The following is a 72,089-nucleotide window of genomic DNA, read 5'->3' as shown; positions in this document are numbered from 1 at the left end:
TTCAGACCGATCTGGCAAAATTGCATCTTACCTGTGCTTCGATGTCTGGTATGCAGAGAAGAATGCGTGTTGGACGTCTGTCTTACACTACCATCAGCAGTACCAATGGATATCGACACTTTGCTTTGTCCGGTAACGACTCATGCAACGTGTTGTCCCCAGCGGCTACCGATTCTGATGACGGCATTCGTTGAGACTTCACTATTACGATTAGGTGGCGGTGAAGTATGACATGAAAGCGGCACCACACAGGTACAACCTTCTGTGAACATTGCTGATCTGAACACCGATGATGGCAATGCATCGCATATATGCACTATTTCTGATTTTTCAGCGTTGGCCCAACTTTCACCTACTGTTGTACACAGATTTTTTGCCGGTCTAGCTGAGGTAATGTTCTCTCCTAACAACGAGAATAACAATTGAAATAGCAAGCACACAGCATTCCCTGAACTCTGAATTCGGCCTTCAGTTCTTATAAACAGCACTGCTGAAAACATTTGGAACTATTTTTTCCCATGAAAGCGAAAGTATTTTTTCCCAATTTCCAAAATATTTACTTCTTTTTGGCACACGATACTCTGCTTAAAGTAGAACTATTCTTAGAGAACAGAACTTCTATTCTTAGAGACTCTAGAGACAATATTTTTGAAATCAGCCTCTAGCACATGTACGATCTTTTATGAATATGTGATGAAATGGTCTTGACTTTTTTTTCTGTATTGAGAGCCATTTCATAAATGTAAATTTCTTGATTCATTCAGTCAACATTCTAAATGTACAAAATTTTATCTGAATGATACCACTGCTTAAAGCATACAGTATAATACTCATTTTCGTGTATCTATACCATTTCAAATGCAGTTGATGTATTTTGGGGTGGGCTGGAAAACACATGCATACTTATATGTTTATATATTGCTTAGTATTTAGTAATGATGGACATTATACGTGGAGTGGGTCTTGTGAACGTATCTAGGACCCTAATTAAATATTCCCGATTTATGCCCTTATGTGGTTATAACAAATCATATCCTTATAAAGGCATAAGAATCATATTCATATTTAGTAATAGCCAATGCAGTCCAAATACGGCAAGTCTACTTCCTCACAATCCTATAAAGTACAAAGAGTTCTTTAACCCCTCCCATGCTCGTGACGGAACCGTTCCGTCATGAGCCTCGGGTGGGCTGTGCTGGTGACGGAACGGTTCCGTCACGGCCCCCGCGCCGCGCCTGCGCTAACTTTCTCTAGCGCGGGCGGGGCCGTGACGGAACCGTTCCGTCACAAGCACAGCTCACCCACGTGCCGTGATGGAGCGGTTCCGTCACGAGCACAGGACCGCCGCACGGCCCCCCCACCCCCTTAGCACTGTGGCGGAATAGCCGCCGCAGTGAAGGGGTTAAACAAACCAAATCTCCAGCAACCTGGGAATTCCCCATGCTTTTGTTTTGATTTGTCCTAGAACTCCTGCGAGTCCGAAAGAACGGACAGTTCTTAGTGACATCTTTTATTGACGTCTTATGTCCAACCTTACGTCAAACACGGCACCTTCCAGGTATAAATATACCAGCGTTTGCCTTAAGCAACACACGGTGGTTTGGAGCAGAGCGGCTATCTACTTATCCGAAGCCCAGCTGATGCGAGAGCCGAAGGAAGCCGTCCCTCCCATTTGAAGTACTGAGAAAGATGCTGTCTTTTTCTCCTGCCGAGAAAATCCAGCTCCAGTGTTTCCAGTCACCATTGCGGGTTACTGGGAGATCGAGTCCTGAGAATGAGATACAAGACCTCCTTCATTCTAAAACCAAGGTACGGAGCTGATTAGACCCTTAGAGAATTCTTGAGTCAGATTCTTGGCAAAACTAACTTAACTTAAACTGCAACTCCCTTACTCCTTCCCACGTACTAGGCTTAGGTTAGGTACACTGGGGTAGGCGTATTTAGAAGCACCAGTTGAGTACGTTTAGTCAACTTATATCATTGTATGTAATTGTATATATTTTATCCGTTTTAAGTATCATATGGCTCAGAAACCATATCAATGCTTTTACAGTATTATCTTATAATACTCCTTTTACTGTACGCACTTTACTTTATAACAAGTATTGCAATTGTGGCAATTCATTTCTCTTGCATGAGAAAGAAGACTGCTCAATAAATAACACCTTTTATTGAAAACGCCAGTCTCTCTATTTCTCTGCACTCTGGTGAAACTACGTATGCACAATTGACTGAGTGAAATAGCTATCTATTGTTTTCACACGACTCTGGAGATATACTCCTTATTCTGGGAGAGCAAAGTTGTCATGTTTATGCGGTTGTCAGAAATGAATCCCTTCTTGTCTAATCAGGGAAGTTAACTCCTCCCTGTTCATTCGAGAATGTTTCTAGTGACCTCTGAGCTAGCTGGCATACCTAATTAAGTCTAACATATTCAGTAGAGACCTAGTCAACCTCAGTCCTACGTCTAAACTGCTGTTTATGTTATTCCAATGAAGAGCCTATTGGGAATATAGGAACTACACTACAGGAGGAGAAAGAAAAATAACACACGAGTGGTGCGCACGTAGAAAGTGAAATAAAATGAGTTAAAAACACCTGGCAAATGCTTATATTTTTCAATATTCGCATTGAATGGGAAAGTAGGTTAGCGAGAGGAATGTTACGGGGAGAGTGAGGGAGAGCGCGAGAATGAGCGAGAACTACAGAGGAGGAATGGAGAGAAATAGAGCAAGGAGTAACAGAAAGAGCGTGGGTGCGAGAGCGAGAAAGGGATGTGGGGAGAGGAGCTTTTTGTGAGGGGCAAAAGGCCCACGGGTGAGCTTTAGCTAATGCATGGCGAGTGTAGGGCTAAAAGAACAAGATAGAGGGGAGTGCATTCCTTTCAAGTCTGATGGGGGCGGGGGAGCGGCAGCCTTTGAGGTCTGATGGGGGGGGTGGGGGAGGAAATGGTGAGGCACATGCACTGGTCATAATCCTCATTCCAAAGTCCTCTGGCATCAAAGGAAGGGTGGGAGGGAACAAGCATATGGGGTGTGACCGATAACGAAAGAGGGGAGCAGGAAGTGAGGCTGAGCACGCGCTGGCGAATGCAGTCCAGATGCCAGTTTCGCGCTTGAATGCCTCACATGCACTGGCCATAATCCACATTCCAAAGCCCTTTTGTTAGGCTTTCCTGGAGCCCCTACGTAATTTCGCGCAGAAGCAATGCGCAAGCGCATTGGCTACAGCGAGACCTAAAAAGGCAATCTTTGGGTTGTGTACGATAATGTAATGCCTTCCCTAGTAAGCACCTTAATACCGCTGCCTTCCCTTTTGCACTATGGAAGTGTCAGTCCAGCTCATAAAAATTCTGTTGTGCTCAATGGAGGCCCTCCCACCCCCTTTACTTCTTTTGTTATGAGCCCTACCCTAAATTAACACAAAATATCAAAATAACGAAACAGGTGATGACTCTGAATGTTGACAAAAAGGTCCAAAGAAACAACCACAAATAACTGATAAAAAGTAGAAATCCAAATCCAAATAAAAGAAGAGGAAAAAGACAAACTGTTTTTGAATTTTAATGGGAAAGGAAACTTTCCAGAATAAAAAAGCCCAACAATTTTCCTAACTAAAAGAAACCCACAGAGAAAAACACAATAAACAAACATCTCTCATGAAAAACCCACAACAAAATAATCTAATCAACGTAAAACGTATGCCAAGCTTTTTTCTAAAAAGCTATGCTTCAACAGAAGAGCAATATTGGAGGCACTCTTGCAGGCATGCTGAACCATGAAAAGAAGCAGACAGGGGTCAGGCTACCTAAATAGGCCTGATTACATGTATATATGGTGAGCTTATCTTAACCTCAAATACATTCTCAAGTCTACTACAAGTTATCCTGGAATGCTCAAAGTTGTGTGAGTCTGGCACAAGTTATTTCAGTATGTGTCCAAATCTGGCACAAGTTACCTTGGTATGTGTGTAAATCTGGCACAGGTTATCTCGGTATGTGTGTAAGTCTGGCACAAGTTATCTTGGTATGTGTGAAAATCTGGCACAAGTTATCTCAGTATGTGTGCAAATCTGGCACAAGCTATCTCGGTATGTGTGAAAATCTGGCACAAGTTATCTCGGTATGTGTGCAAATCTGGCAGAAGGTATCTCGGTATGTGTGCAAATCTGGCAACAGTTATCTCGGTATGTGTGCAAATCTGGCACAAGTTATCTCGTATCTGTACAAATCTGCACAAGTTATCTCAATATATGTGCAAATCTGGCACAAGTTATCTCCGAATATATGTGCAAATCTAGCACAAGTTATCTTGGTATGTGTGCAAATCTAGCACAAGTTATCTTGGTTTGTGTGTAAATCTAGCACACGTTATCTCTATATGTGTGTAAATCTGGATCAAGTTATCGCTGTATGTGTGTAGATCTAGCACATGTTTTCTCAATATGTGTGCAAATCAGAAACAAGTATCTTTGTATGTGTGCAAACCTGCACACGTTTTCTTGGTATGTGTGTAGGTCTGTGTGAAAAAGTGCCATCTTTCTTGCATGGTATGCCCCCACTTTTTGCTGAATTGCTGATGTACTTTGACTGAGTGCGCCCTGGGCTCTTGCCAATCAGGTGCCCAGGGCCTGTGTTCCTTCCCGAAAACTGTATTGAAACCTAAACCCAATTGGCATCCCTGGCCACATGTCAGCCCCTGGTAAATGGTACCCTAGGTACCCAGGGCACTGTGACCAGAGAAGGCACCTAAGGACTGCAGCACTTTGAAGGACTGGGTTTTTCTAAGACCCAGCGGTGCCAGGGACAACACCTGAAACCTTCGTGGGTTACCTGTTCCGGCGTACAAATGACAGAGACACGGGACACTTCCTTCGGCGTCAAAGATTCGAGGTTTATTAACTGCAGGGAACACAGAAGTCACGAGAAGTACATAGCATGTATGTTCACGGAGACTGCTTCGAATTGTATCTGTGAATCGCTCCGTTTATACAGTTTTTCGTCATAGGACAACATGGCAAACAAAAGGTTACAACTCGGTTCCCACAGTAAATTTCAAAGGGGGTCGCTTTCATGTATTCAGGGCCCGGAACATAATTACAGTAGCATTTGTCAGTTCCCAACTGTAAAAGTACATCTTCCCACCATTAGTGCATTCCGTTCGGCTATAAACGAATCAAGGAAGAGTCAGAAACAGGTGCAGAGGAAGACGAGGATAGCCAACAGATTGAAAAGAGTGTAAGGGGGTGCTATCAGAAACACGATTGCAGGGATCAAAGGGGTGGCATGCCTACTGAACGCACAACTGAAACAATAGACCGGCACGGCAAGATGAGCCTCGAGCGGGGCCATCTGCCTTACAGTGTCATCCCCCTCGTCATAAAGACGTCCTCAAAGGAACACGTGTCTTCCGCAAAAGTTTGGGAATCCCAGGGTCACGAAGCGGACAGTGTCCGTTCGCTGGCTACTTGAGGGCAAGAAACAAAATGGATGCCGTATCTAAAATGGAACCCGTGGGTTCAGATGAAGAAACCCACGAAACAGACGAACGGTTTAGGCTAGCACAGCGAAAACGTGTATACCCACTAAACTCGTCATTTGCGGTTCATAGATACCAGACTCGACCATATTCGGGCGAGTCGAAAACACCATTTACAATTGTCACGGAACCTCAGACGCTCCTTTTGCCCTCATGTAGGCAAGCACTAGTCGTAATCGGAATCAATCTCAATATTCATCAGACCATCCAGATGTTGCTGCAACATTATTCTATCCATCAATGCTTCCTTAGTAACAGGTGGCCATCTTATACACGTCGTTGCACAGAGGCCACTTACGTCAGGACCACACTGCACACAAAGACAACACGTGAACAGAAATGCTACAACAATCCCAATGATCATCAGAATTTTCCAACCCCACGTCGACATCAGGCCCCAAAACCATCCTAGTAGCGTCCAATCACCTACGTCCACGTGTATGGACTCGGAGATCTTGTGCAACTTCGAGATGGCTTGATAAACAGTTGGAACGCTATCTGGAATGAAAATGCAGCAACTCGAATGGATCACCTTACATACTCCACCTCTATCTGCAAGGACAACCTCTAAAACCATACGATTTTGTAACGTCATAAGCCTGTCAGCCTGAAGCTCTGCTGTAATATTACTAAGGGCGCTCGCAGTGATATTAGCGGTCGATTCCACCACTCGAGTCAACTGTCTCAGGTTCCTATTATTGATCATAGGTCCCCAAAACGGCAAGAAACCCTTAAAGAAGTCTCCTGCTTCTTGACCGGCAGTGTCCTCTTCGCTAATTACGCCTCTCACAAGACTGGTCTTGTGATAATCCGACCCAACAGAAAAGGTCGGCGGCAACAAATTCGCAATATAACATGTGCCAGAGAAGTCACGGGGCAACCATGTATATGCGCGGTCATAGCAAACAAAGTAAGTACCCTTGGCAGTCAACAGGACAGGGTAAGAGGCCGTCTGTAAAACATATGTTTCGGTACAGGCACTCCTCCCAAGCTGAGCTCGCGGGCTTCGGCCAAGCGCTTTCAGACAGAAATTACCGAGATGGGGTACGATCCATATCGGAGATGAGCTTTTAAGTTGCCGATCACCCACTGACATGCTGTACTCAGCCTCACTCAGATCTCTGTATGCTCGCACCTCTTCCTCCGGGATAAGCGATGCATCAAAGATATCCCTATCTAAATCGGCAATCGCTCTTGTCAAAGGCTAGTGGTACGGGCCAGGACCATGATCTGCAGTGCGTGGCTCTCGATGGGGGTAGGAATCTAGTGCGCTACGAAACATTGTTTGGAATGCTCGAGCTGAACCCTGGGAACTGTAAGGAAGGACCAAATACGGAATTCCCCTATCGGTGGTATGTGGCATTAACCCACACACCCAACAGTTGGTAGTGTTCATTACCAACTGATGTTGGTGAAGGAGCTGAACGAAAGAATTGTTCATGAATTCCGCACGTCTAACCTGCTCGTGTTGGGGTAAGATGTGAAAAGAATGGGGAGAAACAGTGGAAATAGGTTTTGGTTCAGAAGAAGAGGTAGGTGAAGCAGAAGACAATAATGATTGTATCGCATAGTATACTCCACCCACCAGTAACGAGGAAACAGTTAAGAACAGTAGGAACACCTGAAACATAAAGCATTTGGTACGTACAACTCTATGCAATTCGAATCTTTGTGCTTGAGTCTTCTCCACTTCCAACAACTTTGAGAATGCCATCCTCTAAAACCGTCCGCAACGTTCTTGACGCACTTCGTTCTGTGTAGCAATGGCCAATCCCCAGGAGTTCCTAGGAATCGACGGCCTCCGACCTAGCGTCAGGACCTACTAAACAGAAGGAAGTACCCGCACGGCCCTACGGTCAACCCAGATGTAACGTTCTTTTAATCAAACAATATATACAAAATCTCCTAGCTGTGGAAAGAAAAAACATATGTGGAAAAGAACTCAGAAATTCAAACAGAAACCACAATTGTTCAAAAATGTTCAAGATGATAATAGGGTAACGTGGATTTCAAAAAGAAAAAGCAAAAATAATTTTATTAGTCTCTAGTATTGGAACGAAGAAAATATCTGCTTCTTCCAGGGTGAGTCTGCTCTTCAAACAATTGGTCAGATGGTGAAAAGAGTCCTGTCGGTCAGACGATAGTTCAGATCTTGAATTCTCCGATGACAAAGGTTCAACAGTGGTGTCTGGCTGTACTAAAAGATCTTCCACAGGCTGAGCATCACTAAACGGCACAAAGTTCGGCAAAGCTTCTGTTTCTGATGTGGCGATGCCAGTCCTCACCCACGAGTCCGCTGGTAAAGGTATTGGTACCCTTTTGGTGTGGGTGGCGTGCACCCAATGCTTGCGGCCCTCTAAACGAACAGCGGTTCTCGTGGCGAGTAGCACTTGGAAGGGTCCAATAAACCTTGGCTCAAGGTTTCGCTTCCGACCAAAATTCCTAGTAACCACCCAGTCTCCGGGTTGGAGCTGGTGGCCTGGACCCTCCGTCTGCGCCGGCAGTGCTTCAAAGACCTGTTGATGAATCAACCTCAGTTTAGCAGTCAGATCATGAAGGTAATCAATTAGCATTGGATATTCAAGATTTGTGAATAAACTAGGTCTAGGAACCCCCCAAATATTTGCAGGATGGCCGAACACAATCTCATATGGGCTGAGCCCTACTCGAGAGTGTACAGTCGCCCTAGTTGACAGAAGGGGCAAAGCGTCGGGCCACGAGAGACTAGTCGTAGCCTGAATCTTTGCCAGTTTTAGCTTTAGAGTACCATTGTACCCCTCAACCAAACCTGCTGACTGGGGATGATTGGCGCTATGGAATTTTTGTGTAATTTCATCACACTCCCCACGAACTCACTTCCGTTATCAGACCACACAATCCGTGGCATTCCATACCGAGGAAAGTATTCCTTCAGTAGGACTTTCGCTGTGGACAGGGCAGTATTATCTTTGAGAGGGTAAGCTTCGATCCATCGAGAGAATGCGCAAACCACGACTAAAACGTATTTTAGGTTATTGCATCGCTCCATATGGATGAAGTCCAACTGAATTACTTCAAAGGGACATGTAGGAGGAGCAAAATGGCCAGGGGGTGTAGGAGTGCCCTTACCAGGATTGTACATCATACATATCATACAATTCTTGACCAATCTCTCAGCACACTTAGCGATACCATCATTCTTCCATACGGGGGACAACAACTTGCAGATACCTTTCGCGCTAATATGCGACAAACCGTGTGCCATGGTCACAACAGCTAGCACATATGCATCCGGCAACATCCACCTTTTATTCTCTGACAAATCAATCCAACAGCCATTCGCATCCAACTTCCCTGTGCTCTCCTTCCACTTGGTCTTTTCAGTTTTGGTGGCCTCATTCTGAATCACTTTCACACTTTCAACAGTATCCTCACACATACCAGTGTCTGCAGGCCACCTTACCGAACTCGTCACATACATTCTAGTTGCAAGATTTCTCGCAGTCTCCTTAGCAATCTCATCAGCAAACGCATTACCACGACCAACATCATCCGTCACCTTACGGTGCGCACTACACTTAATAATCGCCACCTGCTTGGGCAATGTAAGTGCGTCTAAAAGATCATTCACAAGCTGTCCGTGCTGGATTTTCGTACCATGCGATGTCATAAAACCTCTCTCTCGCCACAATCGTCCAAAGCTATGAGCAACACCAAAGGCATACTGGCTGTCGGTAAACACATTCACCCGTTTTCCTTTCGACAAAACACACGCTCTCGTCAATGCAATTAATTCTGCAGCCTGTGCAGAATTCTGACTTAATCTCGCAGTTTCCACAACCGTACTCAGCGTTACTACAGCATACGCAGTCGTCACATCACCATTCGGCAACTTAAAACACGAACCGTCCACATACAAAGTACCATCGGGTTCTTCCAATGGAGTGTTTTTTAGGTCAACACGACCCTTCGTTTCTTCCTCAGTTCGTAAGTAACAATCGTGCGGTGGTACCTCGTCTGATTCCATATTCGTTGGCGACAAAGTCGCCGGATTTAGGACATTGCAACGCTTTATTTGAATGTGACTTGCCAAAAGCGTCAACTCATAACCAGACAACCTTGCGCTCGTCAAGTGTTGGGTTTTCGTACGATTCAAGAGAGTGTCAACTGCATGCGGAACCATCACCGTAAGCATATTATCCATGACCAATCCTGCAGATTGTCGGATGGACACCGCAGCTGCCGCTGTCGCTCTTAGACAACTCGGCAATGCTCTAGCTACTGGGTCCAAGGTCGAGGAAAAATATGCACATGGACGTTGCTTACCGCCAAATTGTTGCGTCAAAACGCTCAACGCACAACCTTCCCTCTCGTGAACGTATAGTGTAAACGGCTTACTGTAGTCAGGAGTACCTAACACAGGGGCCGAACACAACGCATCACACAATTCAGAAAAACTTTTCTGACACTCTTCCGTCCATGGCAAAGGAGTTGGAACATCCTTGCACGTGAGGGCAACCAGAGGCTTCGCTAGCAATGAAAAATTTGGAATCCATTGCCTGCAATATGACGTGATACCTAGAAAGGCACGCACATCTCTCTGAGTTGTTGGCACAGTCATCCGGGCGATCGCTGCAATTCTCTCTGGGGTCAACCTTCTTCCCTCCTTTGACAATAAGTGACCTAGATAGGTGACTTCTTGGCAACAATATTGCAGTTTAGAAGGTGACACCTTGTGATTTAAGTCACAGAGATGTTGTAACAAAGACACCGTAGCAGTTTTGCAAATTTCTCGTGTGTCCGCAGCCACCAAAAAATCGTCAACATATTGGATCAAGGCCGCACCAGCCGGTAACACAAACGCATCAAGTTGACTCTTCAGGGCTTGGCTGTATATCGATGGACTCTCACAATAGCCCTGAGGAGCGCGTTTAAACCTAAAGCTGCCGCCACCTAAAGAGAAACCGAATAAGTCCCTGCTCACCTCAGCAATCGGGATGCTAAAGAAAGCATTTTTCAGATCGATCACTGAGAACCAGGAAGCAGATGCTGGAATCAGAGTCAGTAAAGCCGTAATGTCAGGTACCACAGGGAACTGAGGAATCACAATTTTGTTCACCTCCCGTAAATCAATGACAAAATGATAAACAGGAGGCTTAGATAGATCAGTGTGTTTCAGAATAGGTAACACAGGACTATTACACACGTTTCCCCAAGTCTCCTCGATAACATCTTTCTCAATCAAATCATAAATGATCGCTAACAACGCTCGCTCACCGTCAAGGGACTAGGGAGATACTATACTGGGGAATACGTGGTAATCGCGCATTCGATTTCAATTGGACAACATAAGGGGAGATGTCAAGCAGGCCCACGTCATTGGGACCTGTTGCCCACAAAGATGCAGGAAGAGAAATCAATTCCGGTGGGAGCTTATCAATGGACAAGTACATAGGAGAGATTACTCTCTCACCCAATGTAAGCTTTACTCCCGCAGGAGAACAATACAAAGTCGCATACAAACGTTTCAGCAAATCCAGGCCCAAAAGATTTTCACCACAACCAGTAGTCAAAATCAAATGAGATTTCAGCTCACAAGGCCCAATTGTGAGGGGCAAAGGGCGAGAAACCGGATTGCTAACAGGGGCGCCAGAGAATCCAACGGAAACATTTGTCAAGCCAGACAAAGGTGCGCCAGGGAGTTTCAAATGCATGATGGAACTTTTCGCGGCACCAGTGTCCAACAGAAAAGGCTCAACTACGCCCGATGTGGCAACTGCGACGTAAGGCCCTCTCTGATCAACCGGAACTGATACTACTCCCTCTCTTTGTCTGTGCCTGTCCTAGTAATTACCATCATCAGTACCCTGATCGACGTAATAATCGTCCACATTGTACTGTGCGGATCTACCTAACGATGAACCACGCTGATCAAAACAATTATTGGAATCAGAGGAATTATTAGAACGCTCGTTTTGATTCTGATTAACACCACGACCTCTACCTCGTGAAGCCTGTTGAGGACCACTACGACCTCCTCTAGATGAATTGCCATTATTTTGATCACGCAAAACCGGACAATCAAATTTCAAATGACCCTCACCTCTACAATAGGCACACTGATTGTACCCAAGCATAGATCTCTGCAAAGAAGAGTCATTGCGTGACTGTGACCTAGCTAACTGCGATTGGGATTTATTCCGTTGGTAAGAATCATTTTGATTCAAGCGCGGAGGATACGCTTGCTGTAACAAAACCTTTGTTTTGAGTTCTTTCGTCTTTTTATCTGAACGATCATTTTCCTCCTTGTCTCTATTTTCATAATATTGAGCCGTGGCCAATATCTGAGCAGAAGTAGAAACAGCCCACGAACTCTCTGAATTTTTCAATTTGTTGCTAAGTTCAGGCAACAAATTTGATACAAATTTATCTACAAACAATCTCTGTCCTCCCTCAGTGCTCATATCTTGACCACTGTGATCAATGAATGCCTCCTCAAATCTCGTAAAGAAATCGGAGACACTCTCATCCTTCTTCTGTTTACAGGCAGACAGTTTATCCCAGTTAACCTTCATTGCTGGCATAAGTGTCTTCATCAAAGTTATTATTCTTTGAGGCAAGGCCATAATTAACTGCTCAGGCTTAGCCCCACCAACCTGTAATGCGTCAGCCGCAACAAGCGCAGCCCAATCACCACCTAATTCAACTGCATGATTTTCCTGACGAATTTTCGCCCATACTGGTTGCGGTACGACATTACCGAACAACATGTCGATATCGGCAAGATTCATGATCGTAGCATCCACTAATTGGGACAATTCTTTATAGTACCCTGCAGGATTCTTGAGAGGGTCAGGCAAAGTTTGCTTAACCTGCAAAACTTCCGATCGTTTCCATGGAAGGTGTATCCACACTCTCTGGAAATGTGGCAAGATAGCAGGATTAGCAGCAGGATCACCTGGCATCCACACAGGTGGAACTTCACGCATGGGGTACTGACCAGGCGTCGACATCCATTCCTCATGTTCATCTTTAAACAATGCACGAGGCATCACAGTGGGTCGAAAAGATAGTAGATGCTCGACAGCACGTCGAACATTGCTGCCCACAATCATACCACTCAAAAACTGAAGCTGAAGTTCAGTTACAGCGGCCAGTACATCATCTGCCGCATCAACTGATATCTCGTCGCATAAGAGTTTGCACATTTCTTCAAACACAAATCTCTGTGTTGGCTCATTAAATTGGGAGAAAGTATCAACAACTATGCGTGGAGGATTCTTAAGAGGATACCTGATCCAATTTTTCGCCATTTTAAGTAGCGTATCACGTTCCCTACCACCAGGAAGCTGACTTCGTCGTTGGGGGGCATCAGAATCAGCACACCCAAGAATCGGTCCAAGAGGAGAGTAAAAGTTAGCAACAATATTAGGAATCCGTCGCCGGACAGACGGGGAAGAGGAGAGAAGTAAAGGGGTTACAACAGGAGGACCAAAGACAGGAGGAGCAGAAACAGTAGGAGTAGCCACTATAGTGGAAGTAGCGGGAACAGTAGCTTGAGAAGGTATAGACGGTGGAGCAGTGGGGACAGTAGCAGGTAGAGGAATAGGAACAGAAGGGTTTGCAAAAACAGGACCAACGACAGGCTGATTAACAGCTGCCGGAACAGCAGGTTGAGGAACAGGGGGAACCACGGGAGCTGTGGTATCCTGTGCATATGGAGGTGGCGACTTCAGTAGATAGGACAACAAAGGGTCCTCTACTGCTTCCTCTCCCTTCTTATCCGCACCCGTCGGTAAAACGGGATAACATTTATCCACTGTCATACGTTGTAATCTATCAAAAATTTCTTTTTCCTTCTCTTCTTTGTCTCGCTGAAACTGCTCTGCATTTCTCATCGTAGTAACGATACCTTCTCTCTTATTACGTTTAAGCTGCTTGATTTCTTTCTGCTTGGCTTCTTTGCGCCATAACCGAAAGGAATCAAACATGGCCGGCCTAGCTTTCTTTTGAAACAATTTAGCTTCAAGATTATCTAAAATCGGGGTCTCAAAACTACCATGAGGTGGCCAACTAAGGACACCGTCATTCTTAGTGTAACGGACCCAACAATCATTGAATGTGATAGGACCCACACCATGGCGACTATATAACTCATAAATTGGAGTTCCAGCTGGAGGTATCGGACATGAGTCCTCCAATCGGGAATCCGCACCACAACTTCTAAAGCAACTGAACAAAGTACTACGGCCAGGCATCATGCACACTAACCGAGTTTCACAAACATCAAGGGTTATTGGATTACAATGTCCCCGCAAAAATGCAAAACCCTCGTTTTTTGGCGACTGCAGACGTCAAATAGAACAACTAAGAACAAAATACGAAGAACCACAAATGCAATGGAACCATGCAACAACTAAGCACCCACAACAACTAAGGATTCTGGGAGCGACCCACAAATACTTAACTCAAAGAACAATGGCGTCACCAGGAAGGCCTGTCAGTCGTCTCGCTATACCAAGGTCTACGCCAGACACCAAAACAGGTCGACAGTCAGGGCAGCAGTCCGTCGCAGCCGTCAGCAGGCGGGGATCTTTGGGGGAAAAGTCTGCGGGCCACATATTTCGACAACAGGATCGATGAAGCGGGGTGCACCTTCCCTCGGAGATTTCACACGAAGTTCCTCACGATCATCGGGCTTTGGACCGGAACCACTGATGCCGCTCCACGTTGGGCGCCAACTGAAGGACTGGGTTTTTCTAAGACCCAGCGGTGCCAGGGACAACACCTGAAACCTTAGTGGGTTACCTGTTCCGGCGTACAAATGACAGAGACACGGGACACTTCCTTCGGCGTCAAATATTCGAGGTTTATTAACTGCAGGGAACACAGAAGTCATAAGAAGTACATAGCATGTATGTTCATGGAGACTGCTTCGAATTGTATCTGTGAATCGCTCCTTTTAGACAGTTTTTCGTCATAGGACAACATGGCAAACAAAAGGTTACAACTTGGTTCCCACAGTAAATTTCAAAGGGGGTCGCTTTCATGTATTCAGGGCCCGGAACATAATTACAGTAGCATTTGTCGGTTCCCAACTGTAAAAGTACATCTTCCCACTATTAGTGCATTCCGTTCGGCTATAAACGAATCAAGGAAGAGTCAGAAACAGGTGCAGAGGAAGACGAGGATAGCCAACAGATTGAAAAGAGTGTAAGGGAGTGCTATCAGAAACAAGATTGCAGAGATCAAAGGGGTGGCATGCCTAATGAATGCACAACTGAAACAATAGACCGGCACGGCAAGATGAGCCTCGAGCGGGGCCATCTGCTTTACAGTGTCATCCCCCTCGTCATAAAGACGTCCTCAAAGGAACACGTGTCTTCCGCAAAAGTTTGGGAATCCCAGGGTCACGAAGCGAACAGTGTCCGTTCGCTGGCTACTTGAGGGCAAGAAACAAAATGGATGCCGTATCTAAAATGGAACCCGTGGGTTCAGATGAAGAAACCCACGAAACAGACGAACGGTTTAGGCTAGCACAGCGAAAACGCATACACCCACTAAACTCGTCATTTGCGGTTCATAGATACCAGACTCGACCATATTCGGGCGAGTCGAAAACACCACTTACAATTGTCACGGAATCTCAACTTATGGGGCCACCCTCAGAGGCCCTGTACCCTGACACACACACACACTGCCTTTGCAGTCTGAGTGTTTTGGTGCAGAACAAACCACTGAGTTGACATGGCACATATCCCTGTGTGCCATGCCCACAACACACTGCCCTGGCATACCTCAGTCACCCCTCTACCTGGGTGCCCAATGCCAGTAGTGTGGGTACAAGGGCATGAGTCCTGTACCCCTACAGTGCCCAGGTCCATTCATGGGCACTACACAGGGCAACTTAGAGATACCCCCTGAAACTAACCTACAACCAGCGTCCTGACTGAGAGGCTGCCTAGGCTGCCACCCAGAAGACATGTTGCTGGACCCCTGGGTAGAGAGCCATCCGCTCTTGTGGGCCTGCAACAATGCACATCCTGGGGCAAGGTGCTAGGCCTCCTCCCCCAGGATGAGCAGGGGAAGCTTCAAAGGCATGCCACCTTGGTGAGCTTCTCCAGGCCGCTTAATGTACTCAGCAACTGGCCCTTACCGGTTCTGACCTCCACTCTGGCGGGAAGACAGGTGGGAAAAACAAAGTGAGGAAAGGGGGTGTGCCAGCCTCTGCCAACCCCACCCCTCAGGTGGTGGTGGCAAGGTCAAGCACAACTCCGGGCTCTCGCCATTTTGAGAATGGGGATCCCTACCCAATAAGAGCTAGGCTCCTGCCCCCTCCCTCTGTAGAGTGGCAGGATAGAGGGTGTACTCACCCCAGGAAAGAGACCCATTGGTCCCTGCCCTTGCTCTACCTGTAACGCCCCTAAATGTAGTATTTAGGGGCACCCTGAACCTTCCTTCCTCAGATCCCGATTCCGAAACTACAAAGAAGAACAAGAAGATAGAAGACCTGCAGTGCAGCTGCTAACAAGAGGACGACCTCAACTGACTTGGCCCCAGCCCTACCGGCCTGTCGACCCTCGAACCTGCTCCTGCTAAATCCTGGCATTTCCTGTGGTCAGTAACCTCGAAAACCCCAGAGGACCTGACTGCCTTGCTCATTCAAAGACTGGGACTCCCACGAGCAGTGGTTCTGCTCAAACAGCAACAACCCCTGGTGCCAGCCAGGAACCAAAAATCTAGCACACTCTGCACCCACCGAGCCCGGCCCGTGCCTGAGTGGACAAAGACCATGAGGACATCCCCCCGGTGACTGTGACCCAGAATTCAGCACCCAAGGACCCTCCTCGACGCTCCTGACGACACCTGCAGCCTCACAACAAGGGACCCCTCCAACCGCGACCAGCAGAGGGTAAGATTTACTGACACCAAAAGACACCCCTTCACCCGGTGCCCCACGGCCCCCTGTGCCCAACTCCTGGGTGTCTACCTATCCTACAACTTCCCAACTCACCTCTCGAAGTGGTGGTCGCACCTGAAGAATCTCCATCCCTGAGCTTGCAGCCTTTGTTCATCTTGCAGGTTTCCCGTTGAAATACATTGGGCGCCCGAAGGCCCAAAAGCACCCTGCACCCAGCTGCCCGAGTGCCACTGGAAGTGCAGCAACTGACCTATCCTACTTTCTCAATTGCCCTGTGTAAGTGACCCAGAGCTCAGCTCCCACTGCCGCGTGGTCTGCCTGCTAGCAGTCACCAACCAAAGGCCCCCTATCCACCCTAGGATAACATTGGGCCTCCTCTCTCCGCACCCGGCTGCCCCTGTGCCGCTGAGGGTGCAACTACTGTACCTACCTGACCCTGGGAGACCCCTGAGTCTTACCCCAGAACCATAACTCTGCCAATCGAGTACTTACCTGAAAACCAATAACCTACATTTTCTCCATAGGGAAACATTGACTGGTTTTTACTTGGAAATTCTTCGAAGTGTTGAGTTTTGAAAATGTAAAATATTCACTAAAAATCACCCGATCAACAAAAACAAAATTACTCACCTGTTACCAGGAGAGATCCCAGTCCTGGATCTTTGTGCCCAGCACTGACCTTAAAAAGTAATTACAACTGTGATTTTCCGATAACCTTTTTTTTCTCCGTAGGATAACATTGTCTGGTTTTTACCAGAAATTCTTCAATTTTTGAAACATACAAATATTCTTTAAAAATCGCCTGTGTAACAAAAACGATTTCTTTAAACTGTTGACAGGAGATGCACCAGGGCAGAATTCAGGATCCAGCCCTGAGTAAGAAAAAAAAACGTAAAGTTATTGATATTGCATTTTACTTAAAACTCCCATTGAGCTCAATGTTATACTGGTGTTTCACTTACGTTGCATATTGAAACAACTGTATCTATTGCATTTAAAAGTCTACTGCTATTTGAAAGTACTCAACTGTAGCATCTCATTCTGAGAAAGAATGTTATACCTACTTCTGGTTCTAAAATAACAATATATTTTTATATACAAAACAATTGACTTAGAGTTCATTTCTTGAGTGTGTGAGACCATTTGCTGACTGAGTGTGTACAACACATGCTTTACACTGTCCTCTGATACTGCCTTACTGCTCGACCATGCTACCACTTTAGAGAATAAGGTTACATCTAACTTTAACCTCTGCCAAACCTCTGGGGACTGTGGACTCTGTGCACACTGAAACTTACTTTGGCGCAGTATATACAGAGCCACTTTCTTACAGTCTGGCACACATTATCTGGATACGTGTGCAAATCTGGCACATTAACTTGGTATGTGTGCAAATCTGGCACAAATTATCCTGGTGTATGTTTTTATCTTGCACATTTTATCTTTCTTGCTATGTGTGCAAATCTGGCACAAGTTATCTTGGTATGTGTGTAAATCTGGCACAAGTTATCTCTGTATTTGTGTAAATCTGCTTCAAGTTATCTCTGTATGTGTGTAAATCTGGCTCAAGTTATCTCTGTATTTGTGTAAATATTGCACAAGTTATCCCTGTATGTGTGTAAATCTGGCTCAAGTTATCTGGGTATGTGTATAAATCTGGCACGTTATCTTGATATGGGTGAAAGTCTGGCACAAATTATCCTGGTGTATGTTTTTATCTTGCACATTTTATCTTGCTATGTGTGCAAATCTGGTACAAGTTATCTTGGTATGTGTGTAAATCTGGCAAAAGTTGTCTTGGTATGTGTGTAAATCTGGCACTAGTTATCTCTGTATTTGTGTAAATCTTGCACAAGTTATCCCTGAATGTGTGTAAATCTGGCTCAAGTTATCTGGGTATGTGTATAAATCTGGCATGTTATCTTGATATGGGTGAAAGCCTGGCACAAGTTATCTCTGTGTGTGTGCAAATCTAGAACAAGTTATCTCAGTATGTGTACAAATATGGAACAAGTTATCTTGGTATGTGTGTAAATCTGGCACAAGTAATCTCAGTATATGTGCAAATCTGGCACAAGTTATCTTGGTATGTGTGAAACTCTGGCACAATTTATCTTGGTGTGTGTGCAAATCTAGCACAGGTTACTTGGTATGTGTGCAAATCTGGTACAAGTTATCTCGGTATGTGTGAAACTCTGGCACAAGCTATCTTGGTGTGTGTGAAACTCTGGCACCAGTTATCTTGGTATGCTAAAAAATATGTGAATCTGGCAAAACTATCCCTGCTTGTTCAATGTAGTTAAAATACAAGGCTATCAACCTCTATGAGGCTAACAAAGCAGGGAAGCTCCTAGCCTCCTACCTGAAACACAAACAAAGACAACACACCATCTCATCAATCACTGACTCACAAAACAACACACACACAAGACATAAAGACATCCTAAGAACATTCAAAGAGTTCTACCAGGAACTCAACAAAAAAGACCAATCCTTAGACCAAGAAGGCTGTGTCGGATACCTGGACAGACTAAACCTCCCAAAGATAACGACTGAAAAAGCACAGACACTAGGAAGGGAAATAAGCTCAGCAGAAATAGAGATGGCAGTTAAATCTCTCAAAGACAACAAAGCACCAGGCCCAGATGGCTACGCGGCCACGTTCTATAAAACATTCCTATCGCAGCTACAACCTACCATGTAAAAAGTGTTCAACCACTGCGAGGGGGAGGGCGTGGTTTCCCAATCCATGTCAGAGGCAAACATAATAGGTATCCCGAAGGGAGGCAAATACGCACACCTACCCCAAAACTACAGGCCCATCTAACTAATCAATGTAGACTGTAAGGTATACGCCAAAATCCTGACATCAAGACTCACTAAACACGGTACTCCCAAGATTAATAAGCAAAACATATGGGCAGACTCTGACCTGACTGAGATTAAACAGCAACTGGTGACATTGGGGTACACATTGGTGAAAAGAGAGCTGGCTAGGGGAAGGGGTGAAGTGGCACCACCTGCTGTATCGGTGTGGTTGAAAGAACTGGACAGGTGCATGATTGCGGAGAAAGAGGTATTTATAACCCGGGGTGCCAGAAGACGTGTGATAAAAACTGGTCAAGATGGAACACCTACAGGGGAGAGATTTGTGTATCACCCGTGGTGGAATTGGAAATGCGTAGGAATGTGGACAGAGAAGTAACTTCTTAAAATGTCTGTTTCTTAACCCCTGTAACATATATGATGATGAGTACAACTTGCTAATAGTATATGCCAATAATGTATGGTTGTCCGTCACAAACCTTTCTCAATAAAAAAAAAAATTCAAAAAGATTAATAAGCAACTCCCAGGTAGGATTCCTAAAGACCCACATGTCACATGATAACACCAGACTCCTATGCCACATCCTCGAACGCATCTCCAAGACTGAACAGCCAGCAGTGACTATCACACTAGATTCCGAGAAAGCATTTGACAGGGTATCCTGGCACTTCCAGAACAATGCATGCGGACATACAACTTGGGGGAATCATACACACGGAAAGCAATGGCATTGTACAGAGACCCCAGAGCTCAAATAGTAGTTAATGGGGTGGTCTCTGATCTCTTCACCCTACAGCGTGGGACAAGACAAGGGTATCCCTTGTCCCTTTAGTTATTCCTGCTGGCCTTGGAACCCCGGATCAGGGATGTCAGGGCCAATGAGGAGGTGGAGTGGGTTCACCATCAATGACTTCACAGTCAAACTAGTCACGTACGCAAACAACATCCTCATAGTGACAGAGCGACCCAAAACGTCCATCACGGCCCTCATGGAGACCATAGGAACATACTCAAAGCACTCAGGATACAAGCTTAACAAGGATAAGTCAGAATGCAAACCGCTTAACATCCACACCACTAGAGAGATATTGGGTAACTCAGGACTAGCAGGGCAAACGGGTTTCATCAAATACCTAGGGGTACACTTCGGCAAAGACCTCAAAACCACCCTTGACCAGAATGAAAAGCTACTGTTAGAAAAGACATGGATGCTGCTGGAGTCATGGTTGCCCAAATTTATAACATGGTGGGGGAGGATAGAAACAGTAAAGATGATGATCACACCGATGATCAACTACCTGGAGGGTATGCGCCCTCTTCTATTCACCAACGACTTCCACCGCAAGATTGTCAAGATGATAAATACATTTTTATTGCGTGACAAAAAAAGCGAGAATAAGCCCAAAAAAACTAAGACTAAACAAAAAACTGGGAGGATTAAATCTAGCAGACTTCAAAATATTCCAAACAGCATTTCTAGCGAAACAGGGGGCCTACTGGCTCCAGCCTAGCCAGGAGTACACGCCGGTTTGTCTTACAATTGAGAGAGCCATCCTAAATAACATAGAACCAATAGCACTCCTCACAGCCAGCAGACAGATACAGGCTTCAAACCCAATACTCAAAAATACCAAAAGTTCCCTGCTTAAAATAGACCAAAAAATGGAGCACAGCGTAAAAAACTCAATGTGGGAATCACTGTGGGCGAACACAAAGATTAAGTACAGGGGGAAACCTGTCTCCATGGATACATGGAAAAGGCTAGGAATTTCCTACCCAGCGCAGCTGGAAGAGGGTGGAAGTCCCTCCATCTTCACAATGTTAAAAACAAAGCATAAACTACCAGACATAGAGCTGTACAACTTCCTTAAAATCAGAACAGTCCTGACAAAAGTGAAACTAGCTAAGCAGAAACATTCAATCATCCAAAACATGACGAATCTCAACAGAAAAGGCCATCAGGTATCACATCTCTACAAGCTACTACGTCCCAGCTCCACCAAAATTAATGACAAAGCGAACACATACTGGGAGGAACAACTCGAGACCACACTTAGGGAGAAAGAACTCCATCTCTTCTGGACCTCCCCCTCACAAAACAAAATTTCCCCAGTATTAGCACAGACAAAATTCTGGCTCCTACACAAGACTTACTGGACCCCGGCGCGCCTGGCGACACTGGGCCTCAGGGAAAATGACCTGTGCTGGAACTGCGACAGAGAAAAGGGGGACCTGGCACACCTTATCTATTATTGTCCCAAAGTTTAAAATTCTGGGAGAAAATATTCACCTTCATAAACAAAGCGTTAGGGTGCACACTAAAAACAGAATTCTCTACTCTTACCACAGCTTTCATGACAACAGAGCTAGACTCACAACATGACAGAGACCTACTGGACCTCCTGCTAACAGCGGCAGTTAAAATAGTACTCACCAAATGGAAAGATACAACCAAGGCAACTTTCAAGGGGTGGCTTAAGTGGGTGAGATACCTCCGAGGCGCTGACAGTACTGCCCTGAGTAACTCACCATGGAGACAAAACTCTGGGGGAATGTGGGCATCCTTGGACAAGCTCCTGGACCCCTACGAACCCCCGTGAGTAAACATACCACAATGCTGTCTACCAAATGGCCCTAAACTACACCCCCACATGATCAGATCCATAACGAGAAGGAAGTAAACTTCTGGTATACTATCTCTTCTTCTCTCTCCCTTAATCTCTATCCTTTCCCTTTTCACTCATTCTTATTCTCTTAGCGGGACAGTGGATAGGGGGGACAGCCAAACACAGCAGCAGTCGGTAGTAGGAGTTCCTGCAGGGCGTTGATGTGGGGAGGGGCAGGGTGGGGGGTAGTAATGTATGGATTACGTACCTTAACAGGTAAGTAAACTTATAAATAAATAAAATGACTTTTGTTGCGTGCACTGCATCACCAAATGCGATGCAGTGCGCGAAACGAAATTCGTTTTATTTATTTATATGTTTACTATGTTTACTATTTATTTATATGTTAAGGTCCGTAATCGATACATCACTACCCCCCACCCTGCCCCTCCCCCTCTCCACATCACCGCCCGTCAGGAACTCCCACTTCCGGCCGCGGGTGGCCAAACATACATACTGTGTAGCTGTATTTCCAACAACACAGCCAGTTTGGGCTGCCACCCTGTATTGACAAAGCATTGACGACTATATGTGCAAAAAAAATCAATAAAAAATATGTTGAAATAGAAAAATTAAAAAAACTGGCACATGTTAACCAGGCAGGCGAATCTCGCACTCATTATCTTGGTATGGTCAAAGTACAGCAGATTTGGCACAAGTTATCTTGGTATGCTCAAAATTATGCGAATCTGGCATAGTGTCAGCCTGCTCAATTTCCTGAATCTGACACACCTTATTGTTACCCTGGCATGCTCAAAGTTGTGCGTACCTAGCACAAGTTATCTCAGTGTGTATGCAGCGTGGCAGTAGTTATTTTGGCATGCTCTATGTCACGTGAGTCTGGCACAAGTTATCTTGCATGCTAAAAGCTGTGCGACTCTGGTAACGTTTTCCCAGCTTGCTCAATGTGGTGAATCTGGCACAAGTTATCCCAAACATGGTCGAAGTTGTGTGAGTCTGGCACAAGAAGTACCCGCATGTTCAATTTCATGCAAATCTGACACATATTGCCTTAGTATGTTCAAAGATGTGCGACTGGGACACAAGTCATCCCAGCTTGCGCAATGTAGTGAATCTGACACAAGTCACCCCAACTTGCTCAAAGTTGTGTGAATCTAGCGCAAGTTTTCGGTGTGTATGTTTGAAGGCTGTGTGGGTCAGGCGCGCAATGCCCATCGGACTCAAAGGGCTTCAGCCCCTGGTTCCCCCCCCCGTCGTGTGTGGCAGCCCGGGATGAGACAGCTTCCTGGGCGAGCACACAGCTGCACCCGAGCACTTCACTGTTCTTTTAAAGACCTTTTGCGTGTTAATGAGGCTTTGATGGTTTTCTACCCCTTCTTAGAGCCTCTGCAGCTCCACTCTGCCTTTTGCTTGAAGAATCAGTGCCCCCCCGAAATTTTTTCTGAGCCCCCTCGAAATTTGACTCTAGATGCGCCTCTGGTGTGGGTAGCCTATTTTCAACTATAGCTGGGTATTATCTTCGTACAGCTGTGAGGTGGCACCATGTTTCTGCAGAACATCACTTGGTAGGTCAATGTTTAAACTTGTGAGAGCTGGACCTAGTCAGTGCGAAATCCTGAACAGAGAAGTTGCTGCGTTTGAAGCTGATTTTATAAAATGTACTTGATGGAAGCAGTTTCCAGCAAATGGATCTGTGCCTTTTTAGGTCGAGCCTGGGCAGCGCATGAGCTGCTCTGTGAGGCCTACTGTATTCAGTTAGGGACTTGAAGCTCCGCCCACTCTTAGCTCATATTTTTAATTGGCTTGTGTCATTGTCCTTGGTGAATGCTGGCTTCTGATTCATTAATAGGCTTGTTAGTCCCTCCTTAGGACCACCTTGACTTATTTTGTAACCTAAGGCGACACCCCCTGTTACGTTTATTGTTACTCAGTAGGCTTTAATTACAGCCTACTTTCTCAAATAGCGTTGTCCTGCCTGCAGCTCTCTCATAACACTTTGAAAAATAAATGTATAGCACAAATAATTTGCAATGCAATAGGTCTTGCATTTGCGAGAGTATAAGCTATTGGCATTGTAAATGGCAATGCCTTTTATTTATCTGTTTTAAACACAACACATAAATAAAAGGAATTGTCATTTACAATGCCAATAGCTCAAACTCTGGTAAATACAAGACCTATTGCATTGCAAATGCTTGTTTGACGGTGACATGACATGATCAGATGGAGGCCACAGAGAAGGGGGATCAGACGATCAGATGGAGGTTCAGCAGGAGGGAGTTCCTGATTCTTTTGGCACTTCCAGAAAAGGATTTGTTCATGTGTCGCTCATTGTCGAAGGTGCGAGGTGTAACAAGTGACGGCTCTTCATAATGGCGGAGGAGCGTCGCCCCACTGCCCAGAGCCAGCAGATGATAAATAAAATGTTAATAATACTATGTTATTATCATTTTATTTATTGCTGTCTGAGCCACGCCATAAGTATAGAGTGAGGCGAACCAGTTATGGCAGGGAAGAGGAGAATTTTGGCACTTATAAGTGTGCATGTCTGTTTGGCTAGCCGTCCTAGGCCGGCCAAACACACATGCGCACTTCTTTTTCTCCAACCCAGCTGTATTCCACAGCCCGGTTGGAGAAAAGCCACAGGCTCTAAGGCACTGTGTGATTGGCAAACGAGGCAGCTCAGATGAGAGCAGCATCTGCATTGGGTGAGAAGCCTGTGCCTTGAGGTCCAGCCACATCAGGACCAGAAGGGAGGAGCAACGAGGCGGCTGGGAATGAAGCAGCAGGTTAGTCTTTTTTTACAGTTTGGTGAAATTGGCCACTTTGCCACCCATATTCAATAATAAACAGCACCTGTTTTTGACATGGCTTATTCAATTCCTTATTCGCATATTGCTCACATGGCTCTAACATTGCAGCAGCCTTGGTTGCTCCATAGGGTATGACTTCATTATTTGATTTCCCTTCTCACACATGATTTGCCGGAGCGGTACACCACAGTGTGGGAGTGGATCATGTGGACAGATCTAGGTCAGTTTCCAAGGTAGTCCATCAGTCAATCAATCAATCAAAGACATTTATAGAGCGCGCTGCCTACCCGTAGGGTCTCGAGGCGCTTAGGGGGGAGGGGGGGGGGGGGGTGCCGCTACTGCTCGAACAGCCAGGTCTTGAGCTTCTTCCTGAAGGAGAGGTGGTCTTGGGTCAGGCGCAGGTCGGCCGGGAGGGAGTTCCAGGTCTTGGCGGCCAGGTAGCAGAAGGACCTTCCTCCTGTAGTGGCTCTGCGGATGCGTGGGACGGCGGCGAGGGCGTGGCTGGCGGATCGGAGTTGGCGTTTGGGAGCGTAGAAGTTGATTCGGTTATTGAGGTAGCTCGGGCCTTGGTCGTGGAGAGCTTTGTGTGCGTGGGTAAGGAGGCGGAAGGTGATTCTCTTGTTGACCGGGAGCCAGTGCAGGTCTCTTAGGTGTCCGGAGATGTGGCTGTGTCGTGGGATGTCGAGGATGAGTCTGGCTGAGGCGTTCTGGATGCGCTGGAGCCTCTTCTGGACCTTGGCGGTGGTTCCGGCGTAGAGTGCGTTGCCGTAGTCCAGTCGGCTGGTGACGAGGGCCTGGGTGACGGTCTTCCTGGTCTCTGTGGGGATCCACCAGAAGATCTTCCGCAGCATGCGCAGGATGTTGAAGCATGACGAGGAGACGGCGTTGACTTGCCTGGTCATGGAGAGGGAAGAGTCCAAGATGAAACCCAGGTTGCGTGCGTGGTCCGTCGGTTTGGGTGCGGTGCCCAGGGCGGGGGGCCACCAGGAGTTGTCCCAGGCGGAGGGCGAGGAGCCCAGGATGAGGACCTCCGTCTTATCTGTGTTCAGCTTCAGGCGGCTCGTCGTCATCCACTCGGCTACCTCTCTCATCCCTTCGTGCAGGTTGGCTCTGGCGGTGGCGGGGTTGTTGGTCAGGGAGAGGATCAGCTGGGTGTCGTCGGCGTAGGAGATTATGTTGAGGTTGTGTTGGCGTGCGATGGCCGCGAGGGGGCTCATGTAGACGTTGAAGAGAGTCGGGCTCAGTGAGTATCCTTGAGGGACGCCGCAGATGACTTTGGTGGCCTCTGATTTGTACGGTGGTAGGCGGACTCTTTGTGTTCTTCCGTCGAGAAAAGAGACGATCCATTCCAGCACCTTCTCCTGGACTCCGACGTTGCTGAGGCGCTGCACTGCGGTGCAGTGGCAGACCGTGTCGAAAGCCGCGGAGAGGTCCAGGAGGATGAGGGCCGCTGTTTCCCCGTTGTCCATCAGGGCTCGGATGTCGTCGGTGGCGGCGATGAGGGCGGTCTCGGTGCTGTGGTTGGCACGGAAACCGGACTGTGATGGGTCGAGGGATCCATAAGTCTCGAGGAAGGTGGCCAGCTGTTTGTTGACGGTCTTCTTGATGACTTTGGCTGGAAACGGGAGGAGCGAGATGGGGCGGTAATTCTTGAGTTCGGTGGGGTCTGCTGTAGGTTTCTTCAGTAGAGCGCTGAGTTCGGCGTGCTTCCAGCTCTCGGGGAAGGTGGCGGTGTCGAATGAGGTGTTGATGATGTCCCGCAGGTGGGGTGCGATGACAGCGTCGGCTTTGTTGAAGACGTGGTGGGGGCAGGGGTCGGTTGGGGATCCGGAGTGGACGGAGTTCATCGTGTGGACGGTGTCTTCGGTGTTGACCGGGGTCCAGGCGCGGAGGGTGGTGGTGGGTGGAGGTCCTGCGGTCGTGGCGTGCGTCGGTAGAGTGCTGAAGCTGTCGTGTATGTCCGCGATCTTGTTGTGGAAGTAGGAAGCGAGGGAGTTGCAGAGGTCTTGCGAAGGGGTGATGTCGTTGTTTCCGGCGTTGGGGTTGGAGAGCTCTTTCACGATGTTGAAGAGTTCCTTGCAGTTGTGTGCGTTGTTGTCTAGTCGGTTTTTGAAAGCCGTTTTCTTGGCGATGCGGATCAGTTGGTGGTGTTTCCGGGTGGCGAGCTTGAGGGTGGTCCTGTTGTCCGGCGTGGGTTCTCTTCTCCAGGCTTTCTCGAGGGCTCGGCAGTTCTTCTTGGAGCTCTTGAGTTCGTCTGTGAACCATGGGGCTCTCTTACTGCCGGGTCTGCTGGGTGGGGTCCTTAGTGGGGCGAGTTCGTCTGCGCAGTTGCTGATCCACTTCGTGAGGTTGTCGGCAGCCTGGCTGGGGTTCGCTGAGCTGGCCGGAGGGTGCTGGCTCAGGGAGGCGGCGAGCTGGTCGGCTGTGATCTTGTTCCAGCTTCTTCGGGCAACCTGTTGCTGGTGGTGGTGGGTCGTCGTTCTTCTGAAGGTGAAGTGGATGCATCTGTGATCCGTCCAGTGGAGTTCTGTGGCGTGGCTGAAGGCGATGTCTTTGCTGGATGAGAAGATGGCGTCGAGTGTGTGTCCGGCGAGGTGGGTGGGGGTGGACACCAGCTGCTTGAGTCCAAGGTTGGCGAGGTTGTCGAGCAGGGAGCTGGTGTTGCGGTCGTTGTTGTTCTCCAGGTGGAAGTTGAAGTCCCCCAGGAGGATGTAGTCAGCGGAGGGGAGGGCGTGCGGGCTGACGAAGTCGGCGATGTCCTCGCTGAATTGAGTGCGTGGTCCCGGAGGTCGGTAGATCAGGGTGCCTCTGAGGGTGGTCTTCGGGTCAGTGTGGATCTGGAAGTGCAGGTGTTCGGCGGAGGGTGGGGTGTTGTCGGTGCTGGTCGTGATGCGGATGGTGTTCTTGTGGATGATGGCGATGCCTCCTCCCACCTGGTTGGTGTTGCGGTCCTTCCGGGTGATCTTGTATCCTTCTGGGATGGCGATGGCGATGTCGGGTGCTGAGGAGGCGTTCATCCAGGTCTCCGTGATGAAGGCAACGTCAGGGGCTGTGGTGTCGAGGAGGTTCCAGAGTTCGATGGCGTGTCTGTGGACGGAGCGGGTGTTGAGCAGGATGCACTTGAGGTGGTTGCTGCTGGTGCTCGGCTTGGCGGGTGCTGGTGTCGGGCAGGTCCTGATGCAGGTGAACTTGCAGGTGTTGCAGCTGAAGGGTCCGTGGGTGCGTCGTGGGGTGGCTCGGCAGCATCCCGGGACTCGGCCGGTGTTGAGTGCGGTGAGGGTGGCGGCGGTGTACGTCAGGCGGGTCGGTCGGGGTCCTTGTGGGCCAGGGGTCCTGGCACTGGGCGCGGTCCAGGCGCGGACGGGCGTAGACGGGCTTACCTTTGGCGCGCCTTCGGCGCACAATCGGCGCGCCCGCTGCTCGTGACCGCTGCGCGTTCGCACGGTCGCCATATAAGGTGAAGTGCGCGGGTGGGCGGAGCAGCTGGGAGGCGGGAGCGGGGTGGGAACAGAAGGAAAAAAGGGGCGGGGTCAGCGGTGGTGGCGGGAGCGGGGAGGGAAGGCGGAGGGCGGCGAGGTAGGCGGGCAAACAGGAAGGAAAACGCTAACACGGGCACAAAAAGATTAAAATACAGGCACAAATGGAGAACACAACGCTAACACGGGCAGAAAATATAACAGAAAAACAGGCACAAATGGCGAACAAAACAAGGCAAAAACCAAAACAAACAACAGCCGAGACAACCGGCAGCGAGGCAGGCAGCGAGGCAGAGGGCAAGGCGCTGGGGCACACGCAGCAGCTGGTGGCCGTGCGGCGCGGGGGCTGAGTTCATTTTGTCACACTGCGCTTCAAGAAGGGTCCCACCGGGCCCTCTGCATCCCATCCCCTGACACAATGAAAACGTTTAAGATGTGGGAAAGTAGCCCCTCCCGGCAATTTCAGGAGAGGTATTCCAGCATCATTCATGAGCCAATGACAAAGACAATTGTGTAAGAGAAGGTAGGTAGAAAATACGTTTATTTGGACAATTGACCAGAAAACATTCTAATAGAGAAGAATAAGGCGTATCTTTCCAACTCGTAGAGTTGTGGTGATGTCCTACGAGTGCAACTGCAACTGTTTTACTCTCCTGGTGCGTCTAAAGCTCCTCAATAGGTTTACAAAGTGCTACTGTCGATGGACCAAGAAGCTTTGTGTGGTAGTCAAAGGCCACACATCACAACTTAGCACCACAGAGCATTAAAAAAAAACAGTAAGAAGCACCCACGACAAAGCGCATTTACTGTTCTTGGCCACAACAAAGCGCATTTACTGTTCTTGGCCACGACAAAGCACATTTACTGTTCTTGGCCATGATAAAGGGCATTTGCAGTTCTTGGCCACGACAAAGCACATTTACTGTTCTTGGCCATGACAAAGCGCATTGACTGTTCTTGGCCACGACAAAGCGCTTGAATTATACTAGGTCATGACAAAGCGTGTTGATTGTTCTTGGCCACGACAAAGCGTATTTACTGTTCTTGGCCACGACAAATCGCTTTAGTTATTGTGGGCTATGACATAGCGCATTGATTGTTCTTGGCCATGACAAAGCACATTCACTGTTCTTGCCACGACGAAGCGTATTTACTGTACTTGGCCATGACAAAGTGCATTGACTGTTCTTGCCACGACAAAGCGTATTTACTGTTCGTGGCCACGACAAAGTGCATTGACTGTTCTTGGCCACGACAAAGCACATTTACTGTTCTTGGCCATGACAAAGCGCATTTAATTTTCTTGGCCACGACAAAGCACATTTACTGTTCTTGGCCATGACAAAGGGCATTTGCTGTTCTTGTCCACGACAAAGCACATATACTGTTGTTGGCCATGACAAAGCGCATTGACTGTTCTTGGCCAAGACAAAGCGCTTGAATTATACTAGGCCATGACAAAGGTCGTTGATTGTTCTTGGCCATGACAAAGCGCATTGACTGTTCTTGGCCACGACAAAGCGCATTGACTGTTCTTGGCCACGACAAAGCGCTTTAAGTATTCTAGGCTAAGACATAGCACATTGATTGTTCTTGGCCATGACAAAGCACATTGACTGTTCTTGCCACGACGAAGCGTATTTACTGTTCGTGGCCACGACAAAGCGCATTGACTGTTCTTGGCCACGACAAAGCGCTTTAATTATTCTAGGCTATGACAAAGTGCATTGATTGTTCTTGGCCATGACAAAGCACATTGACTGTTCTTGCCATGACAAAGCGTATTTACTGTTCCTGGCTACGACAAAGTGCATTGACTTCTTGGCCACGACAAAGTGCATTGACTGTTCTTGCCACAACAAAGCGTATTTACTGTTCGTGGCCACGACAAAGCGCATTGACTGTTCTTGGCCACGACAACGCGTATTTACTGTTCTTGGCCACGACAAAGCGCATTGACTGTTCTTGGCCACGACAAAGCGCTTTAATGATTCTAGGCTATGACAAAGTGCATTGATTGTTCTTGGCCATGACAAAGCACATTGACTGTTCTTGCCATGACAAAGCGTATTTACTGTTCCTGGCTACGACAAAGTGCATTGACTTCTTGGTCACGACAAAGTGCATTGATTGTTCCTGGCCATAACAAAGTGCATTGTCTCTTCTTACTGTAGCGATAGTACTAAGGGTGCTAGCGCAGGTCATGGCTGTTAAACATCTGTGGCTGTGAGGCAAGTGTGGCATCATACAACTCTCTTGTGCTGGTGTAAGCCGGACACGTCACCGTTGCACGTGCAGGGAAGTGGCCTACTTGATGCAGCTTTGGTACTGGTTTCTTGGTTTGAGATGAATGTGTCAAGAAGATTTCATACAAATTGCATTTTAAACACATCTCCATTGATAAACTGAATTATCAGACATTCTCTCCCGGAAGGGGCGATGTGCATGTTTATTGATCAATCAATCAGGAGTTTGTAGAGCGCAGCTACTCACCTGTGAAGGCCTCAAGGTGCTGAGTGATTGATATAGGTGATCTGTTTACTGTCGGCCATCTTTGAACATCAATACTGCCCGGGGTGACAACCCTACCTGTGTCGACACATTGATGCCACCTTCATTGAGTTGGCTGCTGTGTTGAGAGCTGTGATGTATCCTGGGGCAATAAGTATATTTTATATATGAATCGCTGCTCTACTTTGCGATCAAGTTGCTGTTAAAAAAGGTCTAAAGTCGATCATGGGAGTTCAATCGTGTTTAGTAACCGGTAAAGACTCACTGAGTCGCCAGCTTACTAGAGCTTTTGGCATCCAGGCCTGAATCTGCGACCTGGCGTAAATTGCGTATTCTCCTCAGCAGGGTCGGATTGGGATCACAATTCGGCCCGGGCACTGACGAAAAAAGTGGCCCACATTCAAGAGGCGTGGCCCATATTTAAGGGGCGTGGCCCACATTCAAGGGGCGTGCCCTTTCATGAAACACCATTTGCACAGACAAGGAATTAAAGTGGGAGGATACTGTTCTTGCACAGGACACAGGGCCAAGGTGACAATGGCCTACATGCTGAGCAACTAAAAAAAATAGCAAGGCCCCTTTTTGTCACAAAATTATTATTAAATTATTATTTCAGCCCTCCAGCACAGGAGCACCTGAAAAGCAGTAAAGCCCCTGCTATTACTAAGCTACTTAGCCCTCCCCTAGCCTTCAGCTCAGGAGCACATGAACAGAGGTAAGGCCCCTGCAATTAGTAAATTAATCAACCCTCCAGACCTTGGGAAAATGTCCTGGCAGGGGAGCACAAAACACAGCTTTCTGGGTCATCCAAGGTAGCCAGGTAGCCAGGGGGGAGGCTGAGGTGAAGCTGGTGCATGGGAAGTGCCTTTCCATTGTGTTCTGGCAGTTTGAGTATTTACCATTTACTGTAGTATTACCCTTGTGCCTGTGTATGGTACCCTTTTGTAACTTGCACAAGCCACTTTTCTCTTGTAACACACTGTTTGCTACCTCTCACTTTGGTTTGCTTTAGATACTTGCACAAGTGCCACCATTGCCTACGTAACGTTTGTTCTTGTGCTGGAGTGTCTGCCATTAATTGCAGTATTATACCTCTACTTGAATTTTGTACGCTTTTGTAACCTGCACACATATCACTTCTTCCTCCTGTAATGTATCGTTTGCTCCTCTTGTATTTTGGTTGCTCACTATTGTCACTTTTGATTCATGTAACTTAACGTTTGCTTTTGTAATTTGTCCACTTATAATTTTCTCCTCATGTATTATTGCTGTTCCTAGTGTGAAGCGCTCTGACACCTTCGGGTAAAGTCCGCGCTACATAAAATCGCATAAATAAATAAATAAAACAAAAAAATTCCAAACATCACCAGGCCCCCACAGCAAGACCCATTCTTCCTCGCCCACTATGCCCTGAATGTGAAGGGCTGTGGGCGAGGTGTAAAGACTAACACCGTTTCCGGGCTGCATGGGCGCCAGGGGGCCGAGGTGCAAATGGCTCAAAGGCCTGAGAAACACCTGGCCCCCAGGGAGGCCAATTATTGCAAACAATCACCCCTCCCCAGCCCAGCCTCAGCTTGATTGCTTGGCAGGGCAGGGGTGAAGGAGAGCCCACAGCTGACAATCGCTGTCTGGCCGCACAGCGAGGCTGCTTTCAATTTCTCTGTCTCCGTGCACTCTGTGGGCCGTTTTTTTTTCTCCCCTTTCCTAGTCCACTCTCTGTGGACTGGGACAGGGGAGAAAAAAACGGCCCACAGAGGGCACTGAGGCACCGGCCCTTCGGTCCATGCCCGAATGCCCGCCTTGCCAATCCGCCCCGATCCTCAGCTCCTCTTAGGGTGCAAATAAACAGCTGCAGACTTTGGAACTGGGGAACCAGGCTCAAGTCTAGGCGTCGGCTCAACATCTTGTGATCCTGGGCAAATCACTCAAACTCCCTGGGCCTCCAAAAAATGAATGTGTCCTTGTGTAATGTAACTGGTGCTCATGTAAAGCGCTCTGAATCCTTGGGATAGAGTTGGCGCTATATAAAACTGCAAAAATAAAGGAGAGGAGGGGCCAAACTGAACTCCCAGAGCCCTGTGACCGCTCCAGCTGGAGGAAACCTCTTTGTTGTGGGCGTCAGGACAGGAGACACTCCTCACTGTACCCCACGACATCCGCCTTCCCGCCCTCTGCTCCACCGTGTAGGTGGGGGCGTCGGCGGGACCCAAAGCCTCCTGCGGCTGTTTTTACAGCGCGTCTTCTTTTCATAGCTCCACAGCAGGCCGTGTTTCTTCTGTCTGGGAGGAGAAAAAAAGAAATCATCTGAATAGAGAACAGCTTGTTATTTTGGCAAAATTACAACAACAAAGAAATCTTGTTAATGTTCGCACAAGGAGGCGAGGTGCCACGGCGGCCTTTCCCGCTTGTTAGGGGCTGCGAGACAGGCCTGTGACAATCGCGTGATAAATTGGGGAATTTGCGCGGCCTTTGTCTCAATTCAGTCGAATTTGAAATGGTGATAATTACTAATCTAAGCTCTGCAGACAATCTTGTTTTTTTTCATTAGCTGGTACGAAATGTTCCTCCTCCTCGATACGTCTGTCGCAAGACGGCGGCCGCGTCACGTGACACACGAGAAGGACCTGTCCCAAAAAATGAACATTAATTTCAAAAGGAGCCGCTAGACAAATGACTACACACGCAGGGTGAGCACCCAGTGCAGAGACGTACATAAAGCTGCGTGGGACTTTACAGTTTTTCAATTCACCTGCAGACCTTTTTAACGGTAAGTAAATCGATGCAATACTTTGCGTCACTTAGCGCCTCAAGGCACCATATGAGCTGATGTGCAAAACGTTAGAAAATAACCCTTTGTTGGTTATCCGCGTGCCCAGGGCACCCATCAATTGTCACAAGTCGTGCAACACACCCTTAACACCAAACAGAGGGCCTTATTTATGAGGCCTTGCGACAGTTTTGCACTTCCATTGCGTCACTTTTTGTGACGTATCGGCGGCGTAAAACATGCCTCCTGTTGAGGCCTATTTACAAAGTGATGCATCTAAGCAGATGCCTCACTGTAAACCCCTGCGCTACATTATACCTACGTCAGTTATAATGTAAGCAGTGTGGGCATTCCCACGTTAGTAAGCCCCGTAGAAGTGACGCAGTGAAAGCTACTTCTAGGGTGCAAATGTGTCAATATCCTACGCCTGCCTCACAGCAGGCGTAAGACTGACGCAGGCCCTTTCACATGAGGCTTACCCCATGTGAAAGGACACATTGCTGGAGTTGCGTCACTTTTGTGACACACTCCAGCAATGCGTCACTTTTGCGCCCTACAGATACGTCAGAAATACTGACATATCTGTAACTCCTTGCGACATGATGCGTCATACATTAAATATGACGCATCAATCATGTCGCAAGGAGTGCGCACTGAGAAATGACGCATCGCTGCTTTCACGCAGCGATGCGTCACTTCTCATAAATGAGGACCAGTATATTTTGGGAACCAAATTGCAACCGTGCTATGCTATGCTAAGCAAGGCTTTAAGTGGGATGAAAAATCTAAGGGGGGGAGGGAGGCTCAAAGGGAGTGGCCAATGTATATAAGGGTGTGGCATAAAAACACATTGGCTAAAAATCTGGGCTTAGCATTATGCGGCGCCCGAGTTGTATTTTGCTGTTTCTGTCATTGCATTCAGATATACGATACAAAAAGTAACATCATATATACAACATGTCAGGACTATTGGCTTTATCAATGTTTGTTAGTTGCAGAAGATAAATAAGCAGCAACTATGCCTTGTATATAATATTGAAAAAGCTTCCACTTAAAGCCCTGGGGACACGGAGACCTACCTGAAGGGTCGCATTTGCCGCGGCGCTCACTCCTGGGGCCCTGACGCTGCCTGTTTCCCTGGCCGCCGTTGCTTGCCACTCTGCATGGCCGCTGTGGGGGGAAACTACAGCTCCCAGTGAGCCCCGCACACAGCACTGCCCACTTCCTGTTCTGCCACGCCCGGAGGCGCTTAAACTGCGAGAGCTCCCTCCGCATTGCGGACGCGCGCGGGCGGCACTGGGCGAAGCCCGGGCAAAGGGCGGGCCCTCTTAGACCCTCAGAGGCCAGAAGAGGCTGGGCTGTGCCACCCCTCTAAGCTGTTGTAATAGGTGAGTCTGAATGACCAACCCCCACAATGGTGAAAAGAAATACTGTAAATGTGGTGCCAGCTACCGAAGGATCTTTTGTGTCCCAAATCTCCCTAGAAAGCATGTTGGAAAATGCTTTCAACATGGTAACTAACGAAATCGCAAACACCGAGAGGAGGATGTCAATGGGCCTAGCAAGTACACTTTCTGAAACATCTCTGCCAATTCCCAATAACGCCCACCCACTTTCTCCCGTGGTCACGGTCTCTAAACAACCACCACCAGCTAGTTCTTTGGAAACATTGTTAAGCGGGAGTATTTCTACCAGCACAATGGAAGCTCTACCAGACTCAGCTGTCCCTCTGACCCCGAGTAACAAACCGGGAGGTGAGAAAAGAAAAAGAGGGGTCTCCAAACCAACGGGAAACAAGAGGAAGTAACCCCCTCACAACAAGAGCCAGCCAACACCTCAGAGTATGTGGTCCAAAGGGAATAAAGAACTTTCGAGGGGTGGCACTGACACGAGCGAGTCTATACCGCTAGATGGCGAGGTTCTAGTTGTACCCCCAACAACCCCGGCAAATGATGACTATATCTCTGTCTGCACACAGACAGAGTCACTACTTGACAGCATCAGCCAACCAAAAACCAATGGGAACTTGATTGAAACTATTGTAGACACTATTTTTAACCGCATCGCTGCTGCGGCGATTTTTGCGCTGTGCGGCTTTTTTAAAAAAGCCGCGTTACATGAGGAGCTCAGCTCGTCATCAGCACACACCACCCGTGGCTGATGACGAGCTGAGCTCGTCATCAGCAGCGAAGGGGTTAAACAAATGGAAAGTCAAATGATCAAGCAATTTAATACTATTTTTAAACGATTAGATGGGCTGGAAAATCTTGTAAAGAAGGAAGATGTAAAAAGGAAGGGACAGATTAGCCTTGATTTATTGAGGGGAGATCGCTTAGTGAATGACATAGAGTCCATTTGTAAGGTCAATGTGGGTAAAGGGCCAAATACTGTCAGTAGTAGCACACCTACACCAACATCTGCACCTACTGCCACACCTAGAAGTAATATCGCTGGGAAAACCTCAACTGTCAGGAAACCACAGCAAATCACAGTCATGACGGCTGCACCTCCCAGCTCTACCAGCACTACCAGTGTGGCTAGCGGACCGCCGAAGGACGCCCCCATTCCTGCTGTCCCTAATTCAGGGGCTAGAACCACTACTGCCCCTGATAAAGGGTCCGCTACCACACCAAGGCCTGTGAAGCCTATGGGACCCACCCTGCATTTACCCCCAGATGCATGCCCATATGTCCTAGTCCTAGCCGGCGTCCCACCACTCAAAGAAGGCCAAGGTGAGTCTTGGGTCCAGCTAAATAACAAATGTATAGATTGGTTGCGTAAACACAAAGGGGTGGGTCATGACATTTCAAATGAAATCTTGTCAGTTCGCCGGGTAAGTTGGGTTGGCCCCTTATTTAAGAACATCAATGGCGAGGCGATTGCATTGTGATTAATTTTCGCCACCCTAGGACAGCAAAATACATTCTTAATAACAATAACACTTACCCGGCCCATCAACTGTTATAACCTCACTCCCACTAGGCTATTTCTACAGGCCCCCCAGAGATCATTTAATCAAGCATCATCACCTTACCCCTTGTTTAACAGATTTAGTGTCCTATCGGAGATGAGTAGCTTTGAATGACCATCACCTACATCCCCCCTGGATACAATACAAATTGATCAGCCACTCATAACTGGCTCTATAGCTGAAATGCCGACTTGCCCTAACACAATGGTGCCCAACTAATCAGGAACACCGGCCCTACCGATTGCACCTCTAACATCTTCCCAGGGCATTAACACTTTAGCACCCACTGACAACTTGAACATTCTGAGTTGGAACATCGCTGGTCTTTATGCCAAAACACAAATTAAAGAGTGGACAGAGTGGGTTACTAATTTCGATGTCCTGATGTTCCAAGAGACGTGGTGCACCAGTCCCCTACTTCTGGAAGGGTACAGCTGTCATAATCAGAATGCACTCCCCTCAGCTATGGGCCATCCTAGTGGGGGACTTTCCATCTTGGCTAAAATCACGGCAGGAGTTAAAATTGAATTATTACCTGTTAATGACAAGAGCTTCCAGGTGTTGGCATATATTAGTAGGATAAGGCTACGTATAATAAATTTTTACAACAATGATTTTGTAACCCATCCTAATCCTAATTTTATAAGACTATTTGATTTTATAGATGAAATTGTGGAGGGATATAAATATGGCAACTATGATGGTATCTGTATAGGGGGTGAATTTAATGCCCATATCTATCCAAGAACCCTAGCTGTAAAAGAGGCGTGGAAATGCTTGACCATTTAACCTCCCGCGATCTAGTTAACGCTATGGAGGAGGTAAAAAGTAAGGGGACTGATAAACCTCAGGCCACCTATGTAGGGCGAGGGTGCTCAACCACCATAGATTATGTATTCCTATCCTCCATTTTAGGAGATCTCCTATTAAAGGCTAAGGTGGTTGATGTCCCATATAGCGACCATTACCTGATTCTATTCAGTTTAAAATCTATTAAAAAACAGGGGAATGTGAGAGAAATTGGCGCACAAAATTTAGTAGCTTCTACAGACAGACTTAGGGTGGTCTGGAGGGGGGTCGATAATAAGGGAGTTTTAGCACGTGTTATTAAAATGCATCCCCAACTAGTGTCAGTCTGTCAATCCATTGAGTGCCCAGAACATGTGATTATAGAGGCCTTCACGGACCTTTGTAAGGCCATAAAAAAGGAGATCTCAAACCAGCTCGAACCACCGATAATAAACAACCACGGTGGTTCGATTCCCTATGCTCTAAAGCCAATCGTGAACTTAGGGGAGCCCTCACAGCGGTCCCACGTGACCAGTCTGCTGTGAGGAGACTGAGGGCTAGTTACAAACATGTACTCAAAACAAGGACAGAGGAGCTATTAAGAGAACACTGGGACTGTCTCGTGCGCTTTGCGACACTGAGGGATGTTACTGGATTTTGGAGTGAGGTTAAGAGTTTAAGATCATTAGGAACCAACATCACCCCGATAAATTGTAATATACCAGGGGATGAGTTGGTGAAACATTTTTTGAAAATATATGAGGCCCCATCTAACATCACGGGCGTCGTCCCTCCTTTAACCCCACTTAACATCACATTAATGGAGGTAGAAGATGCCATCTCAGACAGCGCAGGGAACAAAGCTCCTGCCCCCGACGGTCTATCCATCGACCAAATTAAATCGGAACCAGATTTCTGGGCGCCACTACTTTGTAACATCTTTAATCATTTATCTCATACTCCCCCGCCAGTAACTTGGTCAAATAGTACCATCGTGCCCATTTTTTAAAAAGGCAATAGATGGGACCCTGCCTGTTATCGACCGATATCTTTAATCGATAACACCTTGAAGATTTTAGGGAGGGTCCTTTTTAACAGGATTAGAGCTTGGGCGGAAGATAATTCCATCTTACATCCATGCCAGCTTGGCTTTAGAAGCCATGTGGGCACTGTGGAACAATGCCTAAATCTAAATGTACTAATGGCAAAGTACACTATTGCAAAAAGGTCCCCTCTTTCTTTAGGCTTTATGGATTTAAGTTCTGCTTTTGATTTTGTTAATCGCTCCCGTTTATGGACAGTTTTGTAGAATTATGGTTTAGATGAATCCTTAGTTTACTTCCTGGCTCATTTACATAGTGATTTGAGAGCCCGCGTCTGTTTGAACACCCTTGGTTAGGTATCCAGTGATATTTTTATTGGCAGGGGGGTCAGACAGGGGTCCGTCCTAACCCCCCTGCTTTTTATTCTGTACATAAATGAACTAAGTAGTTGTGTGTATAAATTAACATCCGATGTCCCTCAAGTCAATGGTAGATCACTTCCCGCTCTCCTTTATGCGGATGATGCGGTACTCATGGCCCGCACACCTAATGCATTACGAATTTTAATTTCAGGTTTTGTTACCTATATGGCAGATCTGGGGCTCTGTACAAATTTTAACAAATCATTCATAATGTGCTGTGGCCCAAAAAAGCATAAGATCAATTGTATTTTAATAGGGGATAATGTTTTAAAATGCACAAGCACTTTTCCATAGCTAGGTCTGTTGTTCGCTGACTCTGGCTCATGGCAACCGCATGTTGCACAGGGAAGAAATAAACTGAGCAAAGTGATAAACTCTGTTACCTCTCTCGGCCAACCACAAAGTGCTAAGGTCATTATATCAATGTTACATATTTACAAGACCCAATGCTTACCCACAGGACAGTGGAGAATCGGTTTTGCAGGAAGATCTTGGGGAGGGTCATCTCTGCCCCAACTTATTTGTGCCACCAAGAACTGAGCATCAAGTATACAGAGGATTTTATAAGATCTAGACCTGCTTTGTTCTGGTTGAAAATATGGAGGAATGAAGCTGCGTCATTGACCCGTGACATCATTATGGACTGTTTAAAATGTGACCGGGCCAGTCACATACCATGGCATGGCTCGCCGCAGTGGAAAAAAGCCTAGTGAGTGTGGAGCAGGGGCATTTATTTACATCTCCCCACACAATAGACTGCTCACACAAGAATTTAGTAAAAAGGGCCTTGTACAGCCACTACAATTGTGAGAGGGAAAAGAAAGACCTCACAAACCCGGCTGTCATAAGGTATCTATCTCTCCTGATACCCAGTGACAGGCCTTCTAACTTACCCGAAAGCTACCTGTGTAGAAAGATGAGTAAATGGAACAGGAGCCTGCTGTTTCGGTTCAGGGACGGGAGCATTAAAAATCTATTATGCTTCCCAATAGGATTTAATAGAAATTTGGAAAACCTAAATTGTCCCTGTACCCAAGGTGGCAAACAAAGCCTTTTACACTTTACACTTTTTTGCGGCTTTTATGCTAAATACACCAAACATTTTTTATTGCCATATTTTCGCAAAACTGACCAGTTTGATTTTAACTTAGCTTTTGACGATTTATTAAGGTTGAGCTGTGACGAAGTAATTTTCAGAGTTAGTTCCTTCCTTAAATCTGCAGTCCGCTCAAGAGCGTCAATGAACTTGTCCTGAAAAGTTTTGAACTTTGAATTGCTTAGTTTGCACATTGCCTATTTTGCACAAATAATTGCCCTTTGCACATTATAGAAATAATCCTTGAAGAGTCGCCAACCGTAGTTTCTTTTTAATGTGCACTTAAAATTCACTGATATTCCTACTCTTGCAGCTAACTGTAAATACACACTATGATGAACCAGATGATTTTATTATGTGATTTTATTAATTTTAATAAGCCTATTGGACTTTGTGTTTTGTATAATATTGCATGATGCTGTGATCTTATGTACTTTCATGGATGTTTAATCCGAAAAAAAATCTTTGACTTGACTTGATTTAAAGCCCTGGTGACACCACAACAATGTTGCTGCCCCAGAGTTTCGAAAAGAGAAGGGAAATCCAGAGAGAAAATGACTCTCTTTAAAGGATTCCCTTCCCCTACAACGCTCACCTGGCATGACATCATGCCCTACCTTCTCCACTAGTGAGAAGTGAGCAGTGTGAGAATGCGCATATGGATGTGCCTGCTCTCACTGCAGTCTGGAACAAAATGGACAAAACAGAGCCCGATAGAGACCCGTTTCGAGGCCCCCTTTAAAAAACTACCGGTGCTCAGCACCAGTGAGACCCTGCCCACTTAATGCCCTGATGCTACGGGATTTATAAAGCGCCTGGCGACCCGAATACATCCAAGCGCTAGGAGAGGAATGCACAGCAAAACAGTGATCGGCAGATCAGACCACCTAGCGGCCAGGCCAAAACAGCCAGGTTTTGATGGCTTTGCGAAAATGCAATTTGGAGCCCAGACACCTTTTAGCCAGAGTAAGAATATTCCATGCTCTATGTCAAAGCCGCACACACAGGAAATATAGTCAGGCACCATTGTGCTCACACGGACACCACAGACTGTTCTGCAACCAAACTCATTAGGATAGAATTACAAAGGTTCATCAACCACGAAAGGGTCATGTTCGCGCTATGTAAAACTCAATAAATAAAATAAACACAGCCCAAGTATACAATTATGTGGCAAATATATCAACTACCAGCGCTTGCTACCAGCAGCTGCTGTACACATAGACATCTCAGTGTATTATATAAGTGGACCACCGCCTCGCTGTGCTCCACGCGCACCCACAATTGGGAGCACCCACAACAGGAGACAGCCAAGCATTCAAAGGTGGATCATTAACTTGGAGCAACTGTCCATCGAACAAGTGTGATGGACCAGACGCTTATTGAAGATGGACCAAGCACCCCACGGCCCGGCTATGGTGTGACTGTATCTGCCTGCAGAAGGATGTCTCAAGGTCCTAGAGACCCCGGTGCTACCCCCACCACCGAGCACCCACACGGTAGCGCAAAATCTGCTCAAATACCATTCACAACACAGAAAGGATGGCTCAAACCTCTATGGCCACTCCTGCTCTGCCAAAGTGTCCCAGGAGCAGAAATAAAGAGTGTAAACAACCGTTGCATCCCCGGGCACTTTCTGTATTACGGTTCTTGGTGGACAATATGCAAGAAAATATGCAAGTGATTTGGTACAGCCCTCCAGTCTCACCATCAAATTCACAAAACTTTATCCCAAAATCAATGAGTTTGACCCATTCACTAGACAGAAGAACATTTGCCGTCTTTCTGCTGACTGCACATCTTTACATCTCGAGGTAGACTCCTGTCTGTAATGGACAAGGGCGTAGATTGGTCAGCCAGACGGAGGGGGGGAGCTTCAGATTTTCCAACAATCTGAAGCTGGCATGTTATGTTAATTATTATATAAAAAAACAGTGCGTGAGGGCGGCTTAAGTTAAGGGCCAATGGAAAGGGAATGCCCCGGTTACTTACCGGTAATCTTCATTACTCCGAGTCCATGTCTTCCTCGCCACAGTAATTACCCATGAGCCTCCGGCTCCACACAGAACTCCAAGTATAAAACAAAAAAACGCTCTAGTCTCCCTCTCCCTCCTCCAAGATGGCCCCCAGTGGCTCCAGCCAATCCCATAAAGGGATACAGAAATACCAACACGCCCTGAAGAACCAAGCCGCAGACATGAAGCCACCAACAGGACCGGGAGGGAAGGGAAACTATGCTGTGGCGAGGAAGACATGGACTCGGAGTAATGAAGATTACCGGTAAGTTACCGGGGCATTACCTCCTCGTCCTGTCTTCCTCGCCACAGTAATTACCCATGAGCCGATACCAAAGCAATCAGCTTCATGCAAGGAAAACACTCCACAGAAATCATGCAGAGAAACATATTTAAATCACAAGAGGTACAAATATTCCACAGAAACATACACCTCAAGGAATACCAGCCGACAGTACAGAAGAGGCAAAGGAAACAGAACCCCCACCCCAATCCGAAGGCGATAAAGGGACCCGAAAGAATGTGGGGACGACCAAATGGCAGCCCGGCAAACATCCTCCAGGGACACCCCCTTAAAAGCGGCCCACGATACAGAAACAGATCTGGTGGACCGACCCTGAACAGTAAGAGGGGGAAGATCAGAAACAGAACCATAAGCCAACAGTATGGCCTCCTTAATCCAACGACTGACAGTGGACAGATAGGGCTTCAGGCCCTGACGAGACAAACCAAAATTGACAAACAAATTGTCAACCTTACAAAAGGAAGAAGTGCGTGATAAATAAACCAACAATGCATGACGCACATCCAACAGGTGGAGAAGGCAATCCACAGCCGAGGAAGGATCAGGACAAAGAATCGGAAGAACCACTTCAGCAGAACGGTGAAAATAAGAATCCACCCCAGGAATAAACATAGGACGAGGGCGCAAGACTACACGATCAGACAAAATGACCAAAAATGGAGCAGACCGCAGGAAGGCACCCAGCTCACCAATATGCCTGGCAGATGCAACAGCCACAAGAAACACCACTTTGAGTGTCAAAAACTTCAGGCCCACCGACTCCAAAGGCTCGAAAGGAGCCGACTGCAAGGAACCCAATACCAGAGTAAGGTCCCAAGGAGGAGAACAGAAGATAGGATGGGGACATGGCAAAAAAGCGACTTAAAAAGCAGAGCCACCAAAGGAGAAATTTGAACCAAAGGCAGGACATGAAATGCCCGAATGGCGGCCCATTGAGCCCTGAGAGTGGAAATGGCCAAGCCCAAAAGGAAACCATCAAGTAAAAAATTCAGAATCCGAGCAGGGTCCAAAGAAGCCAATGACAGCCTGTGACACACACATCAAGAGGCAAAGTAATCCCAATGCTCAGCGTAGGACTTAAGAGTAGAAGGCCTCCGAGATTGCTGAATGACGCCAGCAACCGCAAAGAACAACCTGCATACAACAGCGATCCCCTCACAAGAGCCAGGCCCGCAGACCCAGGGACCGTAACACAGGCAGAGGCAGAAGAGGACCCAACAGAGGATAAGGCACGAACGGTAACGGCCAGCCCGGTGATACAGCCAATTCCAGCAATAGGGGATACCAAGGACGACAGCACCACCCCGGAGCAACCAGAAGGACAAACTACCCCTCCCTCTTGATCTCCTGCAATACCTTCAGAATCAAGGGAACAGGAGGAAAGGCATACAACAGGCCCCTCGGTCAAAGGAACGACAGAGCGACCACACTCCAAGCATCCAGACAAGGCATAAACGTGTAAAAACAGCGGAATGCGGCAGAGGTCCAGGAAGCAAAGAGGTCTACAATCGGAGACCCAAACATCCACCGCAACCATCTGAACATCAATGGTGGCAGGGACAAAGACCCCATGGATGGAAACACACGGCTCAGACAATCCGTCACAAAGCACTCCCGACCAGTCAGGAAAAGCTCGGACAGGGATGCCAGGCACATATCTGCCTAACAACAAACCGACGGCCGAGGTAACCGGGGGAACGTGACAGTCCGTCCGGACCCACACATGGTGACCCCGCGGAGATCTGAAAAGGTCAACAGACCCAACAGGCAGGACCCAGCCTCTCGTAGTCAGAAGAACAAGACAACACCGCCTGAGGCCAAACCCCCGATTCATAGAAACCCCCAGAGAAGCACCCTACCTCAGCAGGCCGGAATCGGCAGTGATAACCCACGAGGGAACAACCAGAAACGGGCAGCCCCTGGACAGACGACATTCGGCCAACCACCACACCAGGACCACCCGAACCCCCGGGGAAACAGGGAACAAAACACTCATATCTAGGGAACAGGGGTTCCAAATGCAACAAAGTGCGGGACACCCACAGATATATGTGAAGGCGAGCCCATGGCACAGTCAACAAAGATGCAGACATCACACCCCGAACCCCTAATCACAGGCTCACAGGATGAGAAGGCCTCGACAACAGGGACCGCACAGCAGACACCAGGGACAGAATCCGAGCAGGGGTCAGGAACACCATCCCCAACCGAGACCCGAACAGAGCCCCAACGAAAGTCGACACCAACGCCGGAACCAGGGATGATATTGGAACAATCACCAGGAACCTGTGAGGCACCAGTCCAAGGCACACCTACCGGACATGCAACTCCGCCTCTGAAGAGAAGAAGCAGAGATCGAAATATCGGCGATAAAAGGAAAAACATCAATGCCCTGCCCTTGCAAATGGCCAATAAGAGGAGCCAGAACCATAGTAAAAATCCTGGGAGAAGGTACCTGGAACCGAAAGTGATGACCCAGGATGCAGAAACAGAGAAACCTCTCAGAATCCGGGTGAACAGGCACATGCAGATAAGCATCCCTCAAGGCCATTGAGGCCAGGAAATCCCCATGAGATATCAGAGGGAGGAGCACCTGGAGGGAAACCAAAACAAATGTCGAACGACAAACGAGAGAATGCACCCATTACAAATCCATCACAGGTCTGAGATCCCATGTGCGTCTTGACACCAGAAAGAGGATGGAACAAACCCCCAACCCCAATTGATCGGCCCCCTACAGAACAAGGGTCTCAACACCTCCCAAAAGAGCCACTCGCATCAAAGCGTCTCTAGAACAAGGAGTGGACATGAAACCGTCTGGGGGAGCCAGGGAAAATCCAAGATGAACACTTCCTGACACCACCTGTAGCACCCACTGATCTGACACAGACAAGCGCCAAAATACCATGAAGAAAGTGACGCGACCCCTAACCGGACCCACACCAGTAGAGAACCAGTCAGGACTTGGAAGCGGGAGCAGAGGATGAGGAAGCACCCGAGAACCGGGAGCAACCAAAAGAAGGCGCACCCCAGACACGCCCCCTCCCATGAATGGGCCGACCAGCACGACCCCACCCGGAAGGACCAAAAGCCCTCCGAGAACAAACGGAACGGAATCGACCAGCCCGTTCAGGAGCAAGGACTACACAGTCCTCCGCCGTCATCATCACCATCTCCAAAGGTGAACCAAAAAGCCAAACCTCAGAAAAAGGGATCATCATCAGGAGACACTGCAGCGCAGCAATCTGCTTTCAAGGAGCGAAGCCACAACTGACGCCTCGCAGCGACAGAGGACCCCTCCGCAGAAGCCGCCACCTCCAAGTACTCAAAGAGACATCAGAAATTAGGCGAACCTGCAGCTCCAACATAGCCAGAGTAGAAGAGACATCGTCCCCCTGGTCCAACAATTCAGCCAAAGACTGAAAACCCTCAATCAAGGAAAGGAGCGCGCAAGAGGAATAGGCCGCAGCCCGGATATAAAACCAGCAGCTGCAAAAAGTGCGACAAATCGCCCCATCCACCATACGAACCACAGGATCCGCAGAAGAGGAATCCTCAGAAACAACAGCCCCCTGAGAGGACATACAGGCCAACAATGAATCAACCCCAACCGAGGACGTGAAAATATCAGCAAAATCCAACAGAGGATAGCGTCTTCAAAAAAAAAACGCGAAAAAGAGTCCATGCCCAAAAACCTTCAATACAGAAGAATTCAGAGGCAATGAATCAGGCTCAGGACGCTGATACCGTGAAAAAGTCATCACCCAGAGGCACGACCGACGCAGGAAAAACCCAGTACAAGTCGCGAAAGTGACACAGCACCTCCTTAAGGTCAGCACCCTGCACAAAGCAACCCTGGACATCATTGCCAGAGTCAACCTAAGGAGCGTCAACAATCCTTGCCCATTAGGCAGGAGGAACCGGCAATCAATCCCGCAAAGCAGGAACCACAGCAGAATTGCTCATATGCTGCAACCATCCCATATAAGGAAAAGTCACACCAGAACCAGAATCCCCCAAGGGTGCAGGATCAGTAAAACACGAAGAACAACGCACCACGATGTCCCAATACATTTTAAGTCCAAGAGCCGCCGAGGCGGGAATTGATCCCTGGTCCCGGGCCAGACCTCCGCAGCAGTGTCTGCTGCCCTAACCATTGAGCCACGCTTCTCCACTGAGTGAAACAATGCACAGAAACCCCTACACTGGCCAAAAAAGGCTGGATGTTGCCAGGCAACCAAAGGAAAACGTGACATCAGCGCGCCTACCCCAGCCGTCCACAACCATCACGGCCAGTTGGTAAGCCCAAAAACAAGAAACCGGCAAAGATTTCAGCCGACTGCGTGAATCCCAGCATACCGGCAAGGGGCACACCACAACATAACCTCCCGCTCAGCAGGAAGCGCAGGAGCAACCCCAAGAAGCGAGCCCACCATGCGAACTCGCAGAATAAAAAGCACCACAAGTCCGATGAAGCAGGACAAGGCGCCTGGCAATAGAAAAGGGGAACAAACACAATTTTAAACATCAACTTTTAACATCACGAAGGAAAACTAACTTCCCCCCATCCAAATACCCAAGGGCACAAGGGGTTGCACAAGCAAGACCCCAGCCCCACTCACCTGACCAGCAGGGAACACAGCACTCGGAGTAGTGCAGAAAAAAAGAACAGGTCGTGTTGGTATTTCTGTATCCCTTTATGGGATTGGCTGGAGCCACAGGGGGCCATCTTGGAGGAGGGGGAGGGAGACTAGAGCGTTTTTTTGTTTTATACTTGGAGTTCTGCGTGGAGCCGGAGGCTCATGGGTAATTACTGTGGCAAGGAAGACAGGACAAGGAGGTAATGGAGTGTGGATTGTGAGGGGTAGATAAAACACAGTATTTTGTAAAATGCCCATGTTTTAAGACCTTGACAGCAGAAGAGTGTTTTTGTCTGAGTGAGTATTAAAAAATCTCAGGTGAAATCCAATTTACACCATATTATACCCGACTCAAATCTCCTGTACCCAACTATTTAATAAATAATAGATGTATTGGGGGGTGTAATACCCCCGTGAATCTACGCCCCCGGGGATGGAAACCACAGAAGCGTGTGATATGAAATCCCCAGACTAGTGAAAGCGCTGCCATGGCACACTCTGGCGGATTGTGCGCTATTTACATGCCAATAACCTTGAAAGTTAGAGGTGTTCTCAGGTGGTCACCTTTGCTTTTCTAAATCCATGGCTTAAACGTGTCTTTCATTTCAAGGTCCTTTTTGGCTGTGGATGACGGGTATCTCTTCATTAGCCCACCCTTATCCTCACATCCTGAAGCATTGAACTGACCGTCCCAAATTCAATGCACGCCCACCAGGGGTGTGTACTACCAGCTGCTCTATAAATGTGAGTTTCACAACCCAGGCAGGGGGCTGGAGTATCTCTTCTTTGATATTGTGGTGAATATACATCAGCAATAACTACTACTCTTGGTCCGCGCCTTACAACTGGCCGGCACGCGACCTCAGCACCGTCTTTTGTTATGCCTAACTCCCTACATTACCCAATGTGTACACAGCTGCACCCCCAGCACAAGAAAGGCCAGGTTCGCCACTGATGGCCAGTTGAACTACCTGGAGTTGAGCCACCATTCCCTTTCTTCCACCATTTTGTGGTGAGTCCAGTACACCTAGGCGCCCAGGACTGTCCTCGTACAGCCGCTCTCGCCACTGCCTCCCTGTGCCATTGTGTAACTGGTTACTGGACAGCCCCCTCCCTAACTGCAGCTCCTGACAAGGGCACCGTTCCACAGAGGCAATGCTACACTCCAAGATTTCACAGCAGGGGAGGGGTGGACTGAAAACGAGCCTGCTCGTCAGAGTGCCACGTCAGAGACATGACGGTCTGAATACTGGCCTTAGTGTCTCGTCCCCGAAGAGACAGCCACGCGCACTGCACTCTCCCGCCTACCCGAGGCTGCACTCTCAGCAGAGAGAGAGGAGATTGACCAGAGACCGGCCGGCGCGTTGCTTTGAGTACACAAAAAGCCCCCGTATCTAAAGGCACACATGCGCCACACACTTTGATAATGTAATTTATTTTAGCTCATGGTTGCATGTAGAGGACGCTGCTGGCTTCAGCCTTCAGGGATGCTAAAGTGCAAGGCTATCAGAGTGTAAGGCTGGCTTCAGGGATGTTAAAGTGAAAGGCCACCGGAGTGTAAGGCTGGCTTCAGGGATGTTAAAGTGCAAGGCTATCAGAGTGAAAGGCTGGCTTCAGGGATTTTAAAGTGCAAGGCTATCAGAGTGTAAGGCTGGCTATAGGGATGGTAAAGTGCAAGGCTATCAGAGTGTAAGGCTAGCTATGGGGATGCTAAAGTGCAAGGCTACCAGAGTGTACGGCTGGCTATGGGGATGGTAAAGTGCAAGGCTATCAGAGTGTAAGGCTGGCTTCAGGGGTGTTAAAGTGCAAGGCTATCAGAGTGTAAGGCTGGCTTTAGGGATTTTAAAGTGCAAGGCTACCAGAGTGTAAGGCTGGCTATGGGGATGGTTAAGTGCAAGGCTATCAGAGTGTAAGGCTGTCTATGGGGATGGTAAAGTGCAAGGCTATCAGAGTGTAAGGCTGGCTTCAGGGATTTTAAAGTGCAAGGCTACCAGAGTGTAAGGCTGGCTATGGGGATGGTAAAGTGCAAGGCTATCAGAGTGTAAGGCTGGCTATGGGGATGGTAAAGGGCAAGGCTATCAGAGTGTAAGGCTGGCTATGGGGATGGTAAAGGGCAAGGCTACCAGAGTGTAAGGCTGGCTATGGGGATGCTAAAGTGCAAGGCTACCAGAGTGTAAGGCTGGCTATGGGGATGGTAAAGGGCAAGGCTATCAGAGTGTAGGGCTGGCTTCAGGGGTGTTAAAGTGAAGGCTATCAGAGTGTAAGGCTGGCTATGGGGATGGTAAAGGGCAAGGCTACCAGAGTGTACGGCTGGCTATGGGGATGGTAAAGGGCAAGGCTATCAGAGTGTAAGGCTAGCTTCAGGGGTGTTAAAGTGCAAGGCTATCAGATTGTAAGGCTGGCTATGGGGATGGTAAAGGGCAAGGCTACCAGAGTGTAAGGCTGGCTATGGGGATGCTAAAGTGCAAGGCTACCAGAGTGTAAGGCTGGCTATGGGGATGGTAAAGGGCAAGGCTACCAGAGTGTAAGGCTGGCTTCAGGGATGTTAAAGTGCAAGGTTATCAGAGTGTAAGGCTGGCTATGGGGATGTTAAAGGGCAAGGCTACCAGAGTGCAAGGTTGGCTATGGGGATGTTAAAGTGCAAGGCTATCAGAGTGTAAGTAAGGCTATGGCGATGTTAAAGTGCAAGGCTATCATAGTGTAAGACTTACTTCAGGGGTGTTAAAGTGCAAGGCTATCAGAGTGTAAGGCTAGCTTCAGAGATGTTAAAGTGCAAGGCTATCAGAGTGTAAGGTTGGCTATGGGGATGTTAAAGTGCAAGGCTATCAGAGTGTAAGTCTGGCTATGGGGATGTTAAAGTGCAATGCTATCATAGTGTAAGACTTACTTCAAGGGTGTTAAAGTGCAAGGCTAAGAAAATGCGCAGCACCCCGATTATGGTCTTCAGAGAGGGACACCACCAGCGGCGTATCATCAGCGTATGAAATCATGGTCAGACCACAGTCCCTTGCTACCACTGTCAGAGGTTGAACATAGAGGTTAAACAGGACCGGGCTGAATCGCGATCCCTGGGGAACCCCCTGCTTGATGATATGAGCATGGGAGAGGAAGGGGGGCCGCAACCTGAAATGATCTGTCAGATAGAAAAGAACAGAACCACTCTAGGGCCGGGCCTTCCACCCCCACCTCTTCCAATATATTGTATACTGTATTCAGGGATTTCAGTGCAAGGCTAACAGAGTGCAAGGCTGTATTCAGGGATTGCAATGGAAGGCTAACACAGTGCAAGGCTGCCTTCGGGGACTTCAGTGTGCAAGACTAACAGCGTGCAAGCTGTCTTCAGGGATTTCAGTGCAAGGCTAACAGAGTGCAAGATTGTCTTCAGGGATTTGACATGGCAGTGTGCATGGCTAACAGAGTGCAAGGCTGCCTTTACACAATGGCAGTCTGCAAGACTAACAGAGAGTAAGGCTGCCTTACAGGATCGCAGTGTGCAAGGCTCACAGGGTATATGAATGCCTTACAGGATGGCAAGGTGCAAGGCTAATAGAGTGTATGAATGCCTTACATGATGGCAGGGTGCAAGGCTAACAGAGTGTATGAATGCCTTACAGGATGGCAGGGTGCAAGGCTAATAGAGTGTATGAATGCCTTACAGGATAGCATATATGGTGGGAGAAGAATCAAAGATAGAAAGAGAGAGAACAGAAAGAGTTGCCTTGCTCCAGGGGGACACTACAGGGGGTGGCCTGGGTCTCAAGTCCTCACCACATGTCCTGGCGATGCTGATACTTCATGGGATACAGTGGTCCAACATGGGTCCTTCCTGCACACCATCCTCTGCCAGGCAGCCTTTCCTTCATGCACGGGTACCTCCAGCACCAGTCACCTATGGTTAAAGGGTCTCTGCCTTCAATGGGATGTCAAGGCTGCATTTCTTCACGTTGCAGAGCATTGATGGCCCCTCATGAACCTGGTAAGGGGAGCCGCCTGTCAAAGACACCTACAGACAGTCTGTCGATTCCACAGGTCGCACCCCTGGACCGGTTTTAGGCGGTCCCTGTCTCTTTGTGTTTTTCATCCAGACTGGTCAAGCCACAGCCTTTGTCCTCTAATGTCAGAAGGAGGGGAGGAGTGGGGTTGCAAGCTGCCTATCCTGGAAAACCCCAAATAGAGGCTCAAAAGAGGGAGACGCTTCCCCACTCAGCCACCTCTCAGCCTGTTGTGGGCAACGCCTGGTCCTAAATTTCAATAGGTCCTCCAACTACTAATCTGGTTTCATTCTTCTCTCACAGAGAGTGGACTTCATGCCTCCTTTTTGACATTCTCCACAGCACCCCCAAAGGGGAGATTTGCAGGGATGCTTTGTAATCTACATGTGACTCCACCAGCAGCACTTATTAGGACTCACATGTATGTGGCATGCAGGCGGTACCCTAATCATCCTATGATGGGAGGATACAGGATCTCTGAGGGCATCTGAGTTTGGTAAGGGCCCCTGAGCTGTGGCTGACTGGATGTCCAGCAAATGTATGAGTCTAAATTCAGATAAAATAGAGGTGTTGATTTTGGGGCACTCTTCTTCCCTCTGACCTCTGACCTCTGGAATGGTGGCCCGACTCTTCGGACACATGTCCTGTAACAGCTAAGACAGGCAGCAAAATTCAGGTCAATACATGTTGAAGCTCTTGAGAAAAATTCTTCCTTAACTTCCTCAGTCTCATCACTTCCCTATTATGCAAGCTATAACAGGCACTCATCTGAATAACAATAATGCTTTATTTTTGGTCCTTTCTTGTCTATTCCATTGAGGGCCTTCAGACTATTCAGCATTGTGGGCTCGCCTGATGATGAACCTGCCCAGACATGCTCCCACTGCCAACCATCTGCAAGGACTGCATTGGATGACATCGGTGAAGAACATTCAATACAAGAGCCGGTGTATTTGTTTTAAAGCTCTCGGTAATCTAGGCCCCTCCTTTCTTAGTCACTTTCCCATCCTTACTGCCAACCTAGACAGTCCTGCTCTTGCTCATCAAGCCTTCTTCTCTTCCCCAGAATACATCAAATGAGGTATTTATTTTATTTATTTTCAGAGTTTTGTATAGCGCAAACTAGATCCTTGCAGATATCAGAGCGCTTTACATACATATGAGAGAAGAACGTAATACAAAGATCATAGTACAAATGAGCAGCAAACTTAGAGTAGAACTTAATAAAGCAATGTGTGCAAGGAACGAACAATGTCAGGTAGTTCAGAATGATTAAGTGGTCAAGTACGGCATTGAGATATAAGGGGGAGGCAAATAGGCATACAGTAAATGGGTATTTGACGTTCAAGTGAATTTAGCCATAAGAATAGATTTGACTTCTTTTTTGAAGGAGGCAGTGGATGAGATGAGTCTCGTTTCTGGTGGGAGGGCATTCCAGATCCTGGGGGCCATCCCTGAGAAGGAGCGCTTGTAAGTTTTTTTCTTGTGGAATCTTTGTGGTTTCAAAAGGAGAGTTTCTGTGCTTCTTGTAGATCTTGAGCCTCCTGAGAGTGTCAGTTTCTGAGCAATGTAGCTGGGCATGCTGTGATGTAAGGGTTTGTGCGTAATGCGTGCGATTTTCAGGTGTATTCTGGCTTCGAGCGGTAGCCAATTCAGAGATTTTAAGTCCTGAGAGATGTGTGAGCGTTTTTTTGATCCAGTTATGAGTCTAACTGCAGCATTGATGGAAGCTCTTAATGGAGCGGTTGTTGAAAGAGGGAGACCACAGAGGGCAGTGCTACCATAGTCAATCCGAGGTATGACTAATGCTTGAAATGCAGTTCTAAAGTCGTTGGCTGGGAGGAAGGGTTTCAACTTTCTCAAGATATTGATTTGGAAATTGGCACCCTTGGTTGCATTGCTAATATGTCGTTGCATATTGAGATTGGAGTCTAGGGTGAAACCTAGATATTTAGCTGAGTCTACAATGATAGGTTGGACATTGAATGCAGTGAGGTGTTTCAGCCAGTCCTGAGCGGTAGAAATGTAGAAATGAGCGGTAGAAATGTTTTCTTTTCTTATTTGACATCTAAAGTTTGGAACAAGTTCCCCATCACTTTATATCTTGATTCTGAAAGAAGTCTTCTTAACTTTACGAAACAGTTGGAGACCTGGCTTTTCCAGCAGTAGCTAACAGCTTTTCTCTTGAGAGTAGTTTTAGGAAGGCACCAGGGAGCCTTTTGGCGATTGCTTGCTTTACAAACTCTTAAACTAGATAAAATTCATAAATACATATTCTCAGTGCTCTAGAATGTAGTCCATCTGAAAGGACCAATGGAATGCATCAAAAGACTCTTGCAATTCACCTTGTGAGACTCTCTCTTACACCTCCACCTTACAAAGCATTCACACACAGGAGATCTGAAGTGGGCTTCTGTCAGTGGCTTAACACAAAATGATGGGCCCTCCCTGAAGAATGTGATGAGGGACCCCTGACTCTCCCATATCTCACAGTTATTCATTGACCTTGGGCTTAATGGGGCCCCTTGAAGGGCTGAATGGGGTCCCTTGATGGGCTGGGGGCCCATGGGAAGGTTGGGGGCCCACCTGCACCATAGGGCTGCAGGGGCCTTTGTTACACCCCTGGTTTCTGTGCTGTATCAGTCAAGTGCAGCATGTACACTCCCTATCCCTTCAACTGCACACATGTAGGGTAATCATACATATCACGTATATGTACCATGTACTAGGATGGAGCAAAGGAGCTAGTTGTAGGTGCCTGGCAACTATTTTAACCAGTGAGTTCACTAGGCAACTCTTCTCATGCAGGCAATTTTGAAACGCCCTAGCCTGCAGCTATAATCAGTCACTCCACCACTGCCATTCCTCCACCCCCACCCAGTGAGCTCATGGTTGTCACTTTCCGAGAGAGGAATGGGGGAGTGCAAATGATGTGCTCCTCCAGACCACAGAGCCCCATTTTGAGTATCAGTATCTTTCTAAACCGTCCTCAGCATGAACTCGAGATTGTCAAATGTTGTAAGGTCATATAAATCCCAAAATGGTAGTGGCATATGTTTTTCTGAGCAATGCAGTGGACCTTTTCCCACCCCTTTACCAAGCATCCTCTTCAAGCAGGGAAACATGCCCTAACCTGACTGCTTGCATGTATGAGCTGCAGCTACCCGCCGGCAGAGGACGGTGAATATATAAGATAGACCTCAGCTCCAGCACTTTGAAGAACTACAGCCAGATAGACCTGCATAGATCCAGCAATGCCGCGGTCTGAATATGGCGGTAGTACCACCTGTTTCACTCAAGGTTAAACCGAGGTCTTATGCCCTTTTGAAGAACAGCAGCCATATTATGCAATGTGGTGCATTTAATAATTTAGCAACGGGTGCACTTTTTAAAAGGTGGGCTCAGCGCAAACGTGTGCTGCCCTGGAGGCAACGCATTCAAGTGAAATATGGAGCGGCTTTGAAGGATTAGAGATCCCGTTGAAGGTGGGTGCAGTGAGAGTTTGCCCCCCCCTTGCAAGGGGATGTCCCGGGGTTCCGTAGGACCCCCCTTCCTCCCCCCCAGAGGGCAGCCATCAGGTGGCGCACTGTCAGTGCACCTCCCGACAGCTTCTTTGCCTCTCACCTGCATCTATAATATGGCACGGGTGCAAAGGCAAAGGGATACAAAAGTGGTTTTGGAAAAATTCCATTGAGCCTCATAACTGCAAATACATTAGTATGAATATTAGGAAATACTTGTTACAATAGTGGAGCAAATACAACAACTATATAAAAGGTCATGCTCAGCCGTACAGAGAAATACACATGTTAGGTATACATGTTCCTGTTACACAGGCTACCCCAAGGATTCTGAGTGACTCATTCAACTCTGTTGTGACTCAACAGAAAATATCTCAAGGGGTGTCCGAAGTATGCCCCATCAATGCCACGAGGGTTCAGCAGGCTGACTTGTTATACACAGTCAGTCCGAGGGAATGGGACTGTCCCGTGGGTCCTTGAGGGCAGTCATCAAGTCCTCATAGTCAGAAGCGATGGGTCTTTTTCGCAGTCCTTGCACCTCTTCCTGCCAGACCCGCAGCTGTGCCCCAATTCAGCATTGCAGCCTGCCAGCACACCACCCCTGGCAGCACCACAACCTTCCATAGCATAGCTATTAGTCTGTGCACCAGCAAGAGTGCCCAATCAACGAAACGGGCTGTGGCCCCTTATGTTTCCTCTGCCTGTAAAGGCCTAGTATGCAGCTGGGCATGCACTCAAGGTCAGTACCGCCTGTCAAAGTGGTCAGTACATTTGTGACTTCTGTCCAGAGGCTGCAGGCCATCAGGCAGTTTCAAAACATGTTGAGCATGTCTGCCCCAGATGCCCTGCAACTTGGACAGTCCAGCGAGGCCATGGGATAGATTTTGTGGAACCTGGCCGAAGTGAGGGACGCCCTATGCCGTACATTATGTTGGATGCATTGGAAGCAAGTGTTTTGGGATACTGTGAGAGGCTGGTCTGGTATATGATGTACACTTATGTAATTGGACTCCTTGAACCAGTCCAGACAACCATTATGGTGATTTAAGAGATCTTAGACAACCATAGAAAGCTCTCTAAGTGGTAGCGGCGGATAACAGCCTTCAGGCTTAGTCCAGAAGGAATGTAATGCAGCTTGTTTTACCAGAATGCAATATTATAGTATAGATTAAGTGAAAAAGAACCACAGAAAGTAGTTATACAAATATTTATTTATTACATAACACATTAACACATAGAAATATCTCCTACCCGGAGGTATGCACAATGCACACAATACTTTAGCAAAGAAACACAGTAAATAGCACGAAATACACAGTGGCCGGGAGAGGGGGTGGGGACAAAACCATATACTAAGAAAGTGGTATAAGAACCACGACTGGAGTCAAGACAGTGTTGAGAGGACATAGAAGTGCTTGGGACCCAAGGAACCACCCAAGGTAAGTAGTTAGGGACCCACGGAGAGCATGTGCAGTATGAGTACTGCTTGTTCCGTACAACTCTTCGTGTAAGTCGCGGTTGGATTTTTAAAGATTAAGGACCCTTTCCAGTGGACCCTGAAGAAACCCTGTGGAATACAGAAGATTGGAGAGCCCCCACACCCATGGATACCCTAGTACCCATGTTACCTACACCAGGGAAGCCAGGTGCATACGTGTAAAGTGCTGTCGGAAATTGCAGTCAAACCCAATGGAGGACTTCTGGAAAGTGCCGCCACTGGAAGAGGAGAAAGTGTCTGATGGAATCCGAAGATGGACTCTTGATGAGAGATACCTGCAAGCAAAGTCTATGTCACCCAGGAGTGACCAGGAGACTTGGAAGACGAATGCCCTCCAATGTGGGGTGTTGCAGGATGGATGACAGTGATCTTGACTCTGCAGCTGTGAGGACCAGGTGATGCTGAGAAAGACCAGGAGCCATGCACGAGCTGTTCCAATAAGGATGTTAAGTGCTGAAGGGTTGGTGTCCGTCGGGAGCACCGACAAGTCTTGGCAAAGGCAAGCCACGCAGGAATGAAAGAAGAAGCAGTGTTGGGACCAGCAAGGTCCAGGGGATGCACCAAAGGTAGGGAAGTCAGGGCAGGCCCCAAGCAAACAGGGGAGCCCAAGAGAAGCAAAGGTGACCCTCAAATGGACTCAAAGGCACAGTAGTCACGAGAGGACCTCAAGCAGCTCACCAAAAGATGCAGCCCACAATGCACACAATATGGTGTGGCTAAAGATTCTAGTCACAGGAGATGTTCGAGGCTGGGGCTACTTGGAGCCCGAAGATCTTCTTGGAAAGAAGTCAACAAGCCTTTGCAACTGCAAGTTGATGCAGTACACAGGGGTTTGGTTATTGCAAACCCCAAGAGGAATACTGGCCTCAAACATGGTGAGAGGGTAGAGTAGGCCTCAAGAACTGTGGAAAACCACCACCTGTGTTGCAGAGCTGTTCAGAGTCTGGAGGAGCTCATGATCAGCAGCCTGGTCGACTTAGTACCAGTGCCAGCGAATGCAGGGGAGTGACTCCCTCACTCCAAGGGAGATTTCCTCAGGTGTCTTTGATGCTTCACAGGCCTTGGAAGGTTCTTGTATGATGCACGGGCAAAGACGATTCAGCAGACTGAATGGGAGAAGAAGTAAGGCCCAAACAAAGTCTAGCGAAGTCCAGAGTGCCTAGACGGGCAAAGGGCAGTGGTGTCTGATCTGAGTCTTATCTCATGATGAATCTAGGGACCTACACTCAGGTAAGCCCTGTGGAAAAGGTTGGGAAGATTCAGGGGACCCTCACAAGAGAGGTTCAGGACAGGGGGAAGTTACTCCCATGTCCTTTGTCCAGTTTTGTGTCAGAGTGGGAACCTATGGCTCCCAGGACTGGTTTGAAGTGGACTATGCACAGGTACACCCAATGTGCCCCTCATGCAGACTCAGTGGCGCTGAGATGTGCACCCACCCCATCCCAATACACTAAATCCTGTCTGAGAGGTGGTTACAGCTCCCTGTGACAGGATCACTATTGCTCTGCCTTCCCCTATTTCAGCTTGGCTCAGCAGCAAGAGGGCAGAATTGTGTCTATGGTCAGCAGCAACGACATTATGCTGTCCGGGTCAAGAAGGCTGGTGCCTGGAACACTGAGAGCCTAACAGAGGGCTCTTCCAGTGCTTGGAATCATACCCCCACACCGTTCACGGTGTGGGGGTATGATTCCAACATGTTTGATACCAAACCTGATAGGATTAATTGTAGCAGTTTTCGAGATGATCATCGCGTAATTACATGGTGCCCCTCTATATAGTATATGACTGCTTAACTGATAACCCGGGAGAATGGACTCCGTAGGCTGCAGGGGTGTCCTGCTCATGCAGGGGCACCCTCACACTTAGAACCAAGCACCCTGCCTTCAGGATTGCAAAGGCCTGCTATAGGGGTGACTTATAGTTTTTAACTGTTGGGACCCTAGATATAGGAAACCTATATCTTTAGTTCGTGGTGCTAGCACCATCTTACATAGACTGCAATGGCAGGCCTGTAGTTCCATTTTGAAGGTCTCCATTGGGTGGCATAATGCATGCTTGCCCTGGGTACCTTAGTACCATATACTAGGGACTGATAAGGGTACGCCAGTTAAGTATGGGCGGAGAATCTGTTCCGCTCGCGGATTTTGCGGATTTTCGGTAAATTCGCAATCCGCGAGATTCGCGAATTTCCCGCAAAATCCGCAAATCCGCGAGCAGCGGATTTTATGGCTTGCTCGCACTGTTCGCGTGAGTTCGCGGCTTCCCAGTTCAACTTCGCGTCCCGCGAATAAGCGCTAAATTGCAGAAATACGATCTTAGCAAAACTGAAACTACTTACCAGGTTCAAAAGTTCAAGCTCATCATTAGTAGCCATTTCCTGTAGTGCTTCCTGAGGGGCCCCTCCAGAGTTCAGTTGCCTACTTGCAACTATTATGTGACCCTGCTCTGACCCTCAGAATAGTTACACATATGCCACAAAGGTCCTGAATTACAGCTAAGGGAGACAAGCAGGAGCCAGGCTGGAAGTTCAAATCCAGTGACACATTAATCAGCCCCTAATTCATTATTGTCAGTTGGGGCAGCGCAGGTGTTGTAACTAATTTTGCAACAATGAAAGCACTTAGCAAGTGCAAAAGATCACTAATCAGGAAGCACTAAGGAAGCAGGTGCCAGCTAAAAAAATATTCTGTGACACATTAATCAGCCCCAAATTAATTCAGGTCACTTGAGGCAGGGAAGGTGTGCTTTGCTTTGCCACAATAATGTACACTGGACAACCAGAGGGTGCTGTGACGAAACAGAGGGTGGCATGGGTGGGCCAGAGGGTGGCATGAGTAGTCAGAGAGTGGCAGTGGTGACAGAGGGTGGCAGTGATGAAGAGGAGTCTCCCAAACAGGCTGGACACGTAGAAACAACAAGTTCGCAAAACCTGCGACCCGACAGGTAAGTTCGCGTTTGCGAAATTGTACAAAACCCTCGCGAACTGGCAGAAACCCGTGCGAACACAAAAAAAAATCCGCAAATTCGCGAGAATTCACGGATTTTGCGGATTGCAAGTTCACAAATCCGCAAAATTCGCGAATGCGAGATTCGCAAAATTCGCCCATGCTTAACGCCAGTATTCAATCTGGGATGTGCCTAAGTACAGAACACAACAGTTTAGGGAGAAAGCAGATAGACTGGGGTCCTGATCAGCAGGATCTCAGTCAGACAAATACAGCTTAGCACCTGGCAAAAAGTAGGGGTAACCATAGGAGCAGATCCTACTTTCCTACAGATACTTTCCATGGGTATTGTACTATTCTATCCCACTTCTTCGACGCGAGTGCTCGGTCAATGTCTCCCTTCCAGACCCCTTCAAGTGTGGCTTGGGGAACCTGTAGCGTGTGAGCTTGAGCTTGAGCTTTGGTCAGACAGGTGATCAGCATTCGCCCATCATCTGCATGGCGTGTATCAGCGGGTGGAAGTCGGGTTCCCTATACCTCGCAGCCTGTCCGTCTCTCCCAGCAGTTTATGATAGGCTAGGAAGTGGCCTAGCGGAAGGCATACCATCTTCACCAACTGGTCAAAAGGGATAAGAGACCCATCCAAAAATATGTCACCCTGGGTACAGATGCCCACTGATTTCCGCACCTACAGGCCTTTCTTTCTAACGGTAAGTAAATCGACGCAATACTTTGCGTAACGTTGTTTCATGCCAGCGCTTGCACAAAGCATGAGTAATGAACTTCCTCAGTGATTACTTGGCGGTCGCAAGAGAATGTGAACAGCAGATAAGAGATGCCCGGTGGGCAATGGGACCAAATACTCTAATTCTTAGGTAATGCTTGGTGCAAAAGGCAGAACAATAAAAACAAGACAGTGTTCCAATCAACACTTGGTTTCAAATACCAGCATGTTTACTGAGTGCAGATTGCTACTTCACGCTGGTGATTGCATACAGAGGAAGCTGATGAAAATATGTAAACATCCCTCACATTTTTGTATCATTCGCCTTAGTTAAAATGTCCAACATATGAACAGTCCTGCTTTCTTCTAGTCTAATAAAGGAATATACTAGGCCAGGTGAAATAAGGTATTTTGTGCTCTGATAGGGGTACTTGCGACCACTAAATAGGTGTTCCCAATTTATGAATCCCATTTCAGGAGTCACTAAAGTTTTTTCCCTGTGCACCTGGTGGGGTTCTGTGCCTGGCCAACCTGTGCCATGCCTGTGGTACCCTCTACCCAGCCTCATCTGTGTACGGTGCTGGAGATGATCTGATTAGAATGGGGCAAGGGGTGGGTTCTCCCACAATGTACGATAGATCAGATCAGAGCGCGTGTCCTGAGTTCTGAACTTTGCCCCCACCTGCACCCTTCCTTTTGCCTCCACCCAAGAGGCCCTTATCACCTGCTGTGCAGGCAGGGGTGGTGCTTTGTTTTGACTTGTACTCATGGTCATCAGCCTTCTTCTCACCCCATCTCCCCTTCCTGTCATAATATCCCTTCAAGCCATGCTCTTATAAATACACCTTGTGGCGTCCTGTTTCATGCCCACTTCATTACCAGCCGCTGTGGAGACCGGATTCCTGGGACCATTGTGCACATAAATCAGCTCCAAGCTTTCCAAATGGCTTCATACTTGCTAGTAACCCCGGGCGAAGTAGGCATAGTGCCTCTATGCGTAGTTCCACGCAGTTGGAAACAAAATCAGTGAAACTCCGCTCTGCTACCTCACCCCCCCCTGCAAACTAATTATCAAGTAAGAAAAAAGGCACATACCTGCCATAGCTGCCTCCTCCTCGCCATGGCCTCTGTCCATCGCAGGTACGTGCCTTTTTTCTTAATTTATAATAACTTTCGGAGGGTGGAGGGGCCAGCTAACTACGCTCCGCCATGGAGTCATAGTTTTGCCTAAAATCCGCGTTCGAAACGGAACACTGAGTATGCAAAACTACGTAAACTCCACTGGTGGATCGTAGTTACCCGTCCGGGCTTACTTGCTAGCTCAAAAGCAGATCCAGATCACGCCATGTTTACAGTGGCGGCTGGCATGTCCCAATGGTGGTAGGGTGGGCAGGACTTTACAAAAATAATCAAAACATCTTACCTGCGAGTGCAACGCGAAGTTCCTCCTCCTCGAGGCAGGCAGGCTCCAAACTTCCTTCACCAATCCTAGCGCTGCTTTCGCCAGCATGAGGGCAGTGCTAGGATTGGCGGGAGCGGCCTCACTCCGCACTCCACAGAACTCTGGAGGCTTTTGCTTTCTCTAACCTAGCTGTCTTAAGGCAGCTGGGTTAGAGATCTTTAAAGTGCGCATGTGTGACTGGCCATCGCAAGATGGACCGCCAAAAAGACATGCGCACTTTAAACGTTAAAGCACCCTGCTCTCCCTGCTGTTCATTCAGCTGCATCCCCGCCTCTGTCCCGATCCTCCGTTCGGGGCGGGGCGAAGAAAAATACAATGGTAATGAATTGACTTCGTTACCATTTTTTGTTTTTCTAGGGGCATTTCAGCGGGGTGACGCTCCCCCGCTCAAACAGAGGAGCCCCTGCATATTTACACATCATTCTACGGCGACAATACAGATCATATATCACTTCCATCATCATGCACTTGAAACATCTGCAAGCCATAAGTGTGGCTAAGCTTTTGCCATTTGAACACCACACATAGGGCAAGCGTCACTTACACCTACGTAACAGTACATGTTAGACAACACGCCTACCATCATCACATGCAGAATGTGACTCCAAACCATACACCCAGCTGAGCGTGTGCTCTTTAAGGGCAGATCCTGTCAAGTTAAAATGACAAAGTGTACCCCTTCACCAATCATCACACCCAACACAAAGAGGCTAAAATAAACCTACTACACCTACAGACATATAGAATGGATTCGAAACAACATCATTAGCTATGATACCCCAAAAAAACGAGCACTTGCAGCCAAACAATGGACAACCACACATCCCAGGAGAATGAAACAAACTGCAGTCTCTTCAGCACACACTTCCACACCATAATCTTCACATCTCCGTATGACGCCAGCACAATATTTCATTCTCCCTTTTCCTTGCTGTGTAATGACCAATGTGCATAATATATTTATGGTCCAGGTAGTTTAAAACTTTCTTTTTCCAGTGTTTGGGCAGCCTCATGTTGGTAGATAATCCTAACCCTCTCCATTAACCCGTCCAGACGCCCAAGCCTGACCTATTCTAGCCAGTGCAAAATTTGAAAAAAAAATAAGTGCTTCATCAGGAGCCAATGCAGCTTGCACCACACATCGCCCCTGCATGCTGCCAGTGACAGTAGCAAAAACAACAATTGATGGATGGAATGTTGCACAATGGCAAAACATTCACCCCAGTCACAGATCTGGGTTTAATCCATTGTTATTTTGCTCACCACACCACCCCAGTTCTGACATAGCCATATGCAAATCAGTCTTGACCCTGTGCCTCATGGGAACAGTCCAGCCCGAACTGCCAAGCCATGTCTTCCCTGGACCGGAATCAAGCATCCTAGGAGCGGTTTCTGGCTATCAGCCTTCATCAGCCAGGATAGCTTGACTCCAGTGGCATGGAGAGCACGGGACTCACGTCTGAGCACACCTGTCTCACTCTGGGTGACAAATGCAAAAACAACAACAGTGACAGTAGCTACACAACTACTAACCATAAAACTCCTACAAGTGTGACAATCCAGACTATTTCAGGCCCCCTAGAGCTATAAGAATGGTTTGGGTGGCAGGTAATAGTCATTCTTAATGTATATTGAATTAATGATTAACTGTTGTTTGGTCATCTTTAAACTAGGCAGACACTACCACCTTGTGGCAGACTGTCACAAGCGCCGGTATTGACAATTAAGTGCCAGTGCTGAATACCAGAAACCACTGGTTCAAATTAAGCACTGAAGTTGGTTACACCACTTTGCTTGTAGTGAAATCTCAGACTCACATCCCCATAACATTATTGACTAAGCTACGCCCCAGCATGGATGGCTGACTTAGCCCTACTTGCATTCTAACCCTGGCAAGTGATCACTACCTTTCTTAGCAGCGGGCGTGCAACCCACTGAACAATACGGCTTTCTTGTTAGTGGTGCAAATGTCAACTGTGCTAAGGGGAGCCCGGGCAGCCCTTACAGGCAGTGGAAGAAATACATGTATATAAAATATAATTCATGAAAAAAAAGCAAGTAACACATCTATCACTTAAAAAGCATTGACAAAATCATTTTTAGCTTTGCTCAGCCACAAATCCTGCCACCAGACTCGAGTGGAAGCATCTTATAAAAGCTGGCAGGTGTGTTTCAGATGAGCCCATCATGACAATACCTGCCTCCGTCTTGCACTGATACATCCACCTCCCTGCCTCTCCTCTCCCGGGGATGACAGCTGACGAATGTCCCTGCCGTGAGCCAGGCCTTGACTCCAGCTGCAGCATGTAAGGTCGAGCTGCGCTCCGTGACAGACGCTGTCTGCAGCTTGTGAATGTGTTCAGCGCCGTTAGGCAGCCAGAGGTCTCTTCCAGGCGCTGCGTGCAGACAGATACGCATGAAGCGCGGAGAGGCAGGCGCTCAGGTTCACGAAGCACGACGCAGTAGATCAGTGCATCAGCAGTAAGGAAAACATACATTGAGACTGGACTCCCAGACGCCCAGGTTCACTGCGGCAGGAAGTGGACCGTAAGCATCATTCGGAGCGGAAACACGTCATACTCCCAAAGACTGATTGTTTCATCCGTTTTTTTGTAGAAAACATGGGCAAATTATGGCATGTATGATTTTCACCGATGAATGATATTCATTTATGAGTGGTATTGCACTACTCACAATGGTTTCCAATGTACACATGCTCAGGTTACCTGTGCCTTAATTTACCCACCCAAGTGTCTTTTCCTCTTATCACGTGCCACCCTTACGTAAGCCCTTCTGTTACAATATATAGATATTTCTGTCTAATCTTCTATCACATTCCATACACTCTTCTCTTTGTTCTTCTATTGCATTCCATACATTATTCTTTATGTTCCTTCTATCACATTCCATACATTCTTCCATTCTTCTATTTGTCCTTCTATCACATTCCAATCATTCCTCTGTTTAACTTTCTAGCACATTCCATACATTCTTCTGTTTATCTTTCTCTCACATACCATATATTATACTTTATGTTCCTTCTATCACATTCCATACATTCTTCTGTTTGTCCTTCTCTCACATACTATACATTATTGTTTATGTGCCTTCTAGCACATTCTATACATTCTTGTTAAAATCTAGTTTGCGACTTCAACATTATCGACGCCATCTTGTCCCTTTTCAGGCTCGTATGTGCGCGTAAGTAGCAGCCATTTTGAATGCCATGGCCTCTCTGCCCACTGCCGATAGCCAGCGCGCCTCTCTCTACCTCTGAACCTCGCAAACATCCCTCCTACGCGCTGACAGCCCCCGCTCTCACATGCCTGGGCCATAAACCTCCCTTTCAGCGCGACCCTGCCTCGGATCCACATCCCGTACCCAGCCAACACCTTCCTCCATCCCTTTCATGATCATGCATCCTTTTGATGAACCCCCCTTTCCTCTGTGCCCGATTGTCCTGCTCGTTCCCAGGCCGCCACCTGACCCTGCGGATGCAGTTTATTGCCCCCATACAGTAGGAAGCTTCTCTCTTCAAAGGATCTACCACTGATCAAAGCCCCCACCCCATGAGATCCGATCAGCCGCACACATTCCGGGAATCGGCGGAATGTCCAGCTGCGCGACAGTCATCACCTGCTGAGACCGGGGTGGGGACTTCTACTGTAAATGTGTGTGGGAACGGGCTTGAAGCAGGGATTCCGAGGATGTCTTTCCGTACTTCAAAGTGTTTGCAGGAATGTGTCACTGTAATAAAGATCATAAACATGTGTATAAGAGGCCAGGCCTCAGAGATGCGGTTAGAGCACCTCGAGAAGATACCCTGTTGTCTGATTTGATGTGTTCTGCTCCGTCGGAATAAACTCCTGTTTCCTGCCTTCCAGTCTCCAGCACCTGCCTCTTTGTTTGATAATTTCGAATGGTATGAGAGGCGGCTAACGCCGGGCAATACTTAAAGGTTCTTGGTCGACATCGGCCCTACCTTTTTAACATTCTTCGGTTTGTCCTTCTCTCACATACCATACAATATTCTTTATGTTCCTTCTATCACATTCCATTCATTCTTCTGTTTTTCCTTCTATCACCTTCCATACATTATTCTTTCTGTTCATTCTATCAAATTCCATAAATTCTTCTGTTTGTTTTTCTATCACATTCCATACATTCTTCTGTTTGTCCTTCTATTACATTCCATATATTCTTCTGTTTGTCCTTCTCTCGCATACCATACATTATTCTGTTTGCCCTTCTAACACATAACTCACCTTCTACTGTCCTTCTGTCTATCCCTCTATCACACTCCAAAAGGTCTTCTGTCTGTTCCTTCTATCACATGGCATAGATTCTTCTGTTTGTCCTTCTATCGCAATCCATATATTATTCTTTCTTTTCCTTCTATCACATTCCATACATTCTTCTGTTTGTCCTTCCATCACATTCCATGCATTCTTCTGTTTGTCCTTCTATCACATACCTCACCTTCTTCTGTCCTTCTGTCACATTCCATACATTCTTCTGTTTGTCCTTCTATCATAATCCATACATTCTTCTGTCAGTCCTCTCACATACCAAACATTCTTTGTCTGTTCCTTCTATCACGTCATACATTCTTCTGACTGTTCCTTCTATCACACAATACGCCTTCTTCGGTCCTTCTGTCACAATCTATAGACATTTCTGTCTTTTTAGCACATTCCATTAATTATTCTGTTTGCCCTTTTCTCACATTCAATACATTCCTCTGTCTGTCCTTTCACATTCCATTCATTCTTCTGTCAGACCTTCTGTCACATTCCATACATCATTTTTGTTGTCCTTCTATCACATAGCATACATTATTATTTCTGTTCCTTCTATCACATGACATACATTATTCTTTCTGTTCCTTCTGTCAGGTGCCATACATTTTTCTGTCTGCTATCCTATCACAAACCACAAAGTCTTCTTTATGTCCTTCTGTTACAATTTATAGATATTTCTATCTATTTTTCTATCACATAGCATACATTCTACTGTTTGTCCTTCTATCACATTCCATTCATTCTTCTGTCTGCCCTTCAATCACATTCCATACATCATTCTGTTTGTCCATCTATCACATTCCACACATTATTCTTTCTGTTCCTTCTATCACATGTCATTCATTATTATTTCTATTCCTTCTGTCACATGCCATGCATTCTTCTGTCTGCTATCCTATCACAAACCACAGAGTCTTATTTGTGTCCTTCTGTTACTATTTATAGATATTTCTATCTATTTTTCTATCACATATCATACATTTTTCTATTTTTCCTTTTATCACATTCTATACATTCTTCTGTGTGTCCTTCTTTGGCATAGCATACATTCTACTGTTTGTCCTTCTATCACACTCCATACATTCTTCTGTTTGTTCTTCTCTTGCATACCATACATTATTCTGTCTGCCCTTCTATCACATTCCATACCTTCTACTGTTTGTCCTTCTATCACATTCCATACAATATTCTTTCTGTTCATTCTATCACATTCCATACATTCTTCTGTTTGTCCTTCTATCACATTCCATACATTCTACTGTTTGTCCTTCTCTCGCATACTATACATTGTTCTGTTTTCCCTTCTATCACATACCTCACTTTCTTCTGTCCTTTTGTCACAATCCATAGATATTTCTGTCTATTACTCTATCACACTCCAAACGGTCTTCTGTCTGTTCCTTCTATCACATTCCATACCTTCTACTGTTTGTCCTTCTATCACATTCCATACATTATTCTTTCTGTTCCTTCTATCACATTCCATACATTCCACTGTTTGCCCTTCTATCACATTCCATACATTCTTCTCTTTGTCCTTCTATCACATACCTCTCCTTCTTCTGTCCTTCTGTCACAATCCATAGATATTTTTGTCTACCCCGCTATCACATTCCAAATTTTCTTTTGTCTGTTCCTTCTATCACATGGCGTACATTCTTCTGTTTGTCCTTCTATCACATTCCATGCATTCTTCTGTTTGTCCTTCTATCACATTCAATACATTCTTCTGTTTGTCCTTCTATCGCATACCATACATTATTCTGTTTGCCCTTCTATCACATACCTCACTTTCTTCTGTCCTTCTGTCACAATCCATAGATTTTTATGTCTATCCCTCTATCACACTCCAGAAGGTATTCTGTCTGTTCCTTCTGTCACGTGGCATACATTCTTCTGTTTGTCCTTCTAACACATTCCATACATTATTCTTTCTGTTCCTTCTATCACATTCCATACATTCCTCTGTCTCTACTTCTATCACATTCCATACATTCTTCTCTTTGTCCTTCTATCACATACCTCTCCTTCTTATGTCCTTCTGTCACAATGCATAGATATGTTTTGTCTATGTCTCTATCACATTCGAAACGTTCATTTGTCTGTTCCTTCTATCACATGGCGTACATTGTTCTGTTTGTCCTTCTATCACGTTCCATACATTATTCTTTATGTTCCTTCTATCACATTCCATATATTCTTCTGTTTGTCCTTCTCACATTCCATACATTCTTCTGCGTGTCCTTCTATAAAATTCCATACATTCTTCTCTTTGCCCTTCTATCACATTCCATGCATTCTTCTATCAGTCCTGCTACTACATTCCATACATTCTTGTTTGTTCCAGTGCTGGCCTCTCCGTTAAGGCAGAGTAGCGTCGCCCCACTGCTTCGCAGCAGTGAAGTTAAGGAAACACAAAATGCTAATAACTCATGGTATTATCATTTTATGTTTCCTTCTGCTGCAGCTTTGCGTTTGGGGTGGGGCTGTTCCGATGACAGAGGAGCACAGGAGGAGCGGTTTGCCCACTCCTAAGAGCATATGACTGGTAGGCCACTCCTCACTATTCGCATCTTGTCCATGCATGCTACATTACAGCCTGCTTGGAGAACATATCAAGGCCCCCATTCCCTACCTGAGCACCGATCCACGGCACTCAGACCAATCACAACGCTGCACTGCAGTTTTTTGATTGGCTAGCGGGAGGCTGTGGGCTTACTGCATTCTGCTGCGGCACCGGAGTGAGGAAGAAGAGGACGGAGGAGAGGCGTGGCCATACGTTATTCGGCTTGTCCCTCTATCACATTCCATACATTCTTCTGTCTATTCCTTCTATTACATTCCATACATTATTCTGTTTGACCTTCTATCACATTCCATACATTGTCCTGTCTGTCCTTCTATCACATTCCAAGCATTCTTCTGTTTGTCCTTCTCTCGCATACCATACATTCTTCTGTCTTACTCTATAGCCCTCTATCTCTCCCTCTGTCTCTTATTCTATGCTGCTGTCCATGTGTCTAATACTCTACATCCTTCTGTGCATCTCTCTTATCTTGCACTCTGTATAGAATACATTCATCTGATACTTTATATCTTACTCTATATGGTGCTCTCTGACAATCGTCTGTTCTCCTACTTTCTGTCTCTTGTTCAACATCCATCGGTCCTCCTGTCTGTTACTTGATGTCTCTGTCTTAATATATTTTACCCTAAACCTCTGCTTGTCACTTTTGGTCTACACCCCTGTCTGTCCCTCTGTCTCTCACTCTCTATTGTTCTGTCTGTGCTTCTATCTGTCCTACTTTCTCCTCCTGGCCCTGGATTTGTACAACTTTGTCTTTCTATCTCTTACCCTTTATTCCTCTGCTTCTCTGTCTCTGACTCCTTGTCCCAATTTTTCCCTCCAGCTCTTACTTATATTCTGTCAGTGCCTTTCTTCCTAACTCTGTTTCACCTTGTCAGTACCTCTTCTCATTACTCTCTGTCTCTTACTGTATATCTGTCTTACTGCCCCCTATGTCTCGTACTCCATATTTCGATCCAATTTGTATTCCCATTTTCCTATGTTTGCTGATCTATCTCTTATTCTGTATCCCTCTAGTCTTCCTTTATATCTTTTGCTTTACCGCCGCTCCTGGGATTATAATCTTTCTCTTAATCCCTATTCATCGCTACCTTACTGTTTCTCCTTTTACGCCTTATTCTATGTAAGAGGACTGTCTCTCATACTCTCCTTGTTGTTCCCAATCTCTCTTAGCGTTCTAATGTATGAACGTCATTCCATAATTCTTTCCTTCTTTTCACACTTCCTTCCTTTCTTTGTCATTCTTATTTTCTGTCATTCTTTCTTTACTTCCTTCTTTCTTTTTCTGTGCTTCTCTTTGTCCGCCTCCCTCTCCTGTACCCAGGGCTTTAAATGGGATGAAAAAACTGCGGGGTCTCTCAAAGGGGCGTGGCCAGTGTAATCAGGGGCGTGCTTTAAAACACTTACACTAAAAATCTGTGTTTAGTATAGTGTGAGGCCCGACTTATATTTTGCTGTTTCTGTCATTGCATACAGATATGTGATACAACAAGTAAGGGCTATTGGCTTTGTCAATGGTTATTAGTTGCATAAGATAAATACAAACTACAACTATGGCTTGTTACATATAATATTTAAAAAGCTTCCAATTGAAGCCCTGGTGACACCACTGTGCTGCTCTTGTGTTTCAGAAAGAGAAGGGAAATCCAGAAAGAAAATGACACTCTAAAGGATTTCCCTTCCCCCAAAACTCTCACCCTGCATGACATCCTGCCGTAACTCCTCCACTAGTGAGAAGTAAGCAGTGTGAGCAGCGCACATCATGTGCTTGCTATCTCGAAACGGGTCTCTATCGGGCTATTTTGCGCCTGGCACTTTTTTCCGGACTGCAGTAATACTGCAGTCCGAAAAAAAACACTAACAGCCTGTACCAGGGCTCACAACAGAGCCCGATAGAGACCCGTTTCGAGGCCCCCTTTAAAAAACTGCCGGTGCTCAGACCCCTTAAGACCCGGCCCACTTAAAGCCCTGCCTGTATCAGCCTTTCTTGAACCACGATGAGCACCAGGGCACATGTACATTCTGTTAATATCCTGCCCGGAGTTTGAAATCGTTCTAATCCCTATAGAGAGCCCATGTATCTGGCATGAATCTAAGAGCAAGATGTGAGAAGAGGCCATCCAACCGAGTATAGACAGTCAAACACACAGGGAGAGATTTACAAAGGTAAAATTACATTTTTGTGTATGTTTATGATTGCTTGCTATACACAAAGGCACTTGCAAGCAGTATCTTTATGAGGACCGAGTTTCGGCACAAAAAAAAGATAGGACACTCCAAGTGAGGAGAAGGCACGTGCATGTTTTTGTTGTATTTGATCCTAACACTGCTGGTGTGTATTTACATGAAGTGAGTGGGGTCCGTATCCTTCTCTACTGACATATGGGTAACACGTTCAATGAAACATATACACCGGGATTTATGTTGAGTAAAATTCAAAGATTTAAGGTTTGGTCTCATATAGCTGTTATCCAGAGGGCATTCGACCCGAAGAAGTGTGCTGTTTCTATCCCCGAAACACAAATAGCCATGTATATCCTATTAATGTTGCTAACTTTCACATCATGTAGGCTCAGGCTGCCCCCCCCCCCCTCCACGTGCTTGATATCCATTCAGAGCACACCAGGGGCCGTATCACAGACACAGCGCATTTTCCATGTTTGCGCCGGGTGCACCTTTTAAAAGGTGTGCCTGGTGCAAACAAGAAAAAAAAATTGTATTAGGATGAATGAGGTACCCCAGTCCAGCCACGAACTTGCCCTGCCTTGGGGACAGTACATTCATGTGAAAAACAGAGTGGCTGCTTTGAAGCTGTTCCGTGTTTTCTGGGTGCAGGCTGTTTGCCTCCTGACAGTTTCTTTACCTCTGCACCTGCATCTGTAATACCGCATGGGTGCAGAGGCAAAGGGATTCTCTGAAGGTAGCGCTGACGCTTTATGTGCCGCCAGCGCTATCGGTACTACAGGAGACGCACAAGCGTCTGCGGCCCGTTCTGTACCACTAAAGTGCCACGGGGAGTGCAAACCAGGGTGGCTGTCTTAGATTTGCTTCACTACTGGGAACCTCGGGGCATATTACCAACGAGTAGCGATATTTATCGCTACCTAGGCTTTGCAACGATTTTTTATCGCTAAGCATCACTGGAAATTATCGCTGAGATAACTTGCTATTAGCAACGTTTATCTCAGGAGTGATAAAAATCCTCACGCTAACTGAGTTGAGTTGAGGGAAAATTTATATAGCGCTACTTTGCCAATGAGAGAGAGATGAGAGATTATCGCTGGAAAACCAACGATAATCTCTCGAAGATTGGCGTTAGCTTGATGATAGGGGCTCACAAACAGCCATGATATCCACCTTCCATAGGATATCATGGCTAAGTCAGGAAAATACCAGGTGTAAAAAAAGCAGCGCTAACCGTGGTTAGTGCTGCTTTTTTTGTCTCTAACAGGGTTAGCGTGAAGCTTGATAATAGGAGAAATGTCGCTTAGCGACATTTCTCCTTCTATTTTGATCTGAAACGCCCACTTTGCATCTGATTAGAGATGCAAAGGGAAGCGTAGTGAAAAAGGGTGCTAACATGCAAATTTGCGTGTTAGCACCCTGTTGCTGATAGGGAGATAATTTTATCTCCGCTTTCTTGGCTTTTAAAGCCAAAAAAGCAGAGATAAATCCCTTGATAATATGCTCCCTGGTGAGCAAAATAACGATGGATTAAACCCAGATCTGTGACTGGGGGCAAATGTTTTGCCATTGTGCAACATTCCGTCCATCATCTTGTTTGTTAACCTGGGGAATAGACAAGTTCCCGGCTTGGTGTGCTAATGTGGTATTTTTCCATTCCCCATCCAGGATTCACAGCTGAGAGCACGGGCGCCCCTGGCTGTGCTGTGAAGGGGCCTATTTTCAGCCGGGGCCATCGCCATTAGGCTGTGATCATTTTAACTGACTCAATTCAGAAAGCAGCCCACCCACCCAGTCTAACCAGTGAAGCCTATGAACAAGGGCCTTATGAACCAATAATAAGTTATGTGAATGGGCAAATTCTAGGCACCTCTGGGGAGGCGATGGGTTCAAATGACCGAGTTCTCTAGGTGCTGTCAGAGGCCGAACCTCACGCACGTGAAAATGCGTGATTTTATTAAGTTAGCTATGAAAAGCCCAAGAAGTATCACAGTGGGATGCAGCAGGGAGCAGATGAGCGCACGTGTTGCCGCCCTGACCTGGGATGCACAGACTGCCGTCTGCCAGTGAGGACACTGCCGCAGCATCAGAATCTTCCATCACTCACACCCAATGCAGCAGAAACCCCCTGCAGTTT

Source organism: Lissotriton vulgaris, chromosome 4_1 (assembly GCF_964263255.1).
Source record: "Lissotriton vulgaris chromosome 4_1, aLisVul1.2, whole genome shotgun sequence".
Taxonomy (NCBI): Eukaryota; Metazoa; Chordata; class Amphibia; order Caudata; family Salamandridae; genus Lissotriton; species Lissotriton vulgaris.
Note: the sequence above shows the minus strand (reverse complement) of the source record.